This window comes from Chlorocebus sabaeus, chromosome 14 (assembly GCF_047675955.1).
Source record: "Chlorocebus sabaeus isolate Y175 chromosome 14, mChlSab1.0.hap1, whole genome shotgun sequence".
Classification (NCBI taxonomy): Eukaryota; Metazoa; Chordata; class Mammalia; order Primates; family Cercopithecidae; genus Chlorocebus; species Chlorocebus sabaeus.
The window spans coordinates 29,911,844-29,982,750 of NC_132917.1; the positions used below are offsets into that span (position 1 = coordinate 29,911,844).

Consider the following 70,907-nt stretch of genomic DNA (forward strand, 5'->3'; position numbering starts at 1 on the left):
CAAAGAAGGGATCACAAGAGGACACTCGGGTGAGGGGTGGGGAGTCAATGGCAGTGCGGGGGGCTTTCTTCTCTCACCCCATTCTATCCCCTTTGGCTTGTTTCTTTTAAATAGCATTTGGCTCAACAATTATGATATTATGCTGCACCTTTTGCCATCCCATGAATGGGCAAGACTCTGCACACCCAGTGAAAATTACCTTTTTCTTTCCATAGCTCCCAATTACCTTTTTTTTTTTTTTTTTTTTTTGAGTCAGAGTCTCATTCTGTTGCCCAGGCTGTAGTGTAGTCATGTTACCTTGGCTCACTGCAGCCTCCCGGGTTCAAGTGATTCTCCTGCCTCAACCTCCTAAGGAGCTGGGACTACAGGCGCATGCCACCATGTGGGGCTAATTTTTGTGCTTTTTAGTAGAGATGGGGTTTTGCCACATTGGCCAGGTTGGTCTCGAACTCCTGACCTGAGGTGATCCACCCACCTCATCCTCCCAAAGTGCTGGGATTACAGGTATGAGCCATCACGCCCAGCCTCCCACCTCCCAGTTACTTTTATGAAAATTTTTCTAAAGATTTTGTGCATGTGGACGCAACTTAAAGAAAATGCATTCTGTGATAACTCAAACATAATATGATGGATAAATATTGTGTATTAGAAAACAATGTCCATTTTCTAATATGATTTACTGCATCATGCCATAAGCAATGAGCCCTTTCTGGGCCTTTAATCATCAAAAAGTGACTATCAGGGATTCAGACCTAATTGGCCTGAGGAGGGACTCAGGCCAATTAATCATTTTTTAAAAGTTCTGAAAATGATTCTAACATACACTCAGGTTTCAATACCACTAGACTAAATGATGTCAAGTTGCTAACTTGAAACCATTCTGATGCCTTGCTGTACATTTAAATTCCACACACATTTTTGAGTGCTTGTCACATGCCAGACACTATGGGGGCTCCTGAGATATGAGTAGATCAGTCGCAGCTTCTGCCTTCAGGGTATGCACAGTCTAGCAAGGGAGACTTTAAAAAGCAGAATTAATTTATCTAGAGGCCCCAAAACAGTGAAACAGGGAAATGTTGTCTCTATAAATACAAATAAAAGGAGAGGAGGGAGTGGGGGAACCTGCCCATATCTCCCCCATCATTGCTCTTCCTCTCCCTTCCTCCAGAGGGTACAGAACATGAATTAAACAGGAACACAATGAGTGCAGGGCAGACACTCAGCTCTCAGATTTGAGCTCCAGAGAGAATGGGCAGGGCTGTGAGCAGCTGAGAGATGGAGCCTTCCAGGCTGGGCGATTTCTTAATGCAGGAATGCAAAACCTGGCCCTCAAGTGGCAAAGGCTCAATTGTGAAATGATTTTCAGCAGCTCCTCCACCAAAATTGTCAGCAGGTAGCTAAAGTCAGCCTCTTCCTCCCTGTCTGCATGCTCTCCAGCTGCCTGCTTTTTGTGCTCCTCCTGCCAGGTGCCCTCCGCTGGTCCCTTCACTTCTTTATTTATTTATTTGAGACAAGGTTTCGCTCTGTCGCCCAGGCTGGAGTGCAGTGGCACGATCTCGGCTCACTGCAACCTCTGGCTCCCAGGTTCAAGCAATTCTCCTGTCTCAGCCTCCCAAGAAGCTGGGATGACAGGCACCTGCTACCACACCCGGCTAATTTTTGTATTTTTTAGTAGAGATGCAGTTTCACCATGTTGGCCAGGCTGGTCTCAAACTCCTGACCTCAAGCAACCTGTCCGCCTTGGCCTCCCAAAGTGCTGGGATTACAGGTGTAAGCCACCACACCGGCCCCTTCACTAAGTCTTTATGCCAGCCTGGCTTACCTGCCCCCCAATTACCTTGCAGGTGTCAATCAGCTGGGCAGGACTTCATACGCAGCCTCAGTGGCCAAGAGGGCTGTTCAAGAAGACCTGCATGGGGAGATAGGAGCCTGTTTCTCCCAAAGACACTCCAGTATTGGGGAATTCATGAATGAGATATTTTAATAAATGCAAAATCATGCAGTCCCTGGTCCAAATGAATCCATGGATGAGTAAAGCCAATGAATTTTGGCAGAAAATAGCATATGCCCCAAACCTGCCCCTTCACCTCAATTCTGGGTCTCAGCAGGTGTTGTCAAGTGGAGTTCTCTCCTACAAGGGAGAGGGAGCTTGCTCCCAGGCACAGCTGGCCAATGAGGGAATGGGCTGCTTTTTGAGATGCTGAATTTCCCACCAGATGCCTTTTGTAAGGTTTTGGGGTGTTAGTATTTAAGCAATGGAAAAGGTGTTGGCTACTTTCAATGTGCCTTATGAGGAACCTCTTAAAACCACTTTGTGCCTGCCTTTAAGTACCTTTCAATTCCACAGTTCTTTGAAATATGTGAACTGAATTCAGGTATCCTATAAGCAGAGGAATAATGACAGTAACAACACCGCAAAGCCATGAATATCAACAAATATGAACTGGGAATTCCCTCAGTCCCAGCTCTGCGACACTCTCAAATACATCCTATCCCTCAAAAATTTCTAAAATTATTATACGTATTTTACAAATAAGGAAAGATGCATAAAGAACCTGAAAGATTTGCCCAATATCCCACAAGATACACGTGGTTCAAGTCCAGGTTTCTTGATTTTTAGTCTGATGTTTATAGTATAATATCATAATTTTTATGTTGTTCAGATACAGTAAGAGCTGAAAACATCCTCAGAATATATATCTTCAAGAAAGAAAATGATCTCAAAGAAGAAACGGATTTGGTGGAATTTGATGGCTGGATTATCTGTCAGGGTAAGGCTCATGAGCGGCCAGCAGGGAGCAGAAGCCTGCTGTTCTAGCCGTTTACATCGTTTCCAAGAGGTCTGGAAGTTAGTGCAGTAAAATCACTGAGAGCAAAGCCTAAGAAAGCAGAAGGGAGCCAGTGAGGACGGCTGCAAAAGCTTGTTTTGGGCAGGATGTATCTGACGGCAGGGTGCATCTGAAGAAGAGGCTTCCCCCAGGAGGATGCCTTCAGGACCTAGAGGCAGCGAGAAAGCTCTGTAACATGCACAAGATTTGAATATCAGCAATCCAAGACTCCAGCAGTCAGTCTGCTATTTTCTAGCCCATGACCCTTTCTCTGCATCTGTTTCCCTTCTCAATTTACAATACATTGTCATTGTCAAGTTATGCAAAGGCCTTCTCTTGTTTTATTTCATTTTCCTATCATTTCCAGTTTGTGTTCCCATTCCCCCACATATTGTTCTCTTTTTCTTGTTGGTTTGCAAGAGATCTCTGTATAATCTAGGTGTACATCCCTTGTTGTTTGCAAATATATTCTCCCAAACTGTCACTCAGCTATCTGTAAATTTCACTAAAAAGAAATATGGCTTGTGCTTTCCCACCCTGAGGTCAAAAAGATATTCTACTTTTCCATCTGGAGTTTAGAATATGATATAAAGACGACTATGATATAAGGTTGAGATACAGCTTTATTTTTCTCCATAGAGTGAGTGAGTTAGAGCCCATCACCAAGCCCCCAAATTCATGTTTTTCTTACTGTTTTGGGGTGCTACCTCTATCACAAGTCAAGTTTTCATATTAAAAAATGGTTTTTATCTTTTTGAGCTCTTTAGTTTGTTCCGTATGATTTGCTTGTTTCTGTAGCAATACCACACTCCTTTTACTACCATGGCTTTGTAGTAAGGTCAGCTCTCTTTCTTATTCTCTTTTCTCCTCTCCTCTCCTCTCTGCTCCTCTCCTCTCCTCTCTTCTCTTCTTCTTCCTCTCTCTCTCTCTCTTTCTTACAATTGACTTAGCTATTTCTGGATCTTATTTATTTTTGAGAGGAAGTCTCACTGTCAGGCTAGAGTGTGGTGGTACAGTCACAGCGCACTGCGGCCTCGATCTCCCATGCTCAAGCAATCCTCCCACTTCGGCCTCCTGAGTAGCTGGAACTACATGCATGTGTCACTATGCCTGGCTAATTTTTAAAATTTTTTTTGTAGAGACAGGGTCTCACTATGTTTCCCAGGCTGGTCTCAAACTCCTGGACTCAAACAATCCTCCTTCCTTGGCCTCCAAAGTGCTGGAATTACAGGCGTGAGCCACTGTACCAGGCCTACTCTGATTCTTAGCATAACCTGAAATATCCATCTACCTTTATGGTCCTTATTTATTTTTCTAGTTTGATTGCTTTAGCTAAATCTCTAGGACTATGCTGATAGCAGGTACCTTTGATAGCAGGGATGAATTGTCCATGTACTGTATTTGCCTTGAATAATTAATAAATGGCCTTCACTGAGTTGAGAAAATACATATTTCTTCCAGTTTTGTGAGCCATTTCTTTAAAATCCAAAGTGTTTAGATTTATCAAATGCTTTGTTAACATTTCCTGAGATAAATCATAAAATTTTTCTCCTTTAGTCCATTAATGGTGAAAATTACATTCATTTTTTTCTCACATTAAACTTTTCTGTATTTTGGAATAAGCTTTACTTGGTTATAGCTTTTTAAATACACCATTGCAGAACTGTATCCACAGTCGCTGCTGTCCCGCCGTGGCGGCTCTCTAATGCCAGTGCCACCTCCAGCTCACCAGCTCCAGCCCATGGAGGAGGGGTAAGTGAGGAAGCCCGGTGCCATGCATGGCTCCTACAGAGCTGACTGCCCACAAAGCACCAGCAAAGCACCCAGGAAGCAACTGCTACAAAAGCCGCTGGCAGGAGGGCACCCTCTCCTGGAGGGGTAGAGAACCTCATGCTTACAGGCCAGCCACTGTGGCAATGCACGAACTTGGACGTTTTCAGAAGTTCACTGAGCTTCAGATTCGCAAACTCTCCTTCCAGAATCTGGTGCAAGAAATTGCTCAGAACTTCAAAACAGATCGTGCTTCAGAGCACAGCTATTGGCGTTTTGCAGGAAGTAAGTGAGGCCTATCTGCTTGACCTTTCTGAAGACACCAACCTGTGTGCTAGTGGTGCCAAATGTGTAACAATTATGCCAAAAGATATCCAGCCCGCACTCCAGATATATGGAGGATGTGCTTAAGAATCTGTTATGATGGGAAACATTTCATTCTCAAAAAAAAAAAAAAAAATCTTCTTTCTGTTATCAGTAGTTCTGACCGTTAGATTTCCCCGCCCGCCACCTCCCCCTACCCCCGCCCGCAAGGGACCAAAGGTACCTAAATATATGATTGCATGTGGAAAAATAGGAGAGAAACATCAGGTATTGGCAATTGTCTTAGTCCATTTTGGGCTGCTATAAAGGAATGCCTGGGGCTGGGTAATTTATAAAGAAAAAAAGGTTTAATTGGCTCACTATTCTGATGGCTGGAAAGTTCAAGACTGGGCATCTGGTGAGGGTGTCTGGCGGCTTCCATGTATGGTGGAAGGCAAGGGGAGCCAGCATGTGCAGAGATGACAAGGTGAGAGGAAACAAGAGTTTGTGGGGACCTGGGTCTAACAACCAGCTCTGCAGAAACTAATAAGGTGAGAACTCACTCATTCCTACCCCACCCCCATGCCCAGGGAGGGGATTAATCTATACATGAGGCATCTGCCCCCATGATCCAAACACCTCCCACTAAGCACCGCCTCCTAACATGACCACACTGGAAATTAAATTTCAACACGGCTGGGCGCCGCGGCTCACGCCTGTAATCCCAGCACTTTGGGAGGCCGAGGCGGGAGGATCACGAGGTCAGGAGATCGAGACCAGCCTGGCTAACACGGTGAAACCCCATCTCTACTAAAAATACAAAAGATTAGCCAGGCGTGGTGGCGGGCGCCTGTAGTCCCAGCTACTCGGGAGGCTGAGGCAGGAGAATGGCGTGAACCCGGGAGGCGGAGGTTGCAGTGAGCCGGGATCGCGCCACTGCACTCCAGCCTGGGCAACAGAGCAAAACTCCATCTCAAAAAAAAAAAAAAAAAAAAAAAAAAAAAAAAAAAAAAGTCAACATAACATTGGATGGGGACAAACAAGCCATATCCAAACCATAGCAGCAGCTTTTCCATTTTCATGTGAATTTTTAATACAGATGGGGGCACATAAAGCATTCATGCAAGTCAGAATGTTTCCGTGCATAAGTTTTAGCAGTTCACCTTTATAACAATTATAAATAAACCTGTTAAATTTTTTCTGGAAAATGTCAGCACTTGAATACTTTTTAGAACAAATAAATGTCTTATTGACTAAACGGTATTTGCGGCATTTTTATCATACAGTAGATTCCACCCATTCACTTTTCTGAGCCCTATATGCAAGTACTTTTTTTTTTTTTCTGAGACAGAGTTTTGCTCTTGTTGCCCAGGCTGCAGTGCAGTGGCGCGATCTGCAACTTCTGCCTCCCGGGTTCGAGCAATTCTCCTGTCTCATCCTCCCAAGTAGCTGGGATTACAGGTGTGAGCCACCGTGACCGGCCACAGATACATATTTTTAATGTTGTCTGTCTTCTGTGCAGTTCCTGTATGTTTGTTATTAAAATACATTAGGCTATAAATAAATACACTATTAGATACCATCAACTTATATTTTATTCTGAATTTAAATATGAAATAGCTTTATAGTTTTGTGAGTGTGTGTTTCTGCTATCCTTATCTGACTTTGTAATAAAGGTTAGAGCAGTCTTATAGCAAAGGAGGAACTCATTTCTATTTTCTGGGGTAATTTATGTATGTCAAGAGATTATCTTTTTTTTTTTTTTTTTTTTTTAGGCAGAGTCTCACTGTGTCACCCAGGCTGGAGTGCAATGGCATAATCTCAGCTCATTGCAACCTCCACCTCCCGGGTTCAAGTGATTCTCCTGCCTCAGCCTCCCGAGTAGCTGGGATTACAGGTGCGGGCCACTACACCTGGCTAATCTTTGTATTTTTAGTAGAGACAGGGTTTCACTATGTTGGCCAGGCTGGTCTTGAACTCCTGACCTTGTGATCCACCCACCTTGGCCTCCCAAAGTGCTGGGATTACAGGCGTGAGCTACCGTGCCCGGCCCCATCTCATCCTTAAAACTGGGTGGAGCTTATCTAAAAAACTATCTGAGCCTAGGGCTTTTCAGAAAGGTTTTTGATTATATTGTAATTCTTAATTGAATATTTGACAAAACAGTTTTCCATTTATTCTTGTTCCAGTCTTGGAATTTTATATTTTTTTCAGAATTGTATCAATTTTAGTAGGCCTCCAAGTTATAATTCTTCATAATAGCATTAGTCTCAAACTTTTCATGGCTGGTGGCTTTCGGTATTTAATGCATGGTTTTATCTTCTCTTTTTTCCTCCACCGGTCTCATCAGACATTTATATATTTTGTTAACCTTTTCAAAAAACCAACTTGGTCAATATCTTTTTGTTGATATACACTATTTCTCACATTTCTGACCTCATGAATATATTTTCCTTTTTTCCAGATTTCTCTACTGAAAAATTAGCCTCAAGAATGTTTCAAAAGTGATTCAGGAATAAGCCATCTGAAGCCTTATATACCTGATACTATTTTTCTTTTACTTTTATTTAAATGATAGTTAGTTGAAGTTCTTTCCCATCAACACTTTAAAATATTACTTTGCTGGCGTCTTCTTCTTTTTTTTTGTTTTTGATTTTGTTTTTAGTAGAGACGAGGTCATGCTATGTTCCTCAGGCTGGTCTCAAAGTCCTGGGCTCAAGCAGTCCTCCCACCTTGGCCTCCCAAAGTGCTGGAATTACAGGCATGAGCCATCACGCCTGGCCAATGTATCTAGTTTTGTTATTGAGGTTTTTTGTCATTCTAATTGCTTTTCTCTTTTAGTTGATCTAGTTTTCTGTATACATGTTTTGAGAATGTTCTGTTTGTCATTAATGTTCTTAGATTTCACTGCAGTGTATCTAGGTGAGAGTTCCTTTTTGTATTTGTCTTATTTAATACAATAACTTGGCTTATTTTTCAATCTGAAGTTCTATATTTTCTTTATTTCTGAAAAATTCTCAGTCATTTTACCTCCAAATATAGCCTCCCTTCACTATTTGCTTTCCCCTTCTGGCTCCGAATTCGGCCCTCCTAACCACGACACTACCCACCTGCTCTGAGAAGGGTCGGCTTTGCTGCCCTTGTCTGTTTGGCTATGGCCTCCCTCTACCACACCGTGAAAGGCAGGGATAGAGTGCTGTTTTGTCTCTGTACTCCTGGAGCATCAGTACCCACTGTGTGCTAAACGAATGAATGAACTAAGAGAATGGAGAAGTGGAGGTGGCCACAGGACTGGAGTAGGAGGTGCTGTGGAGCCAGGGCGGGAGCCCAGCTTCATGACTGTGCTGTGTCACACCCAGGCCCATGACCTCTACTGGGGCTGCAGCCCCTTAAGGAGATCCCGCCCTGTAGGAGTCTCACTGCTTATAAGTTATACATATTTCCTTTCAATAGGGGCATCTGAAGTCTTTTGTTTTTTTGGTTTTTTTTTTTTTTTGACATGGAGTTTCACTCTTGTTACCCAGGCTGGAGTGCAATGGCATGATCTCTGCTCACCACAACCTCCGTCTCCCAGGTTCAAGCTATTCTCCTGCTTCAGCCTCCCCAGTAGCTGGGATTATAGGCATGTGCCACCACGCCAGGCTAATTTTGTATTTTTAGTAGAGACGGGGCTTCTCCATGTTGGTCAGGCTGGTCTTGAACTCCCGACCTCAGGTGATCCTCCCACCTCAGCCTCCCAAAGTGCTGAGGTTACAGGCGTGAGCCTCCGCGCCCGGCAACTGAAGTCTTAACCCAAAGCGGGCACTGTTCCCTGGCAACCTGGTGGCAGGGAGGTGGGAGAGATATGTTCCAAGCCCCTCAAATGGCCCACTTAGGCAGTCATATAGAATCTCAAGAAATACTCCCTAGCTTCCCAGGCACAGACTTTTTCCTGGGTAAGTCTCTCTCTCCTGGATGTAGGCTATCAGCTCTCCAGAAACACCCCTTCACTTTCAGTCTCTCTTAATGGTTACTCCCAGCAACCTTTGAACCGTTATCAATTCATGCTATTTTCTACCATCTCTTCAATTTCATTTTTCAATAGGTCTGATGTTCTTTCACTATTCCTGCCTTTCTGATCTTCTCTCATAAAAATCTGCCTTTTCTGTAGAAGCTTTATTGGAAGAGGTTTTACACATGAGTTAGGAAATTGGATTAGATTATCTTGGCCACCATCCAACCCTGAATTCATTAATTCTGTGAAATTTACAACACAGTTGAGCTAAACTAGCACCACTGGGTATCACTAATGATTAAATCATCCACCATACCATGGTGCCCTTCTGCTTAATGAGAAGATACAACACTAACCAGCAAGTTCTATTTGTGGCGTTGAGATTAGTGAGCTACTCTGACATTATCTAAGTTGAACATTCAAACTAACCATATTTCCAGTGCACCTTGGGTATCTCAGTAATGATAATCATAGTTAATACATATGAGACACCTACAATATGTCAGGCACTGTCCCAAGTACTTTACATACTTTTTTTGAGACAGAGTCTCACACTGTCACCTGGGCTGGAGTACAGTGGCACGATCTCGGCTCACTGCAACTTGTGCCTCCTGGGTTCAAGCAATTCTCCTGCCTCAGCCTCCCGAGTAGCTGGGATTACAGGCACTCCCCCATCCCACCATGTCAGACTAAGTTTTTGAATTTTTAGTAGAGATGGGGTTTCACCATGTTGGTCAGGCTAGTCTCGAACTCCAGACTTCGTGATTCGCCTTCCTCAGTCTCCCAAAGTGCTGGGATTACAGGCATGAGCCACCGTGCCCAGCCAGTACTTTACATACTTTGGCTCATTTATTTTTCACAGTTACCCAATGAGAGAATTAACATTTTCATCCCTGCATTATAGAAGGGAAAACTGAGGCACGCTGAGGTTATATAATTTACCCAAGATCAGAGTTGGTAAACGATAGAGCTGGAATTCAAACCGAGCAGGCTGGGCTGTTAACCACTGCACATACTACATCCTGAAGCTCAGAGAGATTGTTGTGCACCCCCCATGTGGAATTATGCCTTCCTATCTCCTCAGAGGAGGCTGCCAGAACTCCCTTCCCCTCCTATCATTATGACGTGTGTCTGGGCTTTACCTTTTGCACATCTGAAAAGAGAAGAATTAGGAGACTTTTGAAAGAGATGGATGGTATTGTAAGGAAAGATACTGAAGCCAAAACAAGAAATAGAAAGGAAGTCATGTTTGGGTCAAAGTAAGAAGAGTTAGAGAGGAAAGAAGAGGAAAAAATTTGGGATCTTATGGAGGGCTTGGAAATCATAAGCACACGCCAGATAAAAGGAAACAAATAAAAAGGAAGATGTAAAATCATAAAGATGTCAATTCTTCCCAAATCAATTATAGAACTTCAGCTGAAGTCCAACACAACCTTTTTTTTTTTTTTTTTTTTTTTTTGGTTGGGTTTGGATTGTGTTTGATTTTGTTCTGTTTTGTGTTGAACTAGATAATCTGATCTCAAAATTCCCTTGGGAGAGCAAAGGGCCAAGAATAACTGAGAAACAATTTTGAAAAAGTACAAGGTGGAAGAACTTGCCCTACCAGATATCAAGATCTATTATCAAAATATTTAGTGAAGAAGACAATATAGTCTGGGCACAGGGATAAGTAAGGGAGCAGAATAGAGGGCCCAGTCACTGGCCTGCCCATGTTTGGAAACAAGACAGGGCAGAAATGATGTTACATGCCAGTGGGGAAATGGTGATAATTTATCATTATCTATCTGATAAATGAGTGCTAGGAGCAACTTTTATCCATATGGAAAATACAAAAGTAGATTTCTACATCGGATCAGTCCTGGCTGAATTAAAGAACTTAAAAAAAAGCACAACTCTAAAACAGAAGATGAAGAGATAGAAAAATTCTCTGTGACTTTAAGATGAAGAGTTCATTTAAAAACACTGCAAATAAAAACTTGTGGTTAGTTTAATTTTAAAAGTGGTAATGCTGACTAGTACATTAAAATTCACTTTTGTACAACAAAGGCCATGAGAACAAAGTGAAGAACAAGCCATAGGCTGGAAGATAATACTTGCAATGAATACAATATGTAAAGCAATCTCTCAAATTATTAAGAAAAAGACAACATATGGGGGAAAATGGGCAAAACTATCAATTCACGAAGAACTCCAGAAGGTCAATAAAAATATAAAAAGACGCTTACTCTCACTATTAAAGAAATACAAATCCAAACAACAATGAGACACCATTTGCACCCACCAGATAGCAAAAGTATATGTCAATGCCAAGTGTTGGGAAAGATGTTAAATCATGAAGTCTCATTCACTGCTAGTGGAACTGTAAGTTGATCCAAGTACTCCAGAGAGCAATTTGGCAACAACTAATACAGTTGAAGATGATCATGTCCAGAAATTCCACTCCTAGGCATATAGTCAAGAAGACATGTATTAAGATGTTCACTGCAGTACTGGAAACAACTTAAATGTCCATCAACAAGAGAATAGATAATTAAATTGTATTCTAGTTATACAATGGAATACAACACAGTATGTGTCAGCATAGATACAAATCTCACAATTGTAATGCTAAAGGAGAAATGAACATTGCAGAAGATAATGATACTATAGATATGACTATACACTATATAAAGTTTGAAAGCCTGCATAATACTTTGCAATGTTTATGATACATAAAAAATGTAGTAAAAATAGTAAAAGTACAAAAACATGCATGAAGATGATTAACACTGATCTCAAAACAGTGCTTAGCTCTGGGAAATGAGGGAAGAAAATGGGATGAGGGAGGTGTACAGAGAGGAACTCAATTGTTTCGCTGGTATTTACTTTCTCTGAAGTAAAAAGACATGAAGCAAATAAGGCAATGTGTTAATATTTGCTAAAGCTGATGTGGCCATCATTCGTGCTACCCACCAAATACTTCTGGCTCTCTGCCTACCAGGCCCATAGGAGGATTCCATTTCCCCACCCACTTTGAATAAGGAGCAGCCTAGAGATTTGCCTTGGCCAATGAAATGTGACTGGAATTGACTTGTGTTTCTGGCCTCCTGAGCCAGTGCACAAAAACTTTGGCCAACATGGCAGCCCAGAGACAAAACTTCTGTCCTCCCCAGTCCCTGAGCAAGCATGACACCCCCAGGCAACCGTAAGAGGATGGGAGGATGAATGGGAGACAAGTACTGTCAGCCACTGAGGTTTGGGGGTTGTTTGTTACTGCAAGTCTACCCTAGAGAATAGAGCTGGAAAACGGGTCCACTCCTATTCACTGGATCAGTCTCTGATTTTATCTATATGTTGAAGTATTACCAAAAAAATTTGTAATACTTTTAAATTGGACTGGGTTTCTGTTTCTCTGTTCACAAAAATTCTCTGTACTGGCCTGCGCAAGGCCCCTCTCTTAATTTATTAACTTTTGTATTTTCAAAAAGTACCTCTGACTTGGGATGGAAGCAATGTGGAACTGTAGGAGCCTCTTGGTAAGAAGGATGAATGGCGGAAATCATTGATTAAGCCCAGATTTCTGGGTGAGCCCAGATTTCCTCCAGTGCTGTCTGCTACTATTTCCCATCAATTCGGGGAGCCAGAAACCCAATGAGAAAATCTTAGCTTTTCTCCAGAGAAATATAAGCAAGAATTTTGATGAATGCAACTGTCATTGATTCTTTGTATGGCTTTTAGAAGGATCATTTCACCCTTTGTTCCCAATTCTTTGCAGTTCACCTCTGGGAGAAATGTCAAGAAAACTTTCCCACACCTCATGGCTTCCAGGTTCCTTTTTAGTGCTGCCTGCAAGGCCCACAGGGAATAAAATCCCCAGCAGGAGGAGGAGGAGGGGCAGCATGGTGGGAGAAGGAAGAGAAACTCTGTTCTTGGCCAGTTGTGCTCCGTACTGTGCAGACACACAGGCAGCGCCTGGAAGTCACCGAGAAATGCAATGCCTTTGAGAAGTTCTGTGGAAAGAATGACATCATGACCAATCACTCCCCCACCCCACCTTTTTTCCAGTGGGAGTGAGAAATAAATAGACTGACACATTTTCCAGTCAGGGAGCCATTCTGGACAGCACGTTTACCTTGGCACAGGAGCTCAGGTGGGGCTGTGAGAAACCTTATCTGTGCTTGCCTGGTAAACAAGGAGCCTGCAATCTCCCAGGAGTCTTGGCCACTGAGCAGGTGACCGCGGGAGGCAGGTGAGCAGAGCAGGTGAGCAAGGTGAGCCCCAGGCCCAGGAGCACGCTGTGTTAGGTAAATATTGCCCTAACTTGATTGATGGACTCACTGTCTGTTTGTTGCCAAGGGAAATGCCATCACCACCAAATTCAAAGGTAAAATTCCTGTCCCTTAAATCTAGGGTTCTCAAACTGTCATGTGTTACTAGGTCACCCAGGGAATGCCATTAAAATGCAGGTTCTGATTCAGCAGGTTGGGATGCCTGAGAAAATTGCCTTTCTAACAAGCAGCTGGTGATGCCAGGGGTGCTGGTCTGTGGACCACTCTCTGAATTTGCAAAGTCTTAATGCTCAGATGACGGTATGCATTTTACGCAGTCAAAATAGTTACTGATTAAGGAGCACTGATGCAGGTTGCAGGTGCTGTACCAGATGTTTGCTATCATCTCTTATAACTCTTCACACCAACTCTGCAAGGTGGGCATTATTATCCCCGCCCCGCCCCCACCCTTTGACTGGCAAGGAAATTGAAGCTAAGAGAGGTTAATTCATGCATTATATGTGTAATTTCCAAAAGATTTCCTTGCTACCTTCCCTCCTTTCACAGTGATCTGAAATAACCCAAAGACAAAAGATAATAAACGCCTGTGGTAGAGACGGGGGTTGTCTGCTGGTGGTGATCGGCCCTCTTGGCACCTGGAAATGAGTAATTTCGTCTGTACATTGTCAGGGCCAAGCTCAGGAATTCAGAAATCCTGGTTATCAACGTTTGGCCTAGGAGGTCCTCTCTTCAAAAGAGAGTTCCCCCAAAAGGGGGACAAGACTGCTTTTCAGATCCCTCTGGTGCTGATGTGTTCACCCCTAGGACATGCAGTTGGAGAAAGTTATTAATACCAGGAGGAGTTGCTTTGATGTGTCAGCTTGGAAAGAATGCCTCGTAAAGGCCATTCAGAACTCCAGGAGAACAACAAAAACAAAAAAGCCCCAGCTCGTGGAAACATCAAAGTGAAGGCAATTATAACCAGACTGACCCACCTGGAGGTATTTAAATACCTTGAAGAACTGTGGTGTGTCCTTGCAAAACCCAGGCAGCTTCCATGTAGAAACTTGAGTCATGTCTGGATCACAAGGAGGGAGGTGGCCTGACTGGCTGACCCTGGCCACTCATTATCATCAGGAAAACGTGAGGACAATGTGAGACTCTCCCTCCAGGCCCTTGAAAGACCTGAATTTTGGTGACCACTCAACAAGTCAGGCTGCTCCAGGGCCCCATTAACATTGCAACCTCATTCCTGGTGGTGCCAAGATGCAGCCATGATTTGTGGCTGCATGATTTGTATTGCCATGATTTGTATTGCAGTGTGGGGAGGCCAGATTTGGGCCCTCCTGGAAGTCCACGGCAACTCCATCCCTGGGAAGTTGTTGCACAGAAGAAAATATAGCACCAAGTCCCAAGACAAACTGAAGGCCTCCAAAGAAGACATATGTAATTTTGTTCTTTACATTTTACATCTTTACAGCAACAGCCCTACCGTACACCATAGGGAGCTTCCTGGGCTGGAGTTTCCTGAGATGGTTCCTATGACATCCCAGTGCAGGCTACTGGCCATGCCAATGCCTGGTCCAGCGAGAACAATTATGGGAGACTCCAGAATGACCTCTGCTGAGCTGGCTTACTCCTAGGACAAAAATCAGAGGAAAGAAACTGCTTTGGGAATCTGAGGGGCCCTGCCTCTCTGGGAATCTGAATTCAGGCTTCTCCCCAGGTCTTGTGCCAGTTTTGCTCTTTGCTTTAGGATGGGAGTCCTTAGGGTTTCCAGCAAAGCTGGAGTCATTGAAGACAGAGGCGCAGCACATAGCTCACGCACAGGCCAGGCCCATGGTCTTCCCATCGCAACCTCTGGCCACAGAGTCGTCTCCGGTCAAGCGAGGCCGAGGAGAAAGAGGGACTAAGTGCTGGTCCTGGGTTCACCAGTCACTGACTGTGGGAACTTGGGAAAGACAACTCCTCTCTGTGGGCCTTAGTTCTATCATCTGTGAAGTGGAGCAGACGAGCTACTATCTGATCTGTCCTTTTCCCGAGGATCCTCCTGGTTGCAGAGCTCTTCAGTGCATGGCAAGCTGAAGACAGGCAATGAAGCAGGGCTGGAAGGGTTGGGGTCTGTGGAAGACATGAAATGTGTCACCCAGATCCCCCTTCTACGGAGGGCCTACTGCCCAGCTGCGGGTGCGGAACCAGCAGCCTGCCTCCAGCTGTTTGTTCCTTCAAAGTCTGCCACGGCTGCAGAGAGCTGCCGCCCCCAAGATCATGCCCTCCCAGGATAGCCCATGCTGTGGATTGAGTGCAGCAGGGGAATAAAGGCCCAGCCACTTTGTCCCTGTGCAGATCACTCTGAGAGGTAATATTAGGTCCAAAACTCCTCACGGAATTGGCCAAGATTTGTTGAGCCTGCATTTCAGTTAGACTTCTTTTTCTTTCTTTCTTTCTTTTTTTTTTTTTAAATTATACTTTATGTTCTAGGGTACATGTGCACAACTTGCAGGTTTGTTACATATGTATACATGTGCCATGTTGGTGTGCTGCAACCATTAACTCGTCATTTTCATTAGGTATATCTCCTAATGCTATTCCTCCCCCCACCCCACGACAGGCCCCAGTGTGTGATGTTCCCCTTCCTGTGTCCAGGTGTTCTCATTGTTCAATTCCCACCTATGAGTGAGAACACGTGGTGTTTGGTTTTCTGTTCTTGTGACAGTTTGCTGAGAATGATGGTTTCCAGCTGCATCCATGTCCCTACAAAGGACATGAACTCATCCTTTTTAATGGCTGCATAGTATTCCATGGTGTATATGTGCCACATTTTCTTAATCCAGTCTATCACTGATGGACATTTGGGTTGGTTCCAAGTCTTTGCTATTGTGAACAGTGCTGCAATAAACAAACGTGTGCATGTGTCTTTATAGCAGCATGATTTATAATCCTTTGGGTATATACTCAGTAATGGGATGGCTGGGTCAAATGGTATTTCTAGTTCTAGATCCTTGAGGAATCGCCACACTGTCTTCCACAATGGTTGAACTAGTTTACAGTCCCAGCAACAGTGTAAAAGTGTTCCTATTTCTCCACAGCCTCTCCAGCACCTGTTGTTTCCTGACTTTTTAATGATCGCCATTCTAACTGGTGTGAGATGGTATCTCATTGTGGTTTTTGATTTGCATTTCTCTGATGGCCAGTGATGATGAGCATTTTTTCATGTGTCTGTTGGCTGCATAAATGTCTTCTTTTAAGAAGTGTCTGTTCATATCCTTTGCCCACTCTTTGATGGGATTGTTTGATTTTTTCTTGTAAATTTGTTTGAGTTCTTTGTAGGTTCTGGATATTAGCCCTTTGTCAGACGAGTAGATTGCAAAAATTTTCTCCCATTCTGTAGGCTGCCTGTTTACTCTGATAGTAGTTTCTTTTGCTGTGCAGAAACTCTTTAGTTTAATTAGATCCCATTTGTCAATTTTGGCTTCTGTTGCCATTGCTTTTGGTGTTTTAGACACGAAGTCCTTGCCCATGCCTATGTCCTGAATGGTATTACCTAGGTTTTCTTCCAGGGTTTTTATTCTACCCAAGCCAGCTTCTTCCTTCTTCTTTGCACAGGTGTTGGTCCCAAAACCTGTCTTGGCATCTGCTTCTGAAGAACCCAATCTGCAACAGAGGCCAAGCACCCAAGCACAAAGACTTGCCTGGCCTGTGATCTTTGGAACAAACACCTGAGCCACCGTGGACCCAAGAGCTAGAGAAACAACCAGCATGGATGGTCTGCCAGCACCGCTGGCTATAGCTGCTACTCAGTGGCCATTCATCACATGGGAAAGGGACATGACCCTCTTCTCCCCAAACCAGCCCCCTCTTGACTTTGTTTTTCCAGCGGATGATGCCAGTTTTCCAGCCACTCAAGCTCAAGATCTCCAAGCCTTTCCCAAGTTCCTTTCCCTTCTGCTCCTACATCTGAACAGTCGCTAAGTTTTGAAACTCTATCTTTGCATACACCACCTTCCTCATGGGCTACTGCAGCAACCCCACGAGGACCCCTCCCTCCTTACTATAAGATGCTCACCCCTGGTGCAGGTCCTGTCACTGTGATTCCCGCTGGTGCTCCCCACCATATGGGTCACTGCTCTGTGGAAGGAAGGAATGACATATTGGAGTCACACCTGTTTCCCCGAAGTCATTGGGAGGTGTTCGTTGCTACTTATTAGAAATACCCAAACACAAACAAAAGGTGGTAAAACAATGTGAATTGGATGAGAACTTTCTGCTTCTGTTTGGATTGAGGTCAGTGTTATTTCCTTAGCGTAGACCCAGAAAACAGAGCACTTGTTCAACTGAGGAGATGCCCCTGGCACGTAAGTGAATGTGCTTGTATGGACATGTGGAGGTCTCAAGAACAAAAGAAGAGCTGGGCAACTTGCTGGCACTTGATACCCAGGTGTTTCTTAATGTTCCTGTTGAACAAATAGCTGTAAAATGCTGAATGAAATGCCCGCTTCCCTATGTACAGAGGGCAAGCTGCGAAGGTGGGGCACCATGCATTCTAGTCGAAAGAGGACTAGTATAACCTCCCCATTAGGCCACACAAATGCCACAGCTGTGTACGTGTAGCCAAGGTATCAGCAAGGTGTCAACAAATACTCTAAAATGTGCTGGAAAGAGGGAGGGATGGAATATCAACCATTCTCTTTGGCATCATTCTCTACTAAGAGAACAGGCTTGGCCTCTCAGCAACCAAGAAAGGGCTTTGCTGCCTTTGCTATGTTTTCCTGTTAACTAGCAACAACATGAAATCATTAATTTGGGTTTCCCTTTCTCTTCTTTTTACTATTCTTCAAGTAGGCCCAATAGAGGATAATTTACTACTGCACTTTTCTGTCAAGGAAGCTGAATGCTTGTCATGGTTACACAATACTTACTGCGCCATAAGTGGAGGGCCGGAAATATCAGGTCCATTTTACAGAGAAGCAAACTGAGCCCCAATAAGTGAAAGGAACTGGTGGTTCTCTTATTAAGAATGCCTGGCAGCCTCATATCTGGTGTGTAATCCATTTACTTTCTTCTTTTTAAATGGAGAAATTACTAAGCATCGTGGAGGATTAGGGTCCTGGAGATGAAGTCAATAAAATAACGTTGGTGAGTGGGTGTGAAGGTGCCCTCTCTACAGTGGAAGTGGAAGCCGAGTGGGTCAACGCTTTTATTGGTACAACCTGCAACCATCCCAGATGAAATAATCAGGTGGCATCATTCCCACCTGTTTGTCATTGGTAGCCCCCGCCCCCCACCGCTGGGAAGACTCAAACACACAGAACATTCTAGCTTTTTGCAGTAATAATATCATGGGCATTAAAGAAGAAGATTAGAAAACAGCTTCAGGTGCATCACCTTCTGTTTTTCTCGTGTTCCTTTCTAAGAGGAGGCCTGGACGAGAATGAACAAGAAAGCCAGGCACTCACTCAGGAAAGTGCAAGGCAAGGCTCCTACCTGGCTGTGCCTCTGAAATTACCCACCCAGGGCCCTTGGTGAGGGTGGGAGGTGTGGGTGGCCTGTTGCCCCACCATCTTCAGCACTTGGGGGCAGTAGGGCCACCGGCTCTGCCTGAGGTCAAAATGTGCCACACTGGCTGTTCACTGGGCTCTGAAACCCTGCATGTAAACCACCCCTGCAGCCTCAGCAAGCATGTGGAAAGGTCTTTCTGCTGTCATGACTTGTCCTGGCTTTTGCTGAGACTCATACAGGACTTACACCCCTGGGCAGGGGTGCTGAGTGCCCAGGGTCTCTTTGGTCTAAAGCTCTGTCCCTTGGAAGGAAGGAAGGAAGGAAGGAAGGAAGGAAGGAAGGAAGGAAGGAAGGAAGGAGGGAAGGAGGGAAGGAGGGAAGGAGGGAAGGAGGGAAGGAGGGAAGGAGGGAAGGAGGGAAGGAGGGAAGGAGGGAAGGAGGGAAGGAGGGAAGGAAGGAAGGAAGGAAGGAAGGAAGGAAGGAAGGAAGGAAGGAAATGGTATGCCCAGATCTTTTTTCCCTCTTCCATAGATCAGTGGAGTTAAACCGCTAAAAGTGCTATGATCACATTAGATCTAGGGACAATAATTCCAATCAGATCCCTCCAGAAGAACTGTGATGGACAAGGAAAGTCACCTCATAGTGTGCCCACTGGATGCACCCACCCCAGCCCTTCCAGGTGGTTCCCCCTTTCTCTCTCTCATCATGACATGGTTTCCCCTCAGGCTTCTACCATCAACCATCAATCTGCCTCCAGGACCACAGACTTTCCTGTTACCCACTTACCCTGTCTGCAGTGGCACCGTGAAACTGAGGCCTTTGAGGTGCTGCCTGCATGTCATTCTCACAATAGTGTGAATTCATTTGTCAGATCAAGTTTTCTTGCCTGGCAGCTGCCTGGGCTTAGAGAGCTGCAGGATGGAAGTTTCAGTGGAAAAGCAAAGAGTGGTTTTGGGGCTTTGGAGGCTGTTATGAAGGGAGTGTGGGGCTTCCTGAGTTCAGTGGGTGCCTGGGGCCCACTGAAGAGAAGTGTGAAACAAGTGGGGTTAGAAAGGGGAAGTCTCAAAAGACAAATTTCACATACATGAAATTTGACCTACTTAACACTTCTGCTGAGGCCCCACCTGGCTGGAAGAGAAATGCTGATATTAGCTCAAATAACATAGAGGTGAGGGAACCTGGATTGATTTGGCTAATGGAAGTAACAGACTTTTCTTTCTGCTAGAAATTGTGTGCACAGTCCCTTCCACAGAGCATGAGGCCTTTTACTCACAAAGAGTTATTCCCTACAGCATGTAGACTTGGAGTCATGGGAGTGCCTCTCCCAAGGTCTAGAATAGATACTGCTGCTGCCCACCCCTAGTTCCTGGGACGCACCTGGCCCTTTCTGACCCCTACACCTTGGCCAATGGTGTTCTGCTGGCAGGACTGCCCTTCTCTAGCTTCTCCCCATCCTTTGAGTCTAGCTCAGTTGCCATCCCTTCCCTTTAGCTATTCCTCCTACCATTCTTTCAACAGATATCCCCTGAGTGCCTGCTAGATGCCAGGAACTCTTTCAGTGGTGGTGACACAGTAATACACAAAACAGACCTACTCCTTGCCCTTGAGAGCTTCTCTTCTGTCAGTCAGCACCCCTCTCCCAGTCCCTTTGCCCAGGACCGAACTAATCATATCATCTCCCATGCTCAAGTGAGTCTACTGCAGCAGTCATTGTACGGTATTAGAGAGAGTGGCATCTAGGTTCCCTGGTTCCCCAGTGCCTGATGCCTTTGCCAAGCACCAGAGGCAGTCTCTCATTTCTTTAAAAAAGAAACTCAGGGGTAGCAATTTGCATAGGAAGGGCAGAGGCTAGGGGACTTACCTCAAAATGCACTTGCTAGCATGTGTGACAGTTCCACTTAGTTTTGTGATTTTTTTTTTTTTTTTTTTTTTTTTTGAGACAGAGTCTTGCTCCATTGCCCAGGCTGGAGTGCAATGGTGTGATCTCAGCTCACTGCAACCTCTGCCTCCCGGGTTCAAGTGATTCTCCCTGCCTCAGCCTCCCAGAATAGCTGGGATTACAGGTGCCCACTACCACGCCTGGCTAAGTTTTGTATTTTTAGTAGAGACGGGGTTTCGCCATGTTGGCCAGGCTGATCTCGAACTCCTGACTTCAGGTGATCTGCCCACCTCTGCCTCCCAAAGTACTGGGATTACAGGCGTGAACCACCGTGCCTGGCCTTCGTTTTGTGATTCTTTGAGGGGATCACTAATGCAGTTTAGGGAATTTGTCTTACAGCTACAGTGACTTTGCAGGCATACTACCATCACACAGACTGTGGTTATCTGGGATGGTTACGGGCAGTTATGGAGACAGAAGAAAACTAAAGGTCTCCTAAACTGATTCCTTGGAAATGCCAGCACCTGTCAGGCGCACAGTGGGTACTAATGCCTGTCAGAACTGTGGTTGAGAGGGCAGGAGGGTGTAACATGGATCCAGCTATCTGATCCTGAGGCTGGGTGCCATGTGGGTGTGAAGTACACCAGGGGCTCCAGCCAGCAAGTGCTAGCTCGGGTTACAGTTAGGGAGCTGGCAGAGTGTTCAGGCTGCTCTCTGGTGCAAAACATGCAGCTCGCTCCTCCAAGAAGAGCAACAACACAGCTGCCCCTGGAGGAAGCTAGCAGCATCCTGTGTACTTGAAAAGAAAACCGAAAGCATTTCTCTTCACAAGAAACTGTTGTGTTTCCCTCTTTTTTCATAAACCCTCCCCCATTCCCCACCGCCCCAGGTGTGATGGAGTTTCCCTGGTCCAGAGTTGTGGGTAAAATAGCAGGAGACATGGACAAAGTGGTATGAAGCGAGTTTGTGCTGGGCTGTGGTCCGTGCTGTTTGTCTAACTCAGGGAAGGTATCAGCCTACCCCAAGGAGGACTCTGCTATACGATCTGCATCCTGGTGATAGTAACCTCTCTTTTCTGGCTGTTGAAGTGCATTCCTGTGCGGATGTGGAAAGAGAGAAAGCAAGATACAGCCAGGGCTAGGACAGGAATGTGAGTATTTCCTTAATTGGACATGAGAGCCTTGAACTGATTCCAGTTGGAGTGTTTTCTTTTAGGGCCTGGACCCTAAAGATTTCATACAGTTTTCTTTGTCAGAAAAATCCCTTTGGTTCAAAGGCCCCTTGATAGAAATAAAGAAAAAGCCAGGACTGAATTTCTTTGATATTTGGGAAGGCAAGAGTTTATGAGCTGCCAGATCTCAGGCTTCTTTCGGGGGCAATGAAAGGATTCTGGACTGAAAGATGAAGGCACCTCCTGTGCTGCCACATGGGAAGAGGGGCCACTGGCTTTAGGGTGGGCTGCAGAGCCCCGATGGTAAGGACATAAAGCACTTTTTTCTTGACGCTTTATAGAAGCAACTTATCTCAGCCCTACTAGACCCTGAGGCCTAAAAGAGAGACTTCTATTGCCTGCTTTTATTGCTTTCCAAGTCTCAGACCCAGAGAGGTCAACCCACTTGCCTGAGGACTTATAGCAAAGTAAGTCAAAGGCTGGAGAATTTTGTCTGGTGGGTTCGGGTTGCTTTGTGTTGTTGACTACTAACTCACTGATGACCAAAATAGGAGGTTCACACTCTCGGGACTCATTCATTCTCTGTGTGGCCAGTACCCAGCTAGGTACTTCCTGGGAGGCACCAAAGACAGAGGAACTCATGACGGTGAGAGAAGATGCTTGGACTCTGCGACTGCAAGAGTGGCCACCAGGTACAGCATCACTACTTGCCTCTAAAGTCTGCTCCCTAAAAGCTAGACATGTCAATCAAGGGACTCCAGGAGGAAAATGGGGCAGTTTGTGATGGCAATGAGTGAAAAACTGAAGCAGATGAAATCAGCTCTGCTAAACCCCCTCTTTTTCTCAAACACCTTAAAAACAAGCCCTACGTCTGCTCAGTGCTTTCCAATTTACCAAGTGTTTTCATAACATTATCTCATTTCATTCTCACTTCAACCCACACACATTCTTGCCTTTTAGATTTCTTATGTACGCAAATGAGTTTCACCGAAAAATTGGCTAGAAACTTCCCTTCTCCTACTCACTTTTTTTTTTTTTTTAACCCCAAGCTTCTTTAAGAAGCTCCCAGATTCCCAGGGTGAGAAAGTTGTTTATCCTGCCAGCCCTGCCCTCCTGGATGGATCCCAGTGGTCCAGGTCTTTGCTATTGGAACCAGCGGTTTTGTATTCAGTTCATAGTGTAGCTGTGAAAACAAGCAAAACCACAGAGGCATGGTAAGTGTGGTATGGTGGGGAAAACATCAGCTTTGGAAACAGCAAGCCTCAGAGTCACATTTTGGGGTTTTTTTTTTGTTTTTTTTTTAGATGGAATCTCACTCTGTCCCCCAGGCTGGAATGTAGTGGCGCGATCTCAGCTCACTGCAACCTCTGTCTCCTGGGTTCAAGCGATTCTCCTGCCTCTCAGCCTCCCAAGTAGTTGGCATTACAGGCACCCACCACGACGCCCGGCTAATTTCTGTATTTTTAGTAGAGGTGGTATTTTACCATGGTGGCCAGGCTGGTCTCGAACTCCTGACCTCAAGTGATCTGCCTACCTAGGCCTCCCAAAGTGCTGGAATTACAGGCATGAGCCACCACACCCTGCCCAGAGTCACATTTTGGTTCAGCCATTTGAGAGCCATGTGGCCATGGCCAAGGTAGTTAACTTCTCAGAGCTTCTGTTGCTTCGTCTGTGAAGTGGGGGCAATAGTGCTTCTGTCTAAGATTGTTGTGAGGCATAGGTGTAGTAAGAAATACCAGTGTACCTCAGCACGTGTTGCCCATTCCCTTCTCCTATTTTCCTCCCCAACGTCAAATAGCTACTTCGTAAAGTCCTTTATTAGTAACCAAAATACCAGCTTCACCACCATTAGGCAAAATAAATGCAATATTGTCTTTTTGCAACCCAGAGGGAGATGAGAAGTGGGAATGTGTTGCTTAATGATCTTTTTCTTTGAGACAGAGTCTTGCTCTGTTGCCCAGCCTGGAGTGCAGTGGTGCGATCATGACTCACTACAACCTCCACCTCCCGGGGCTCAAGTGATCCTCCCACCTCAGCCTCCTGAGAAGCTGGGACTACAAGTGTGCGCTGCCATGCCTGGCTAATTTTTTAGTTTTTGTAGAGACAGGATTTCACCATGTTGCCCAGGCTGGTCTCAAACTCCTGGGCTCAAGCAATCCTTCTGCCTCAGCCCTCCGAAGTGCTGGGATTACAGGTATGAGCCAGCGCACCCAGCTGCTAAATGAATTTAGATGGAGACTTTTTTTTTTTAACTAGATGAATGAACTTGCTACCTATCCTGCATACACAGCATCCTTGCAGCTGAGGTAACTCTAAGAAGATCTTAAGTTCATTGCCTTTATTCTTTTTTTTTAATTTGTATTTTAGGTAGGTAAGAGAAGGTGCTGGCAAAATGGATGTATGTAATGTCAGAAAGCAAGGCAATTCTAATTACACCTGGATTTCTATTGAAGCAAAATTGCAATTCAACTCTTTAGTCTCCAAAGACAAAGACAGGAGAAGGGAAGGAATGCAGAGGGCTCTGACTGGGTAATTAGTTCACTGATCTGCATCTAGTAGATGTTCAGTAAATGTTGGTGATGGACTGTGGTGGTTTACAGAGTCCAGACATTGTGTTTGACCTTTGCTGCTGACTTCTTGGCAAATGCAGTGCAACATGCAGTGTTAAAGTGGAAAGAACATCTGACCAGCAGTCTGAAGACTGCATTAGGTTCCATCTATACCACTTAATAGCCTGGCGACCTTGGACATGCCATTTAATCTCTCAGGTGTCTTCTCACCTGTAAAACGAGGAGACTGGGACAAGGTGATTTGGAAGGTCTCGTTCAGCTCTAAGGTTCTGGGGCTGTAAGTAACTTCATTCGTTTGTGTTTCTGTTTTTTCATTTACTCAAAGGCAGTAGGGACAGAAACCTATCTCATAGGGTATTGGGAAGAAATGGTCAGTGTGCATATTGAAATACTCTGTATCTTTAGAGATATGAAGGAAAGGCAGTCAGCCAGAGCTATGTTAACAGAGGGCGAAGCTGAGTATGCCTACAACCTCTGACTTCCAGGCCCAGCTCAACGTCTTTCTGGCTGTGTGATCTTTGGCAAGCCTCCTAATTTATTTTGGCCTCAGTTTACATATCTGTGAACTGAGGACCGTAAGCTGTGCTATGTTAACTTTATCACATTCTTTTGAAAGCCAAGACAATGAAATGCTTCAAAAACAACAACAACTACAACAACAAAAAAACATGCAAGGCATCATATAGACTAGAATTGAGAAACGGCATGCTAGTCATGGTTGCATCAAAGCTTAGCACCATGCGTCCCATATTTTCTTTTCTTTTGTTTTTTTTTTTTGAGACGGGGTCTCATTTTTGTCACCCAGGCTGGAGTGCACAATTTCAGCTCACTGCAACCTCTGCCTCCCAGGTTCAAGCGATTCTCCTGCCTCAGACTCCCAAGTAGCTGGGATTATAGGCACCCGCCACCATGCCCAGCTAATTTTTGTATTTTTAGTAGAGACAGGGTTTCACCACGTTGGCCAGGTTGGTCTCCAACTCCTGACCTCAGGTGATCCACCTGCCTCGGCCTCCCAAAGTGCTGGGATTACCAGGTGTGAGCCACCGTGCCCAGCCACCTGCCATATTTTCAAATGAATTGATGTGTCACTGTGATTCCAGAGGAGAAACAGAAAATGTAGACTTGGGATCACAACCCCAGGCTTATTTTCTACTTTAACTTACTGACAGAGATGAACTTTAGCTAAAATGGGCATTAACAAGTTTCCCAAAGCGTAGGCCTCAGGTAATTCCCTCAATGCACTCCAATATAGAGGATTTTTCCAGAGGCCATATAACAGCTGATGGAGGCCTTACTCCCCACCCTCTTTTCCAAAATAAGGCCATTTCGACATTTAGATATTTGGGAAATAGGGAGGGGGGGGTAAATAGCTTTCCGAGTTTTGAAAGCTTCACATGGCAATAATCATAAACACGTAAAGTATGTGTGTTATGTGTAAAAGTGCCGCGACAGTCTTTGATCCCAGCCTCACCAGAGATTGCTACTGGGAAGAAATGGCAGAAGCCTTCATCCTGCCCACCCGGGGTCTAGACCAGACATTTTCCTCCGAGTGCCAGGAAGTCTCAGCCTGGAAACTAGCTCTTGAAGCACTGGCTTCTCTTGTGGCTGCCTAGATGACAATGTGTCCCACCTGGCCAGTGACACTGAGAAGCTTCCCCACCCTCTGTGCAGGACACCAACAATAACCCCTGTCGTGCAGCATCTCCCGATTAGCACCTCCATCAGGCACCACCCCCAGAGGAAGAGAATGCGGTTAGCTTGGGAGGTGGGGGAATTTCTCTGGTTGGAGCGGGCAGCCAGGGGCTTGTCATGAAGCTGTGTTTTCATAGGAAGCACACTATTTTTACTCAGGCTGTACATATAAGCATATACGTGATTGAAAATAGCCCAGTTATTTTTAAATAAATTATTCTCATCAATTCTTATAATTTTTGTTTGGGTTGGTTTTGCGGGGACTGATGAAAATTATGAGGGTCTTCTCTCCTGGCTTCCTTCAGGGTCCTACCCCTCTTGAACCCTCACCATTAATTCTGTCATTCTTTTGCCTGAGATAAGCTATGCGTTTCCACTTTCAAGCACCTATACAGGGATTCAATACACTCACTGACTTTCTTTTAAAGAGCTGATTAACTTCAAAGCCGATTTAATTTTGCTTAGTTTTTGATCGCCCCGCGCCCCCTTTCCCCAGCCCCTATACACAGGTAGGTCAGGGTTCTAAAGCCATTTTACAGGCGTAATTGAAGCGGAAGGCCACAGAGGGGCAGCGCTGGGTCCGGAGTGAGACTCCCATCATGTGGCTCTGGGGGGCTGCGCAGCTTTGCCTTCCTGGACAGACGCCCGGAGCTGCAATTCCTGGGCAGAGTGGGAGGCGTTCGGCTAAAGCTCTTTGTTTCTGCTGTCATGAGCGACTCCTCGGAGGAGACGTGGGAGTCAAGGATGGGGGACGGCGCGCACACCGCCCGCCCGCACCCCCTGCCCCCGCTGCGGACCGCGCGTACGTGTGTGTGTGTCTGCAATGGAAAAACCCTACCCAGGGCGACACCACATCCTTGCTCCCACAAATAAAACCTTCCACAGAACTCAGGGCTGCAGACCAGCCCTTCGCAAGCCAATGCGCCCCGTGGGCACTCGATCCCCCGGCTCCGCGTCTCTCCCACCTTCCCACCGCTTCTTCTTTAACCATGCTCTCGTTTACCCGCGCTGATCGCAAGGCTGCGGGCGAGGATTCCAGGGAGAGGCCTAGTCGGGGGAACAAACGCTTCAGAGGGGTCCCGAGGTGCGGGCTGGGGGACAGCCAGTGGATGGGAAGGAGGACGCTGGCGCCGGTGGCCAGGGTGGAGGAGTGGCGGGCGCCCTACCCCGGCACAGCGCGGCCGCCGAGCGGTCACGTCCGGAGCTGCCCCCGCGCCCTCCTCGCGCCCACTCCGCCGCGCTGGAGTCCGGGATGTACGCGGAGGGGGTTGTGAGGGTGAAGCTGCGCGTACGCGGAGTCCGGGCCGGTGCGGACGCGGAGTCCGGGCCGGTGTGAGTGAGCGCGTGTGCGCGTGGGAGAGCGGCGGGAGGGGGCCGGGCTCGGAGCCGCAGCGAACCACGGCCCCGGGAGCAGAGCCGAGCGCGCCCCCGAGCCGCCGCCCGCCAGAGCTGCGAGCGCTGAAGCCATTCATGATTTTGGTGACGTTATTCTAGGAGTGGGAGCGGGAGGGCGGGGCCTCTCGGGGCCAAGCCCCGCCCCCGCCCCTATAAATACGGCTTCCCGGGTTCTTTGTGGGGCTGAGAGCTCAGTGGAGAGCGGGGAGTTGTGTCCGCCTCGCAAACGCTGCTGGCCGTGGGGCTGTCCTGGGAAGGCGGACGGCGAGCGCCAGGTGCCCGCACTAGGCCGCCTGCCGTGCCTGTCTGCGCCCGTGTCATCCTCACTCGGGACGCAGGGACCGTTTTTAAATCACAGGGGCGTGTGTCAGCCTGCCCTAGGACTTCATGTCTATATATTTCCCCATTCACTGGTGAGTACCCTGCGCCTGCGGCGGGCGTCCGTCTGGCGGCGGTGGCTGCGGGTCCGGGCGCCTGCTTCGTGCCGGCTCCGGGTGCGAGGGCAGCCGGCGGCGCGGGCGCTCAGCGCTAACCCGCCGCCCGAGCCCGCGCAGGAGTCAACGTCAAGGTTGCAAAGGTGGGGGTGGGGGGAGGGGGTGCTGAGAACATCCAGACAAAGGACGTGAACTCGGAGCCCTCACCCAAGTGACGGCCGGAGGGTTTGTATTGGTTGGCGGGGGAGCCAGGGGTCACGTGTGAATCCCCCCCCCCCGGTGAAACCCCCCTATGCGGAGAGCTGCAGGAGGCGCGCGCCCCGCTTGGCGCAGGGGGGCTCCTGCTCTTCCCGGGCCCCTCCTCTTTTTCTTTTTGTTTGCATGCAAGTCTCAACGTCGAGGCCGGCTGCAGCGGGGCTGAGCTGGTGCAGCCGCCGGGTTTGCAGAGCTCCGGGGGGGTGGGGGGCGGGAAACGCTCTCCCCACACGTAACCCCACTAAAGCCACAAGCAGCAGGGCACACACTGCAGCCTCTCAACCCCTACCCTCTCCGTGGCCCCTAAAAACCGACGCACATTGGTGGGGACCGGGACTGGGAGGAGCCGCCTTCGCCGTGCTGTGGGGGAAGGAGCCCGGGCCGGGCGCGGGGCGTCGGAGGTTTGTCCCGGACTAGGGATCGGAGCCGGGAGGGCTGCAGAGAGAGGCAGGCCCCTGGCTGCTGGGACTTCCTTGCCGGCGGTTTCTTCCTTCCTGCGCTGGGTTAGACGAGAAGCGGCCGGGGGCGAGCGCTGGCGGCCCCGGAGCGCGCTCTCAGGTGCGGACGTGGGGAGCTCGGCCCCGAGTCTCTGGCAGGCGCTGAGCGAAGGGAAACCCGGCGCAAGCCTCGGCGGGGTCCGGCCTGGCCCAGGAAGCGGAAAGTTCATGCTTCTGGCTTCAACTTTTCGGGCCGGCGCCACAGCCCCGAGCGAAGAAGAGCCGCCCCTACGTCAGGCTCTTCGCCCTGTGGGCGCTCTTCTGGCTCCTTTCTTTGGAGGTCGCCAACAGCCTTTCCAAGACCCGGGAGGAAACTGCCTTTGCAGGGGCCAGCTCCCGAACCTAAACTTGGCCTCAAAGCCCCGCATCTTCTTTGTCTCCCTGCCCCCATCCCAGCCTGTCAGTGTTTAGAGAGGGGACTGAACTTCCCTCTCGCAACAGTTCAAGTTCCCCCACCCCGAGGCTTGTGTACCCTTCTTGTGGGTGCCCCTCCCTTGCCTCTCCCTAGGTGCCTTATTATACGTGAGGCTTTAAAGGCTGTTAGAGGTTTTGTGCCTTTGACTGCTCAAAATTTACCAAGGTGGGTGCTTGGGCCCATTAGAAGTATTATGGGAAATTAAAATTTAAGACTATTTCATCGATTAGCACTTTGTAGCTTGCAATGCTTTTGTGCAGACATTAACCCTTAACCTAACTGTGAGGTATGCACTGTTAGCATCAGAGTAACAGACAAACAGGACACTTGTGGCTCAGAGAAGTTACAGGACTTGTTCAAGATCACACAGCTCTTGAGGGGCAGAGCCTAGAACCTATTGTTTCTGTTTCTAACCATACAATTGAAGAGGAATCTGGTACCCCTGTTTCCTTAGATATCCCCCCTCAAAACAAAAAAACATTTTTGTTTTAAACCGTGTACACAGGCACGGTGGTGGAAAGCATTGGGTGCTGTGTAGCGGGTACCTGATTTGGTGCTTATGTTCAGCATTATGTGCACAGGATCCTATATGTGCCCAGAGCTTGTGCAAGGATAACGGAATATTAGTATCCTGCTTAGAGAGTACAAGGCACTTTTACATGTCAGCCATCGGTGGGCCAACTTGGCCCCTCTGGAAATTTCCTTTGCAATCAGAGTCGGGTATCCTTAAGGCTTTTAATCCAGGGGATGTTTTTCAAGCTGCGAGCAAGCAGCTGCTGTGTCTGGGGCTAGAGAAAGGGGTTGGATGGCAGATGTGAAACTTGCAGAAAAGCTGACCCCTTGGAGCTTTAAGTGGAGCATTTTGCCAAAAGGAGCACCAGAGAGACAGAAATTTAGGAAAGCTGTATGATTGGACTTTGTTTCCCTCCAGTTGACCTGTTATTGCTATTATGTAATAATAATATATAGAGTTCCCCTTTGGAAAATTCATGTGAGGATTATTTTTATTCTTAGTTGGAGAGGTGAAGGGAGATGTGGTTGAATTGGTTTTAATATAGACAGATGGACTCAGCTACCTATTGTTTTGGTTTTTCTAGTTCTGTCATTTGAAGAAACATTCGGGGTCCCTCTGTGCCAGTGGGGACTAGAGTATAAGAGAGGAGAGAAGAGGTTTGCCTGAGAGGTCTGCAGACAATGAGCTTTGTCTGTTGGGGCTGAGCCCTGGGGCTGTGGGCTTGCAAGGCACTTCCTCAGGGTGTGAGCTTGTTTTTCTGCAAGTTCTGTTTTGAACACCTCTCTTCCTGTCTCCAGACAGTCCCCTGATCCCACAGCAGTGAATGCATGAAGAGTTAGGAATGAGAAAGTGCATATGTTTGTTGACTTTTGGTCTGGGTTTCTTGGCAGCCCTGACTATCTGAGATCGGCCGAGATGACTGAGGTGATGATGAACACCCAGCCCATGGAGGAAATCGGCCTCAGCCCCCGCAAGGATGGACTTTCCTACCAGGTGAGTAAGTCCTGGCTTCCCTCTTGACTCTTTAGACCCTAGTGGCTTTTGTTGGGGGTGGGGACAGACTTGGTTTTGCATCCCAGTGTCACTTGTAAGAGCCATGGACTGTGGCAGAGTCCCCTAATGCCAGTAAGCCTCAGTTTCTTCATCTGTAAAATGGGACGACATCGTTCTTATCTCCTAAGATTGCGGTAAAGATTCACCATGACGGTGACCAGTGGATGTGTAGAAGGCATTCGTAGTCTGGGACAGATAAGGGCTCAGCAAGCATTAGCCATTGTGATGAATTAACCCTGCTGGCTCTGTGAACTTTCCCATTCACCGCAGCAAAGAAGCAAGTGATTTGTGTAGTCGATTGAGACCAGAACTTTCCTTCCCAGCCATGCCTGGGGTAGTAGAAGCATTGCTGTCGGGGGCTTCTGCAGAAGGGTGGTCTGGTGGGGATAGCCATGTCCAATGCTGCTTTCTTCCTTGGGCTGATTGTTGACCTGTTGATTCAGAGTTAACATTCAAACCACTTAGAGAGGAAGAGATTTTCCCCAAAGGGAGGCTAGCTCAGGGATGTTATTGCTGGGATCTTGCTTGGAGATCATCCTGTCTGGTGGATCCAAAATGCACAAGGACCACAAAAAGGGACCGGAGTGAGCCCTCTGGACTCTCACCCCAGCCCTCTTCTGTGGCTTGCCCTGCTGCCTCTCTACTGCCCCTGGGATGGGGGGGCGGGGGCAGTGGAGCACCTGCAGTTCCCTCTGGGCTGTGAGCTGGTTTAGGGCTTTGGAGGAGAGTTCCTGTGTTGTTAAACTGGGGAGAGGGAGGAGTCTGTTCTTAAGGAAGACCTTGGGGCTAGGGAAGTTGTGTAGGATGGCCAGCCCAGGGAAGTCGAAAGGGAGTGTGATGGGTCCATGCTACAGACATGAAGGTATGGCCACTGCACGCCAAGTACTCTACAGACGCTACCTTGCTCACACCTCACCACGGCCCCCAGGTGGGGATCCTCACCCTGTTCACAGATGAGGAAATGGCTCAGCCTGAGTCAGTGACTTGGGTCTGTCTAACCCCAGAGCCTTGTCCTTCTGATGTATTGTGTATCCACACCATGGCTTGGTTCCACTAGGGTCTAGGTTGACTCTGGCTGGTCATTCCTGAGAACTGTTCCAGGGACATTTATTTTGTAAATTAAAAAAAAAAAACAAAAAAAACAAATAGAAAGCCAGGGAGCCAGAGTGGGTGCCATGGAGGGAGAGTAATCAGATAGAACCAAGCTAAAAGCTCAGGCAGGGTCACATGACTTCAGACACACTTGGGAGGCTAAGGAGGCCCCTTTGTTTTGTCTGTATTGGCAGTCTTGCTGACTGGAAATAAGTAGCCATTAGCCTGAAGGGGGTGTGTGGGGCAAGGGGGAACTCTCTTTCCTACCGTTTGACTTTTCTACCCTCCTCCCCCAGAGCGGGTCTGAGGAATACAATTGAGGGCCCCCCAACCTGGTGGGAGGGGTAGAAGTTTCCTGGCCCACCAGCCAGGGGGTTTTGGGTAGCAGTTTCCAAGCCCCTGAGTCAGACTGAATCTCTGTGGTTACAGGTGAGGTTCTCTTTCGGTTCTGGGTTTTAGATTTCCATCACAGAACCTTTCCAAATGCAGTCATCTGTTCGTCTTGTGTGTGCTTTTCATATTTTCCTTTTAAACACATCCCAGGATAAAGGGCCAGGCCCTATAGGGCAGTTTTCTCAATGCTTCAAGTCCTTTAGGCCATTCTGCAGGACCTGAGACTCAGGGCAGGTGATGAGGGAGGAAGGAACTGGAGGAGGAAGGCCACACTGGGGCTGCAAGGGCAGGAGGAAAATAAAATTGCCTCTGGGTGCCTGACACATCTTGGCACTGCCTGAGCAAAGGATCCTCAAATCTTCCCTCGTGGTGCTGGACTGAGGGCCCAGTTCTCAGAGCCCCCTCCCAGGAAATGTGTCTGCTGCCTTGGTGGGGACCACTCCCCAGTTCCAAAATATCTTACTTGGAACTTCAGAGCACTCTGGTCACAATTTTTCACAACTTTTCTGATTTCAGAAAGGTCTCATGGTTGCCTGGTGAAGAGGAAAGGGAGATTGTAGTATTTAACCTTGCAATATTTAGGGGCACTTTCCCTGTGCAACCTGCTGTGCTGGGGTCCAGGACCCTTGTAAGAACCCAGCATCTACATAAACATCTGGAACACGGGTGGTGCAATCAGTCCAGGTGTGGGACATACAGAAGCTACAGTGAATCCAGGCATTGACAGCAACAATGAAATCCAACTGACAGAATCAGAGGGAGGGCAGACTGGGGCTGGGCTTTGAAAGAAAATTAGGACTTTGAGAGGGCAGCTCCATCTCTAAGGTAATGTTCTTATGACCTTCAGACACCCCGGGCTCGCCCCTGTTTATGCCGGGGGCAGGGCTGTGCAGTGAGCTGGTCTGACAATTGCTGTGTGACAGATATTCTCTGCGCCCACTCAAAACTAGTGCCATCCAATTAGACACATTCCCACCAGAGCTCTGGGGATTGGCTAGGACTGGCACTTGGCTGGAGCCCCTTCCCTGTGCCTGCTCCGGCTCGGCTCAGGGCTGGGGGCAGGAGATCTCGGAGCTCTGTTCTTGGCGTTCCTCCTAAGGATAATAATAGTACGTGACTTTTACGGAGACCTGCTTTTCTAAGGAACTGAGAATGGGAAGGAGACATCAGTCCAGACTTGGCAGATGAAAAAGGATCTCAGGCTTGTGATTTGACCTTGAAAACAAAGTCATCAAATAAATAGCACATTGGACTTCGTCAGTCACTTCCCCGCCTTGCAGATCTACCGAGAATGAAGCTTTCCTGATTTCTCTGTACCAGATGTGACCTTTCTTTTAATGCCTGTGGCATTTTATACTTACCAATGATGCCGTGCTGCTTCAAGGATATGGGTTCTGCTTTACCTTCTCTTTGCCTAGGTCCTCGAAGGCAAGGGAGGACTTACCTTCATCTTTGTACCCCACCCCCACCCAAGGTGCCTAAGTGCTATAAGTTGGCGGTGATTATTTCCATAAAGTTGAGTCTCCTGATTCTAAAGCTGGCCACCTTCTCTTCTGCCTTAGCTTCTGGAAAGGGCCTGCTCAGGCTCATGCCTACCAAGGTTTCAGAGAGATGCCCTTTTAATCCCCTGAAAGATTCAAGGAAGCCCTAGCTGCTGTCCTGGGGCAGTTAGGGCTGTGTTGCGGGCTGGTGCCTTGTTTTGCAGTAACATTCATTTGGAGAGGCAGTTCAGTAAGGGAAATCCACGTGTGCACATTCACTTGACATGAATTGTGACACCCTGTGGGGTGGGTGAGTAAATGGTTACTAGAAAGTGTGAGTACATTTTGGGCAGGCGGGCTGTGGGTGGCGGCCAGCTAACCAGCTAACCAGCTGAGTGGGAGGCTCTCCAGCAGGATGTTGATTTCCCTGATGGCAGCAGCTCCCTCCCCACCTCCATCCAGCCTGTGGAACAGGAATTTCTGCTGCCCCGGTGCCTTCTTCCTCACCCTAATTCAAGGAAGCAAGTCAGCGGCTGCTTCCTTGTCTCCAGGGACTCTTAAAAATATGGTGTTGGGGAATGCCTCTGCGACTGGGTCTCCTTCAATGCTGTGCCCGAATTGGCCTGGGCTTTGTCTGGGGAAGGGTCCTGGGAGTTTACCTGTGAGCACCCACACTGCCTCCACCCAAGGGCACTGGAACCCTGGCCTTGCTACTCTAACTTCCTCAGCATAGCAGCCAAGGCTTCTAGAGTTTCATCACCCCAGCTAAGGTCTAGATACAGATGTGGCTCCTTGGTTTTCATTTAAAACTGTTCCTTCTAAAGCACCTGGACCAAAGTCTGAGCACATTATCCCTCCTCAGGCTCTTTAAGCTTCTTTAATCAGCAACATCCCTTCCTGGCTGCCCTTTGATTCCTTCTGCTTTTATTCTTGGTCACATCCCCCTCCATTTGACATCCGTCAGTCAGGCAAGCATCGGGCTCCCCTCCTCAGGGCAGCGAGGGAGGATGCTCTGGGAGGGAGGAAGCCAGGAGGAGCGATTTCTTCACACAGCACAGTGCTCGTGTGCACCACTCATTCCCTTTGATAAACAGAGCTGAGAGCTTCCTGCATTCCCACGTGGGAGGGAGTGATGTCCTGGTGCTTTCTGTGGTAAGGAAGAGCAGGCTAGGGGGCTGATCTCTCTTGCCTCAGCCTTAGTATTTGCCTCGTGCAGTTTGAGAGCCTCAGCTATGGCCCTGCATTGAGGAGTGGTCTGAAGGACCACTGAGGGTGGACGGCCAGCCTCTCCCGGCACAGGATCTCTTGCCCCTTTATCTTTCAGGTCCAGAAATAGCCACCTCATTTCTCTCACTCTTCCCTCCTCCCCACTCTTTTTTTTTTTTTTTTTTTTTTTGAGATGGAGTCTTGCTCTGTCTCCCAGGTTGGAGTGCAGTGGCGCGATCTCTGCTCACTGCAACCTCCACCTCCTGGGTTCAAGCGATTCTCCTGCCTCAGCCTCCCGAGTAGCTGGGATTACAGGAGTGTGCCACCACGCCCGGCTAATTTTTTGTATTTTTAGTAGAGACGAGGTCTCTCCATGTTGGCCCTTCCCACTCTGTCAGAAGCAGCAACTCGTCTCTCAAAGAACAGGCTCAATTTCATCGCTGAAGTTAGGTGGTAGCTCGGAAACCCCTTCTCTTTGCTCACATCTCTGCTGAGCCTCTCTTGATGGAGACCTCCTGAGCCTGGCTTCACTCTACCGGTTCTACCTGGGTGGAATGCGTGTGTGGAAACAGGTGACGGGTTAAGCCCTTGAGAAGGTTTCTGGTCTGTGGCCTCTGTCCCCCACCAGCTCACGAGGCCATTCTGGGCATAACGCATCCACTCTATCTGCCTCCTCATTACCTCTGTCTCATTGGTTACTCCCAGCTGTAGTACCCCACATGTCCTCAAGAGTTTGGGAAGCGCTGCTGAGCAGCTACACGCAAGTCCCATGGTCGCCAGGAAACATCTTTCACAATGTCAGACTTAAAAGGCCTCAGTAGTCCCTGGAGAGACATAGAGCTAAAATTCCAAAACATTTGATAGGAGGCATCCAGCCACGGACACATGTTCCTGGAATTGCAACAACTTTCTTTTCTCCTATCCCTACTCCCTCCACCCACCTCTCTCCTTGATAAAAATCATAGGAATGGGATGTAGGACAGACAGTTAGGGCCACTGGTCTCAAAAGCACAAATAATGTATTTCTCTGAGTGGCACTGGGCCCGTGTCTGCACATTCTGCCTCTATGTGAGTCATTGTTCACCTTGTTCAGAGCAAGTCTACTTTGTGTGAGGATCCATCACCTTTCCTCTTACACTACCCTGCAGACGGCTGGAATTACACCCATGGGGCTTTCCTCCTGGCCCCCATGAGCCCCCTGGTCACAACAGTGAGTCTGTAGCCTGGCCAGGGAGAGAACAAGCTTTCTTCACTTTCGCAGCCAACATGTTGCATACTAGGGCCATACATCCCAGCCTCCTCTCAAGGGGCCTGTGTTGGGCCTGATGCCTCTCTCTCCAAGAGGTTCTGTGTTCATCTCTCTGCTGAGCCAGGCACTGTGTCTTAGACTGCTCTTTGTTTCTAAGACGCTGGGCACAGTGTCCTACAAATAGTTGCTTAATGAGCCTGGATGATGGATCAGCCCTTCCTCTCTCCCCGTCCTGCACTGAGAATCCTTTTATCTTGGCAGTCTCAGGAAGCCAGTTTTTATAGGATCAGCATTTTCTCTCAGTAGGCCTGGTCTCCCACGTTGGACAGAAAGGATGGTACTGTTAGGGAAAGGGATGAGTTTGGGTGGCGAATGTTGTGACTGTAGCCAAGAGCTATTCCTGGGTGTCTAGTAAATGTCCTGAAATGATCTTGCAGGCCTGAGTCCTGAAGTAATCCTCAGAGGATATGAAGACAGGCCCTCATTCACATAGGGCTTAGACTAGCTGGGGCTTCATTCCTTCCCAGTCTAGTAGCTTCTGTGCTGCCTTTGCCTGCCTCTCACCTCGCCACCTGCCCTTCCCTTGTCCTCAAGCGCAGCTCAGGAAGGCGTTGTTATCAGCACATCAAATCCTCTGCTTCCTTCCTGGGCTGAGGGAGGGCCCCTTGTTACACAGGCCCATCTTGAAAAACAATTTAAATTTGCCCAAAGCTTTCACCAAGCTGTTGTCAAGCTAACATTTTAACCTCAAGGAAACTTTGGGAGCCCCCTGAAGCCCCATCTCCGGTGGACTTAATTGCCTCGCACCGGCAATAGCTTATTTAGGTAAACTGTGTGGAAGAGACCCCAAGCATTTAGCTGAAACTCATCCACTCCTTGCCTCTCAGCCAGGAATTTTATTTGAACCCATGGGAAGGAAAGTTCTGGATTTCTCACATAAAATGGAATTGGTCTGAGCAAAGAGGGCACTCATAAATTTCAGTACAGATACAGTTGGTGTCTAAGCCTGACTTTCTCCTAACTTGATTTGGTGGTTCCCAAACAGAATTTAAAATATATCTTGAATTCATCTTCCACCTTTTCTTAGGAGAGCCTAAAGCACTTGTTCAAACTGGATTTAAGAGCTATCCTGGACTTTCCCAAATTTCTCAACATCTTCACTAGATGTAGCCCTGCATACAAGCCCTAATTTAGTAGGTGGCCTTGAGGTCAGCCACTTATCCCCGTGGATATAGGCAGTGGTGGCAGCCCACATCTACCAACACACACATTCACACACACAACTGTAAGGGCAGATGGGGGCTAATAAGTGGTTGTTTTAGATTAGTGTTTTAATTATAGGAAATTTTTCCTTCCCTTTCCCTCTTTGTTGGCAATTTCATATTTTTATTGATAAAATAGGTATTTTATTCTTTTTATGCTTACTTTTCCAATTTTAAAAGAAACATATACTTATTATGGAATTTTTGTTTTTATTTTCTTCCTTTCTTTCTTTCTTTCTTTTTTTTTTTTTTGAGATGGAATTTTGCTCTTGTTGCCCAGGCTGAAGTACAATGGCGCAATCTCCGCTCACTGCAACCTCCACTTCCCAGGTTCAAGGGATTCTCCTGCCTCGGCCTCTCGAGTAGCTGGGACTACAAGTGTGTGCCACCATGTTGGGCTAATGTTTGTATTTTTATGAGTAGAGATGGGGTTTCACAATGTTGGCCAGGCTGGTCTCGAATTCCTGCCCTCAAGTGATCCTCCCGCCTCAGCCTCCCAAAGTGCCAGGATTACAGGCAGGAGCCACCGCACACGACCTATTTTCTTTCTTAAACTTTTTTGTTTTACAGTCACCACAATTTCACCATGCATAAATCACAATGGTTAACAATTTAGTATCTTTGCCTTCTTTCCCAGTGCACTTACGTTTTTATGTAGCCAGGATCACACATTGTTGTATTTTGCTGCTTTACTTAATGGCATCTAAGTCATTAGCACTATATCATGATAATTTATCTTAAAAATATTCCAAGCTATCATTTTTAATAACTGTATAATATATCATAAAGTTAAAACATAATTTATCATTCAATTGTTGAAATGTTTAGGTTACATATATTTTCTCCTATAAATATGCAAATATGTATATAAAAATTTATATACAATTTTTTATAAATCTTTGTTCATACTTTATATTGTTTCCTTAGAATCAAGTCTGTGGAATAGGATTTCTTGAAAAAAGGTAAAAGTGTGATTGTGTATATATACTGTTACATGTATGCTATTATTATAAAGGTAATATTTGTTCTTTTTTTTTTTTTGAGATGGAGTCTCACTCTGTGGCCTGGGCTGGAGTACAGTACAGTGTGCAATCTCAGCTCACTGCAACCTCTGCCTCCCGGGTTCAAGTGATTCTCCTGCCTCAGCCTCCCGAGTAGCTGAGATTACAGTCATGTGCCACCACGCCCAGCTAGTTTTTGTATTTTTAGTAGAGACGAGGTTTTGCCATGTTGGCCAGGCTGGTCTCAAACTCCTGACCTCAAGTGATCCGCCCGCCTCAGCCTCCGAAGTGCTGGGATTATAGGCGTGAGCCACCACGCCTGGCCAATATTTATTCTTTATAGAAATTTAGGAAAATACAGAGACATGTAAAGAGAAAAAAATCCACACCCATATTTCTATCACTGAAACATTTTGGTATGTTTACTTTCAGTATTTTTCTATGCACTTATAGTTAAAAAATAAAATTGAGACCGTATTGTACATGCTGTAGTGGATCCCTTTTTCACTTAATATAATATCGTGACTATGTTCTTGTCATTTGGTTTTCTTTGTAAAATTCTGTTATGTAACATTTCTTAATGCTGAATATTTAGGTTGTGGCATATTATGTTCTTACAAAGAACACTATTCTGAACATCATTTTACAGAAATCTCTGCACAGGTCTGATTCGTTTCTTTGGCATAAGTTCCTGGAAGTAGAATTACTGATTCAAAGAGATTCAGCATCATTAAGCCTCCTGATTATATGTTACCTTAAAAACAGAAAACATCAAAGAGTTTATCAAAATATAGACTCCCAGCATCGAAAGCTCTAGCAAATAGAATCTCCAGGGTAGAACATCTATAGAGACGGGATAATGGTAGAGCTTTTTGGATAGAGTCAGAAAGATATTTGGCTGTTTTAAAGTGTTTAGGAGATATTGTACATCTTCCTGTTGTTTGTTAATAACTTACTTCAAGCATGATGATAACAGTTGATGATGTTCAAGCAACATTTAGTCAGCATTGCAAAATAGCTCGTGATCATATTCTTGTCCCATAGTAGGTACACTGACACCCTCTGTGGATTAAAAATGTACATGGGTCAGCAATTGCTCAGCTTGTCTCCTTTATTCTATTAATGACATTGAGCATTGTGTAAACCTTGAAGACCAGTAAAATTACATTGTTGTGGAGACCCAAGAAGGTTCACCAGATGCATGCTTTGTCTCTGAACCAATTTGGCTTTCCTGGGGTTCCAGATCTGGCTCATGGATAACTCATGGTTGAGAAATATTCCTTCCCTGGAATTAAGGATGGGCTGGACTCTTTTTTTTTTTTTTTTTCCGAGATGGAGTCTTGCTCTGTCGCGCAGGCTTGAGTGCAGTGACATGATCTCGACTCACTGCAACCTCTGCCTCCCTGGTTCAAGTGATTTTCCTGCTTCGGTCCCCTGAGTAGCTGGGATTACAGGCGCCCACTACATGCCTGACTAGTTTTTGCATTTTTAGTAGAGACAGGTTTCTCCATGTTGGCCAGGCTGGTCTCGAACTCCTGACCTCAATCGATCCACCTGCCTCAGCCTCCCAAAATTGCTGGGATTACAGGTATGAGCCACCGCACCCAGCCTGGGCTGGACTCTTAAAAGTAGATCTTAACATAATGGAAGTCTTGGACCCAGTGTCAAAGGGCCTTCTACCCAACAACTCTCCACGGGTCTAGGTGCTTTACAACACATAGCCCAGGCCAGTGCTCCAGCAGGGTCCACATACTCCTGATGGTTTACAAAGTTCGTTTAGGTGTTACACAGACCGCTTGAAAAATGTAAGACGAGTTTTCCATTTATGTAGTGGTAGATTTTTAAACAAGGATGTTTTAAACAAATGAGTGAAGGAAAACTAATATATGTGGACACAACAGGAATGATGAAGGCGGCGGTATCACGAGACTGAGACATACCAGCTCAAATGAGTGTGAAATTCCACAGCATAATCCTTTTAGGATCCTCTAAAATCTGTATCTCTTCGGTCATGTGCCTCTCAGGTATGACAGTTGAAGCATCAGGAACCTTCCTGACTGTTTTCATTGGCAGTTGAGTGTTAGAGATTTGTATGCCAAATTACTTCTTAATAATGGTTGTACTACCTCACATTTTAACAAAATGTTAAAATGGGAGGACAGCTGCCCCTGGGGTTCACGGACACTTTCCAAAGGACATGACAGCAGGGAGGGTTTTCAGGAAATCCATTTCCACATCTTAAGCCTTCTTCTCTTGCTTTTTGCAAATTGCATTTCCTGAAGACTAGCTTCACCTGCTTCCTTGTCCTACCTTTCCTTCTAAACTGCGCTTCTTCCCCTTTACAAGAGAACCTGTCGCAATTCAACTCACTATCACAGTAAGAAACCTTCATTAAAGCCGGATGTGTGGCTCACACCTATAATCCCAGCACTTTGAGAGGCTGAGGTGGGCGGATTGCTTGAGCTCAGGAGTTTGAGACCAGCCTGAGCAACACAGGGAAACCCCATCTCTACAAAAAAATACAAAAAAAAAAATAAAAAGCCAGGCATGGTGGCATGCACCTGTAGTCCCAGCTACTTGAGGGGCTGGGTTGGGAGGATCGCTGGAGCCTAGGAGGTGGAGGCTGCAGTGAGCTAAGATCGCATCACTACACTCCAGCCTGGGTAAAAGTGTGATCCTGTCTCAAACAAACAGAAAAAAAAAGAAACCTCAATAAAAATTTACCTTTGTCTTTAATAATTATTTGTGCTATGTTCGTTGATCAGTTATATATTAATAGCTACAATAAACCAATCCAGAATTTGTAAATTAACAAAGCCTTAAGGTCATAGGACATTTTTTTAAATGTCAATGTATATGCATAAATACATCTTTTTATTGTAGAGAAGTATGAAAAGCTAATGATGAAAAACTTTCAAACATAAAAATATATGACATTAAGAAAAAATTATGTGAAGAAGTACAATGGAAATACAGTTTCACGTAGAGAAAGTAAGAATACAAGATTTGACTTAAGAGCTTGTTCTTGAGTTTTTTAATAGGTCATGGTTGCTGTTAAATTCTTATGGTATTTGTAATCCACTGAGTACATTTAAAAGAGTGGGATGTATATTTGGTTTTAAAATGTTAATATTTATAATATATCGGGGTTTTAGAAGATGTGAAAGGAGACAGAGTTGTTCAGAATTCTGTTGGGGACTACACTAAAAGTTTGGAAACCACGGATATGTATACTTTCTTTAGAATCAAAGCGATAGCACTGTAGCTCCTCAGAAGGGAGGGCAGCTTTGAGCTTGGTCCTATCACCTTGATAAGGAATATCTCTACAGTAGCCTGACATCGGGTCACCCAGGTATTCTTTGGACACTGTGACACAGGGCCCAGAACCTCTCAGCACAGAGGGATTACAGACTAAGAATCCGGATAACTGGTTTCTAATCTTGGTTTGCTGCTACCTGTGTCATCTCAGGCAACTCACATCACCTATTTGGGCCTAGTTTCCATGTGTCTGGAAGTGAGAGAGCTAATCCTTGTTGTGTTTTTTAGAAGTTGAATAATGACACGAAATCCACCATCCTCATCCTAAGATGTGCCCGTTGGAGTTTAAAAAACAAAAGCAAAAACCTGTTCTTTCCCTACCTATCAGCCTTCCAGATATCAGAAGGCACCTTTTTTGTTCCCGTCAAATCTTTACTAGTTTTAAAATATGTTGTTTTTCAACCTTGACTTACATAGTTTTTTTTTTTGTTTTTTTTTTCCTTGAGACAGAATCTCACTCTGTCACCCAGGCTGGAGTGCAGTGGTACGATCCCAGCTCACTGCAACCTCTGCCTCCCAGGTTCAAGGGATTCTTGTGCCTCAGCCTCCCAAGTAGCTGGAATCACAAGCGTGCACCACTACGCCTGGCTGATTTTCATATTTTTAGTAGAGACGAGGTTTCACCATGTTGGCCAGGCTGGTCTCAAACTCTTGACCTCAAGTAATCTGCCTGCCTTACCTCTTAAAGTGCCAGGATTACAGGCGTGAGCCACCGCACCTGGCCCATAGTTGTCTTACTGAGAGGATTATTTCTCCAGGCCAACTATTCTCAAACCTTTTGGTCTCAGTCCCTTTTACACTCTTAAAAGTTATTTAGGACCACCCAAAGAGCTTTTGTTCATGATTATGTCTTTTGTTTTGATTATATCTTTTGATATTTACTGTTTCAGAAATTAAAACAGAATTTTCAAAATTTTTTATTTATTCATTTAGAGTAACAAAACTGTTACATGTTAATATAAATAAAAGCTTTTAATAAAAAATATATTTTCCAAAACAGACATTGTTTGGTGAGAAGAGAGGCATTGTTTTACATTTTTGCATGTCTGTTTAATGTCTAGTTTAATAGAAGACTAGGCTAGACTTTCATGTGCTTCTCCAGTCAATCTGTTGCAGTATGTGTTGGTTGAAGTCAATGAAGGATATCTAGCCTATGCAGATTTGTTTCTTTGGTACTTCATAAAATTCAACAAGTAGTAGTCAAGTAGTAGTTTGTTTCCTTCCTTCCTTCCTTCTTTCCTTCCTTCCTTTTTTTTTGACAGTGTTTTGCTCTGTCACCTAGGCTAAAGTGCAATGGCATGATCATAGCTCACTGCAGCCTCCAACTCCTGGACTCAAGCAATTCTCCTGCCTCAGCCTCCCCAAGTACCTATGACTATAGATATGTGCCACCATGCCTGGCTATTTTTTTTTTTTTTTTTTTTATTGTAGAGATAGGGTCTCACTCTGTTGCCCATGCTTGTCTTGAAATCCTGGCCTCAAGCAGTCCTTCCACCTCAGCCTCCCAAAGTGCTGGGATTATAGACATGAAACACTGTGCCCAGCCAACAAGTGGTAGTTTCTTAAATGTTAGTGGCAATGTGATATCTGAAATCTTATCAGTGACCTTTTTGTATACTAAAATTAATTAGTCTATTTTGCACTTTGAGTGCATCTTTTACCCATGCTTAGTGTAATGCTCTGATCATTTGGAAAATATGGGTTCACTGAGTTATGCAGGTCTTCAAAATGTTGACTCGTTTCATTATACGATATCATAAAATCACATTTCTTAATGTCTCCACTGATCTCAAGCATTAGGAAGCTGTCAAGCTCATGGTGGCTGATACAACTTTTCCAAAATTCTAATTTTCACTTGAAATCTCTATTTTTATCGTTGGTGATAAATACTGTCAGCCATTTTCCTCTAACTGACAGGCTCACTTTGTCCATTTTTGAGAAAATGTCTGCCAAATACGCAAGTTGGAATAACTACAATTTGTTGGTCATTCTTTCAAGAATGGTGCTCCATGGCATGAGTGGCTAGTTCAGCTGGCAACTCCGTCACATGACCGCTTTCCTCGCGACCGCTGTTGTACTTCCGTCAGCAGCAGAAATGTTGTGGGCTGACTGTCCATTTCACTGTGCCATATGTATAAGTGACATGTGGTGGAGTCAATATTTAATACAAATTACTTTTTACTGCTTCATCAAGGGCATTAATTTTTTTTGTTTGCTTGCTTTCTTTTTAATCATGAGGGTGAGCTGGGGAACAACTGATGATGCCAAGTATGGTTTGCTGCCACTATGTTAATTCTCGCCAAAGTGCCAGCAGTTTCTTCCACTGTTGCTTTCTGTACCCTTAGTGCAAGTGTTAACACTGTGGAAAAGGCAAACGACATCTTTAGTAGTACTATGCAAATACGTTACCTCGGTGGAGGCTCCCTCCCTGAAAGGGTCTTGGCAATTGAGTTTGGAGAATGGCTGCCCTAGGCTAAATAGAATATGCCTGATGAGAGGGTAGCAGGGCCATCAGCTCCTCTGTTAGCGTGGATGGTTTCATTGAAAGGCATATACCTCTAGGAATATAGCCCTGTTTGCTTCAGTTGTTAGCCTCAGTGCTGCAGTTGTGATCAACTAAAATCTCCAAGCTTCTTTTATGAGAGCTACTATCAAGCAAGACTTCTTGTGTGGGGCAAAAAACTTTTGGGGGTCGGGGGGACAAAGTGAGTTGTCCTGGTAGTGCGCTGCAGAATGGGTGGAGACGGAATGAAAGTGGAGCGAAGGCCATGGGGCAGGACTGCAAGGAAGGCCTTCGAGATTTGTTTCCACCCAGGGATGTTTTTGGAAGCTACATGGTGGGGGTTAGAAAGAGAACCAGACAAGAAATGGAAGGAAGGCAATGGGACAGGCTAAATATTCAAGATTTGTGTTTCCAAAACAAAGAATGAGGGGATAGTTAGAAATGGCAGCTGAGAGAGGTGTGACCATGGGACATTTGGATAGTACCAGTGGAGGGAGGATAGAGAGAGGGATGTGCCACCCACAGATGCCTGGAGGTGACAGGGGGCCAACTAACATTCCAAAAGCTTCCTCATTCCACTGGGCCCAGAGTTAGCAGTAGAAATTAGTGCAATTAATTAGAATTTGGAACTCCTGACTCGCAGGATGGGTGTGTGTTCGAGAGATGTTTATGAAAGATGGTGTTTATCCAAAGGATTTCCTTTTCTTTCAAGTTTCAAGGCTGGAGGCTTAAGCATCTTTGATCCAAAGGAAGGAGGTCCAGCAGTTGTTATAAGCCCTAAATCTTTGCTTAAGTCCTCTATAGGATTAGAGGCACCAGGACAAGGCAGAATAGAGTGAGGTGGATGTTCTGTAACCCCAGTGCAGGGGAGATTTAAGGAAGATGAGAGTCTTAAAGATGGACGGTGAGTGGACAAGTCTCTGAGTAGAGACTGGAGAATATTCTTCCTTCCCTGCATCTAGTTAGTAGCCCTGCTGCCCTTTGCTACAATTCTTTCTGTTCTTATTAGCCACATTCCACGTGGAAAAGCCAGTAAAATGCAAATAATAATAATGATGATAATAAAATAGCAGGAGGCAAGTATTTCAAAAACTGAATTTCTTGCCTTCACACATTATTAGGGGGCAAAGAACAGGTGTGTTTTTTATTTGAATTAGCTGCTGCTTGTTCATTCATCCCTTGGCAGAGCAGGATGCTGGTAGAGATCTGCCCATTGTTATAAGCCAGCCCCTCATAGGAAGGAAGGAACACACAAGGCAGTTCATTGTTGTTCTCCAGGAGAAGAAATCCAGACTTTGGGAAGCTGAGGGGCAGGACCCTGGAGTAAGTAGAAGGAAGAGGTAGAAGAAGAGGAAGGCCTCTGGTGAGGGGTGGGGTGGTGACAAGGGCATGGTTTTCATTCTGGCAGGCCTAACCCATGCCCTGGGGAAATAGAGGCACGGGGAGGGAAGTGATGAAGTTGCAGCTGTTTCTCCAAAGAACTTGGCCTAGGATTTGTGGGCACAAGCCCAGGAGTGCTGCCTATTTGCTCCTGTCCCAGGCTACAGCTGTTGACCCCTTGGTTCTTCACTCTAAATGCTCTACCCCAGCTTTACCTAGTAAGAACCATCATTAGGAAGGTAGAGTTTACAGGGCATGTTCACACATACCTGTATTTGATTCTCTCCAAAGCCCTGCAAGATCAGCATTAGCACTGACCCAAATTGTAGAGGAGTAGAGGAGAATGGGCCACCACTTCGATGAGCCTGCCAGGCACTGTGTTGGCTCTCAAGGCACAGCACTGTGACCATGCCAACCATATCGTAAAGTGGAAATGGTTTTCTCATTTTACTCGGGAGGCAGCTGAGGCTCAGAGGCAATAAAATGATGTGACCAGGGTCATAGAGATAATAAGAGATGGAGGCGAGGAAAAAGCCAGATCCTGCAGACTCTGTGGTCTGCCTGTGGGAAGAGCAATTTTCCTGAGTGGGTTTGGGCTGATTTTTCTTATTTCTCTGCAACAAGAGAGAGTAGAGGCTTACTGTGTGGTTTTGTCCACAGTGCCTTAGGGAGCTAGCTTGGTTATGTATCTCGGGCTCTCTCCCCTCCCTCTCCACCCCCGGCCCTCCTCCTTCCTCTTTCCACCCTTGAGAAAAAGAGCAAGATGTCCAGGCTCCTGAGGTCTCAGCTTGCAGAGCTGGTAATTAGCCCTCTGTGTCCTGTTAACCACCTTTCATCTCCTCCACCTGCTGGTGTCCGCTTTCCCTATTAGCATCTCTCGGCTCTTTGCAGAGCCCTCGGCCTCTTTGTGGCCAGCTCAGGTTGTTTGTCAGAGATGATGGCTGAGAGATGCACACTCAGGGGAGGGCGGCTCTGACCAGAATTGCTCACATTTTCCATGCCAGGTGCCAGGCATCTCTCTCCTCTCCCACCCCAGGGGCAGGCAGGTTTAGGTCACCTGGCGTGCAGGCAGACAGTTGATAACCAGCTCCCCAAATTTGGGGCCTTTGAAGCCCTGGTGTTGCCTTTCAGTTCTCCTCCATGGGCGAAACAGGAACTGGGTGGGAACTGGCTCACTGGCAACTTTTGTGCCTAAGCAAGAAGCCTGCTGAGGAATTCCTGGTCTCCAGAAGCTTACCCTCAGGCCCAGGATTCTCTGGTCCAACAGCCTCCGCTGTTAGTCCGTCAAACAAACGCCCTGGGCTTCCCTGGAACATCCTGCTGCCTTCGTAGTCTGCACACTAAATCATGTATCCAACAAGGCAGCCACTCGCCACATGGGGCCATTTAAGGTTACATTAAATTGATATTTATATTATATCACATATAAATTTCTATTAATAAAAATTAAATAAAATATAAACTTTTAGCCACCATTCTTGTTTTTTATTGTCAGTAGAACTTTTTTTTTTTTTGAGGTAGGGTCTTGCTTCGTCACTCAGGCTGGAGTGCAGTCACACAGCCTCTGCTCGTTGCAGCCTTAACCTTCCAGGCTTAGGCAATTCTCCCACCTCAGCCCCCCAAAGTACTAGGATTACAGACATGAGCCACCTGTGCCTGGCCAATTTTAGCCACCTTTCAAGTGCTCCATAGTCACACATGGCAAGTGGCTACTGTCTTGGACAGCGCAGATAGAGAGCATTTCCACACGTAGAACATTCTATTGGACAGCACTGATCTTTACAGCCAGAAAATCCACTATCTTACAGACCATCTCTTCCTGCTACAAAGTCTTGAAGCTCCCTTGACCTTTCAAGTGAATTCATCTGAGTTCCCCAAATGCCAGGGCTTGTTGGGACTGGAGGCCACCAGGCAAAGGATGCCTCCGAAGAGGTATCCCCTGTAAAATTCACCCTCACCATGGCCAGGCACTCATGCCTGTAATCCCAGCACTTTGGAAGGCTGAGGTGGGAGGATCACTTGAGCCTGAAAGGTTGAGGCTGCAAAGAGCCGAGATTGTGCCGTTGCCCTTCAGTCTGGGTGACAAAACAAGACCCTATCTCAAGAAAGAAAAAAAAAAAAAAAAAAACTAATAAAAAATAAGAAAGGTAGCTAAACTTTTTATTTAATTTTTATTAACAGAAATTTATATGTGATATAATATAAACATCAATTTAAGTAACTTTGGCCCTTTGTGGTGAGTGGTTGCCTTGTTGGATTGATGATTTAGTATGAGGGTGGTGAAGGCAGCAGGATGTTCCAGGGAAGCCCAGGGCATTTGTTTGACCCACCAACAGCAGAGGCTGTTGTAGCAGAGAATCCTGGGCCTGAGGGTGAGCTTAAGGAGACAAGAATGGTGCTTACTTTTCTACACTGTGGGGCATGCAAGACTTGGGAAGGTTCATGGTGTGTGTAAATGTCGAGGCTTCATTCCATTTGCAAAGGATGGAACTTGGTGATATGGGTTGGCCGTGTCCCCACCCAGATCTCATCTTGAATTTTAGTTCCCATAATCCCCTCGTGTTGTGGGAGAGACCTGATCGGAGGTAACGGAATCATGGGGGCAGTTACCCTCATACCGTTCTCATCATGATAGTAAGTGAGATCTCATGAGATCTGATGGTTTTTTTTTTTTTTTTTTTTTTTTTTTTTTTTTTGAGACGGAGTCTCTCGCTCTGTCGCCCAGGTTGGAGTGCTGTGGCCGGATCTCAGCTCACTGCAAGCTCCGCCTCCCGGGTTCACGCCATTCTCCTGCCTCAGCCTCCCGAGTAGCTGGGACTACAGGCGCCCTTTGGGAGGCCGAGACGGGTGGATCACAAGGTCAGGAGATCGAGATCTGATGGTTTTATAAGGGGCTTTTCTCCCTGTGCTCGGCACTTCTCTCTCCTGCCACCTTGTGAAGAAGGATGTGTTTGCTTCCCCTTCCGCCATGATTGTAAGTTTCCTGAGGCCTTCCTAGCCATGTGGAACTGTGAGGCAATTAAACCTCTTTCCTTTAGGCTGGGCGCAGTGGTTCATGCCTGCAATCCCAGCACTTTGGGAGGCCAAGGCAGGAGGATCACGAGGTCAGGAGATCGAGACCATCCTGGCTAACATGGTGAAACCCCGTCTCTACTAAAGAATACGAAAAATTAGCCAGGCTTGTTGGTGGGTGCCTGTAGTCCCAGCTACTCAGGAGGCTAAGGCAGGAGAATGGCGTGAGCCTGGGAGGCAGCGCTTGCAGTGAGCCGAGATCGTGCCACTGCACTCCAGCCTGGGTGACAGAGCGAGACTCCGTCTCAAAAAAAAAAAAAAAAAAACCCTTTAAAAAGTACCCAGTCTTGGGGATTTCTTCATAGCAGCATGAGAATGGACTAATAATACTTGGTGTCCATTCGGTTCATTTCAGCCATCAGCTTTGGCAGCCCAATGTGGCTGCTGGATGTGGAATCCAGGGCTGGCAGAGGGAGGAAGCTGTAGGGGTGGGAGAATCACAGCTGGCGGTGGATGCTTCTAGACCTGCCCTAGCCTGGGCTGAGGGTGGGAAATGGCTCTGAGCACCGCAGAGGGAAGGGAAAATGATTTGTGTTTGTTTTTGCCTTTCTGTAGTACAGAGAGAAGGAGCACTTTGGAGTAAGAGGTTTAACCAGAAGCAGTTTCTTTTGGGAACAGGGGCAGTTCTTTACTCCCTGCCAGTTCCTGCAGGCAGGCAGCATGCCGGGCTGGCTTACCGCCTCAACCCTACCTGTCATGTGCTTGGCAAGTCTGACTCAAGTCCTTTTTTCCACTGCCTTCCCCACCCGTCAAATTGCAGTTGCAACCTCTCATTTTTCTGCTGCCTAGATGATTAAAAAGCATGACTTAGTGGAAAAATGTTGACCTCCTCGGGGTCAGCCTCTGAAGCAGCTGTCAGAGATAAGATTGTGCTGGCAAATTACTCAGCGGCACTTTGCAAGACTTTCTGTCTGTCTGTAAGGAAACCAGAAGCTGTTGGTTCTGGGTACTTTTTGTGTTTGGAGAGAGCTACAATTTTGAGGCCCAAATGGGTATAATCTGATAATAAAATAAGATCTCTGATGGAAGGGTTTGATTATTATAGTGATTTTTAAAAATACAATTAACAGGCTTTGTTAAAAATTTTTTTTTTTTTTTTTAAAACAGTGCTTGCTTCAAGCAATTCAGGGAGCAAAGTCCTCTGGCGGTAGGTAGCACTATCAGAAAAGTTCAATTCTCAGACTCTTCTTCCAAGGACTTTAAAGACTTAATTGTGGAGCTCTCGGTACGAATGGCGCTGTTTGGAATTATTTTAATTACTGTGTATGTATGACTGCCTCTTGCTTGGAGATTGGATGCTTACTGTAGTTCTGTTGAAACTGCTCCAAAGAGGACATTATAGTTTCAATTTCGCTTATGTCCTCCAAGTATTTTATCATCTTCATAGTTGCCAAGAACTTGTACCCATCTAGTGAGACAAGAAGGTCACCTCACATCTCGAAAGGAGAAACTGAGGCGTTTGGGGTTGAGAGGACTTGACTAGAGTTATACAATGGTGGTCAAGGACATAGTGAGCGCCTGGGTTGTGTGGCTTACCCTTGTTATCAAGTGAATGCTTCATGTGAAGTCCTACAGGTCTGAGTTTGGATCCCAGTTCAGCCGCTTCCCAGGTGTGTGGCTTTGAGCAAGTCACATAACCCTCTCTGTGCCTCAGGTTTCTTATCCACAAAATAGGGTTACAGTAGTCCCCATTACCTCTGGGGGGTACGTTCCAAGACACACAGTGGTTGCCTGAAACCCCAGATAATACCAAACCCACATATGCTACGTTTTATCCTATACATCCATACCTGTGACAAAGGTTAATTTATAAATTAGACTTAATGTGAGATTAACAATGATAGCTAACAATAAAATAGAACAATTATAACACCATACTGCAACAAAAGCTATGTGAATGTGGTCTCTGTCTCTCACGGTATCTTACTGCACTGTACCTACCTATCTTGGGATTGCAGTTGACTATGGGTAACTGAAAGCAAAACTGTGGATAAGTTGGGGGTGGTGACTAGAACTATTTTGAGGTCTGAGATTCTGCTCAGCAAAAATTTCATCCATCATCATCATCATTAGATTTTTCTCCTTATTTTAATGAAAGACCTATTTCCAGCTTGAAGTGAAATCCAATGCTTCCCACCCCTCTCCTTCTCCTTCTCCTCCTCTTCCTATCTTCCTCCTCCTCCCCCTCCTTGTCTTCTTCTTCCTCCTCCTCCTCCCCCTTCTCCCCTTCCTCCTTTTGCTGGCCCTGCCCTGCTTGTCATGCCTTTTGCTTTTCCTTGGCCATCATAGTTAGAATTGGGTTTTCACTCTCCCAGCCCTGGCAATGTGGCCCTGGCACAGGCAGGCACAATCCTGGCAGTGAGGTCAGAGGGTGGAGGCAGGGCCAGGCTCTGCACAGGGCAGGTGCCCCTCTCCTCTTGACAGCTTATGGTGCTATGTTGGATCCTGAAGGTTTAGAACAAGCATCGGGACTGGGAAGCTCACCTCCTGGGCTGGGACCCTGACAGCTGCCTGGGCAGTCAAGGCCCAGAGTCTTGCTCTCCCTCCCTGCTCAGTTTTCCATCTGTGAAATGGGGCGGAGACCCAGCAGCAGCCTAATCCATTTTCCAGGAGGCTCGGGCACTGAAAACAGCAGATGTAGGTTTGAACCCTGGCTCTGCCATGTGACCTGCAGAGTCCTGGGTCTTACTATTCCTAGGGTGACAGTGAGCCCTGAACGAGGTGACGTCTGAAAGAGCTTTGTTACCTGTAGTGGACTTCCCTCCATCGGGGTCCCTCTCACCCACTCCCAAAGCTCATGCTTGGAGGGGGCCTTGTGTACTCACAGCCCAAGGGGGGATCTGACTTCACCCAAGAAATGAGGAAACCCCCAAAAAGCCCACGTGGCCACTCCTCGCTCGGAACATGCGCGTCCGAGCACAGCACCGTCTGAGGGCAGAACTTCTAGGCCGGCCAGGTCAGGAAGACAAAGCCCAGAGTTGGGGTCCTTGTCCCCCTGCCTCCGTGACCCACACTGGCCCAGCCCGTCCCTGGGCTTGTTTTCCTCCTGGCTGCCATTATGATACCTTTTATGAGCCTCGTTAAGTCTTTAATGATGCCTGGTTGTACAGCTGGCTTAAGGCTTAATCCCCAGCAATAGGCCTTATTGGATAAATGGTTAATAATCACTCGTCTGCAGGGATTGGGAAGGCTTCGTTGAGGCCTATGATTCCTGGAAGCCCCACGTGGCCTGTGATGTGGTGAGAGCGTGACTTGGCTGGGGCAGCACTGCTTGGGGCTGGGTTGCAGTAAGACCGGGCACCCTCAGAGCACCACAGAATTGGGAAGGCCTGAGTTTGTAAAAGGGCCTTTCTTCCATGTCCTGGTAATGGAGGACTCCTGTCTGCTGCCATGGGCCTGTCCCCATCTGGATCAAGGTGCAGGCAGGACCAGGCAGCCCTGCAGATCTCTTCAAATGTGTCTCCACCCACTGAAAGCTTTGCTTCCCTTTCTTGCACCATGAACACACTGTATGACCTTGAGCAGGTCTCCTGACCCCGCTGGCGCCTTGGTTTGCTCATCTACCAAATGGAGAGGTGGGAAGAGATGGCTGTGAAGGTGCCAAGTGCCTGATTCTGTGAGCCCAGCATCGCAGACAGAAGCTCTTCTCTCTAGCTCTGGGGTGTGTCACTGAGGGCTGTGAATGGCAGGGACCAGCAGCCCAGCGGATTAAGTACTTAAACTGCTGGACAAAGAATTGGGTCAGCTGTAGTCACAGGGCAGTGTGTGCAAAGGGAATCCGCAGAGCCAGATTTGACCCTGATTTTATAACCAGGTTTGGGGTTTCTGCCAGCTCTGGGCAGGACACAGAGTAGGCATTAAAAAACAAAGCCTGGTTGACGGGACTCTGGAAAAAGAAGTAGAGTCCTTCAGGTGTAGAGCTGGCAAGAAGCCAGGAATGTTCACAGGTGAAAAAGAAAGGATCCTTGGATTTTGTTTCCAGCCCACCTGTGACTGGGGGCCATGCCTTTCATCAGGATTTGGCTTTGACTTTACAGTTGCAATGGGATCAGGACCCATCTACTTGAGGGACAGGCTGGTGTTGGGGCAGGGGAATCGAACAGACCCAGTTTTTGTTTTTGTTTTTGTTTTTGTTTTTGTTTTTGTTTTGAGATGGAGTCTCGCTTTGTCGCCCAGGCTGCAGTGCAGTGGCGTGATCTCAGCTCACTACAAGCTCTGCCTCCTGGGTTCATGCCATTCTCCTGCCTCAGCCTCCTGAGCAGCTGGGACTACAGGCGCCCGCCACCACACCCGGCTGATTTTTGTATTTTTAGTAGTTCACCATGTTAGGGTTTTCGCCGTGTTAGCCAGGATGATCTTGATGTCCTGACTTCTTGATCCGCCCACCTCGGCCTCCCAAAGTGCTGGGATTACAGTTGTGAGCCACCATGCACAGCCCAGACCCAGTTTTCAATCTCATCCCATCCCTCACTCATTTCTAGGCTGTCTAATCTTGGACCACCTACTCTTCCAAGCCTGAGATTCTTTAAGCTAGCATTAGCAACACCTATTTTTCAGTATGACTGTGTGGGTTGGAAGTGATATATGTATAGCACCTGGTAGCCTGCTCACTTAGTGCCAATAATTATTCCGGGAGGTACTTAATGCTATGGCACCTGTTGTATTCTTTGCACTGCTGGCGTAAAATACTTCCTGTAGAGAGAGACCAGACTTACTGTGGATAACATGGTTTGGGATTATTTTATCTGAAAATAAAATACAGAGTCCAAACAGAGTCACATCAACCTTTAAACTCAGTGGCACTGCCCCCAAACTTTCAGCTTCAGGATTAGAATCAGAGTCTGACTGAGGGACAATTTCCTATGTTGCCCCAGAATATTCTCCCGTGGCTCCCGCCTTATATACCCCACAGCCTCCCAAGTGCAAAGCACAGTCCCTGGCCTACGGCATGCACCCAGTATGCCACACGGATGTGCAAAGAAGGAATGGAATTTCTCTTTTCAAATATCTACATGACCAGGCACCTGCTCTGCTTTTCTTTCAGATCTTCCCAGACCCGTCAGACTTTGACCGCTGCTGCAAACTGAAGGACCGCCTCCCCTCCATAGTGGTGGAACCCACAGAAGGGGAGGTGGAGAGCGGGGAGCTCCGGTGGCCCCCTGAGGAGTTCCTGGTCCAGGAGGATGAGCAAGACAACTGCGAAGAGACAGCGAAAGAAAATAAAGAGCAGTAGAGTCCCTGTGGACTCCCATGGGTCATACCAGCCAGCATCTGTTCCTGAACTGTGTTTTTCCCATCGTGACGGAAGAAGAGAGTGAGCCACAATCGTTCTGAAAATGTCAAACGAGGCTTCTGTTTTGCAGCTGCAGATCACCGAGTTGGTTTTCTTTTCTTTTCTTGTCCTTTTTTTTTTTTTTTTTTTTTTTTTTGAAACTTGCCGAGCAGTGGAGCCCTCTGACAATTTGCAAGGCCCTCTGAGAAAGGAAGCTGCTTAGAGCCAGGGGGTTAGGGGGTGGGGGGAGCGAGGGCTGTTTTTGAGATCATTATCTGAACTAAGGCAGCCTAGTAGAGGCAGTGGTGGGATTCCAATGGGTCTTGGTGGGTGGGAGGTGGGGCATGTGCAAAGCAAGCAAGGAACATTTGGGGTAAGAAAACAAACACAAGGCAAAAGAAAAAAATACATGTTTTTAAGAAAACATTGAGCAGAGAACTGCAGCCAGGATGCACTCAGCAGACATTCACTGTGGCTGCTGGTGCATCAGAAAACAAGGTCTTCATCTCTCCAGTTTCACCCACCCCACCCTTTGCTTTCATTTCAGGTGTGTTGGTCTATGACAGGGAGGAGAGGAAAGGAGAGCAGGAGCAATTGGCTGCCTGCAAAGCCAGCTGGAGGTGATGTGCAGGAAAGGCAAGGTCACCCCATTCTTCTCCATGGCCTGTCTGCTCCCAGCTGTGGTAGACTCACATAGCCAAGGTGATCGGTTTTTAAGAGGCAGTGCTTTTCAGCTTTTCTCCCTGATATATCCATTTTGCTTCCCAGCACTTTTTAGGAGTAGTGAGAGCACTTCCTGCCCTTGTTGGAAGCCCCAGGGTGGACACTTGGCATGAAGGTCTCTCCCTCAACTGCTGCCCTCCCAAGACTTGCTCCCAAGGTGGAATGGGTGTGCTCTCCCAGGCCGGCCCTTCCTCCTCCTCACCGCCACCTTCCCTGCCCCAGCCACAGCAGCCATGGGTACATGGGTCCCCAGCTCAGCTGCGGATTCCCGCCAGTCTGCCCAGCTGCAATACTCACACCCATGGGGGCTCTCGGTCTGTTTTTCTTGTGGTTGCCAAGTGGAGAGCAGACGTGGCTTTTTCTGTGTTTCGTTGGGGAGGTGACTTGCATGGTGGGGACAAGGGATCGTGGCAGCCTTGGGATCGAGTTTGAAACTAAAGGATGCCATGAGGTCCCTGGCTTCTCCCCATGTTGTTCCCGGACAAGGGCAGAAGGGAGGCATGGCAAGGGACCTACACTGTCCTTACTCAACAGTGGTCCTCATCCCTCCCCACCTCCCACTGCTTCCTGCAAGGGCACCAGTTGTATGAGAAAGTTGGCCTTTGGACTTAGCATTTCTTGTCGTAGCTAAGAGCCATCTGAAGCAGCAGGTTGCAGGACAAACGCTTCAGTCCACCCGGGAGCAGTACCATGTGACCAAGAGGTGGACTCAGAGCCTTCCTTGAGCTAAACTCGGCCAACCAAGGCACGCAGCTTGTCCCCTCAGGTCTCCAGTCAGTCCAGGTTGACCCTCAGTTCTGGACACGTGTATATAGCTGTATTTAATACCTCAAGGTCATTGTGGCTCTGGGGATGCCGGGGCAGGAGGACGAGGGTGTGCTGTGGACACAGCAGTCCGTGGGATTCCGTTCTGGGAAGCCGATGGTCCCGGCACCCCCTGCTTCCTCCCTCTGTTGTCTGCCTGTGTGACACACATCAATGGCAATAACTTCTTCCAACTCCTCGCAGAAGTGGGAGAGGCCTGCAGCCTGCACCGAGAGGGGCTTTCCTCTCTCTTGCTCCCCGCTTCGTTCTGTTTTGGCTGCAGAGAGTGGTTCATCCATACTCTCATTCCCTCGCCTCCCCTAGTGGACGGAGGCGGGGGTCTTGCCTTTTCAATTCCTGTGTTTTGGTGTCTTCCCTTATCTGCTCCCCTGAATCACCTGTCCCGGTCTTGCTGTGTGATGGGAACGTGCTTGTAAACTGCGTAACAAATCTACTTTGTGTATGTGTCTGTTTATGGGGGTGGTTTATTCTTTTTGCTGGTCCCTAGACCACTTTGTATGACCGTTTGCAGTCTGAGCAGGCCAGGGGCTGACAGCTAATGTCAGGACCCTCAGCGGTGGAGCCTGCTGGGGGGACCCAGCTGCTCTTGGACAAGTGGCTGAGCTCCTATCTGGCCTCCTCTTTTTTTTTTTCCCCCCCAAGTAATTTGTGTGTATTTCTAACTGATTGTATTGAAAAAATTCTTAGTATTTCAGTAAAAATGCCTGTTGTGAGATGAACCTCCTGTAACTTCTATCTGTTCTTTTTTGAGGCTCAGGGAGAAACTAGCATTTTTTTTTTTTTCCAAACTACTTTTTGTCACTGTGACAGTTGTAAATAAAGTTTGAAAATGCTTTCCACTCTGGTCTGGTTTCCTTTTTCCCTTCCTGTTCCGTTGGAACGGAGTGAGCTCAGGAGCAAGATGAAGTCCTGCAGAAGGCCAAGTTGAGGGAGTCCCAAGAGAGGCTCCTTATGTAGTTCACCTGATGGCTTGTCCGGGGAAAATTCACTGGGGGGATTTAACCCACAGCCAAGGTGTAAACTGCCCTTCTAAAGGAAGAAAAACCCAAGACATATCAGAAGGTCATTCACAGAGCCTGGAGGGTGAGTGGGTGGGCATGTGGCAAGCGCAGGCTATCATATAAAGCATTTACCAAGCACCTACTGCTTGGCAGGCATTGGTAAGAGGTCAAGGTCACAAATGGCAATGGCCCTGGCTCTCATGGCACTGCCTTAGTGAAAAATTAAATGACAAATATGGTGCGTGCAAGGCAGGATCAAACTGGGATGCCCCGAGAGTGAACATCAGTTGGGAAGGTCAGGAAGGTCTTTGGAAGCAGTGACAAGGAGAAGTTAACCAGGTACTAGGTGGCAGGGAGCAGAGGGGAGTTGGGGGCATTGGAAAAGGATTCCAACAGGGAGAACAGCTTGGCAAGGGATTGGCAGATGGGGTGGGGTGGTGGAAGAGGAAAGCATGCAAGAGGGCTACTCAGTCCTGGCTGAGAGTTTAGATTTCATTCTAAGGGGAGGACCTAGCATGGTCCGCTTTACATTTTAATACCACCTGGCTCGATGGAGATGGGATAAGAGGGGGCAAGATGAAAAGCCTAGAGACCAGGAAGGAGGCTTTGTGGAGGTCAGAGTGAGAGAATGGTGGTTTATAGAAGGGATTTGGGGGCATTTTTCTAACCCAAGGCCCTTTTTGACTTCACCCAGCCGTATTCTGAGTTCCTTAACCTTGGTAAGTATAGAAAATCCAGTGGTTTGTACTGAAGGTGTCTGCCGGGATTTACAGAATAATGACCCAATTTAACATTAGCCTTAGTGAAACAACTAGATCAACGGATCTGCTGCCCCAAGGATAACTGGCAGGACTTTACCCTCCTCATATGGATTGCCCCTTTATTTTTCTCCAGCAGTCTGAAGATGGAATTTATTAGAATGCAGGCTCCTTGAACACACCCCTGCAGAAAACTGTCTTTATTTGCAGATGACATCATCTATGTAGGAAATCCTATGAAATCTACACAAAAAAGCTACTAGAACTAATAAATTTGAGTTTAGCATGGTTGCAGGATCAAAGTTCAATATTCAAAAATTGACTGCATTTCTATATATTGGTAACAACGACAAAAAAACCCAAACACTGCATGTTCTCACTCCTAAGCGGGAGCTGAACAATGAGAACACAGGGACACAGGGAGGGGAACATCACACACTGGGGCCTGTCGGGGGGTGGTGGGCAAGGAGAGGGAGAGCATTAGGACAAATACCTAATGCATGCAGGGCTTGAAACCTAGATGATGGGCTGCAGGTGCAGCAAACCACCATGGCACATGTACACCTATGTAACAAACCACATTCTGCACGTGTATCCCAGGACTTAAAAAAGATAACAGAACATCGACATTTAAAATGCAATTTACGTTAGCATCAAAAATATAAACTATTTAGGAGTAACTCTGATGCAAGATATGCAAAACCTCCAAAACGATGAAAACTACAAAACACTGCTGAGAGAAATCGAAGAATCCCTACGTAAATGAAAGCACTACCATGTTCATAGATCTGAAGACTCAATGTTAAAATGTCAGTTCTCTCCAAACTGATCTATAGACTTAACACAATTGAAACCTCAGCAAGCTGTTTTGTAGACATTGATGATCTGATTCTGAAACTCATATGGAGATGGAAAGAACCCAGACTAGCCAAAACAACTTTGAAAAAGGAAAATGAAGTTGGAGGACTCTCAGTTCTCAGTTTCAAAAACTTAATACAAAACTACAGTCATCAAAACAGTGTGGTGTTGGCATCAAGGTTGACAAATAGATCCGTGGAACAGAGTAGAGTCCAGAAATAGACCCACAGATGTGTGGTTGACAGATTTTTCACAAAGGTGCCAAGGCAGCTCAGTGGAGGAAGGGAAGTCTTTTCAACAAATGGTGCTGGAACAATTGGATATCCATAGGAAAATAGCCCTGGTGATGCAAGATGAGTCTTCACTTCTGTCTGCCACTGTCTCCATGTGACTTTTAAACAAAATAATTATTTGTTTGGAAAAAAGTTTCATCATTCTTTTTCATGGTTAGCAGTTGCTTCAATACCCTCCTGCTTCACCCCAAGTTGCCTCCTTTTCCCTGAAGGAGAAGGATTGGGTGGCACCTGGCTGACTTTGCTGTGTTACTCGAGTTGTCTTGCATTTGAGTCCTGTGCAGCCCCTCCATAGGTGCTGTGGGGCCATTTTCTTAATGTCTAGGATCCTCAGTGTTCTTGTCTGTAAAATGGAGATAAGACTAATAACTCCTGCATAGGGGTGTGCAGATTGAGCACCCCGTAGTCACAAGTCAGGATGTTTTCTCTCTTTTGAGGGTCTAGTGGCTAAGGAACTAACCTCTGCCTTCTCTCTCCTGCTTTTTGCTTTGGGTCCTTTGTGGACACCAGATACAAACGGAGCTTCAAAGTGAAGACAAGATTCAGCTCCTTCAGTCTGCCTCCTTTTTTTCATCACCTTGAGAGGGGAAAGGCAAGGAGAAGAGAACTGTAATGCCTCTGCCCACCAAAGATTGGAGAGGAAAGGGAGGAAGGTCTCTCATCAGGGTGGGTCTATAGCTCTGCCTGACTCCTCTTTAAAGAGAGGATCCTTGGGCAGAAAGTTGTTTGAAATGACAGTTGAGCTTCGAGTCAATTGGGAAGAGATTCCAGGTGAGGGGACAGCAAGTACAAAGGCCCTGGGGTAGAGATTGTCTCCATCTTTTTGAGGAATGTCTATGAAGCTAGAATGTCTGGAGTAGAGAAAAAGAGAAAGATGAGAGCAAACACCACAGAGCAGTGCCTCATGGGTCCTCATGAAGGTGGGTTTCAGAATCACTGGTGCCCATTGTGAGAAGCCTTCAGGGAAGGACGCAGGCTCACCAGGCATCCCAGCCCCTGAAATCCACTGGTCAGCCCACTTAAAGTTGCCCAACTGGTGGCCTATGGCAGTCGATGTTGATGGACCTGAGGCACTGTCATATCCGGAAAGGTCTTCTGGATCATCAGAGGAGGATTAAATTAGGTAGAATTGCCGGGCACGGTGGCTCAAGCCTGTAATCCCAGCACTTTGGGAGGCCGAGACGGGCAGATCACGAGGTCAGGAGATTGAGACCATCCTGGCAAACACGGTGAAACCCCGTCTCTACTAAAAAGTACAAAAAAAAACTAGCCAGGTGAGGTGGCGGGCGCCTGTAGTCCCAGCTACTCGGGAGGCTGAGGCAGGAGAATGGCATAAACCCGGGAGGCGGAGCTTGCGGTGAGCTGAGATCCGGCCACTGCACTCCAGCCTGGGCAACAGAGCAAGACTCCGTCTCAAAAAAAAAAAAAAAAATTAGGTAGAATTCAGTTTGTACATCTGTCCTTAAATTACTGAAGGGTGGTTGTTGCTAAGAGCATTGGCTCTGAGATCAGACCCCTGGATCTGTAGCTCAGCCCTTCCTCTTACTAGTTGTGTGACCTTGAGCAAGTTGCTTTTCTTCTGTATGCCTCACTTTCCTCATTTGTAAAACAAGTACCTAACTCATAGGGTTGTGGTGACACCTAAATGCATATTACAAGTAACATGCTTGGAACTTTGCTAGACACATAGAAAGTGCTCAAGAAATGTTAGCCATTGTGAGGCCGGGCACAATGGCTCATGCCTCTAATCCCAGCACTTTGGGAGACCGAGCCGGCTGGATCACCTGAGGTTGGGAGTTCGAGACAAGCCCAACCAACATGGAGAAACCCCATCTACTAAAAGTACAAAATTAGCCAGGCGTGGTGGTGCATACCTGTAATCCCAGCTACTTGGGAGGCTGAAGCAGGAGAATCACTTGAACCCAGAAGGCGGAGGTTGCGGTGAGCTGAGAGCCTGCCATTGCGCTCCAGCCTGGGCAACAAGAATGAAACTCCATCTCAAAAAAAAAAAGAAAAGAAAAGAAAAAGAAATGTTACCCATTGTGGTAGACAGAATAATGTCTTCCACCCCCACAGATGTCCATGTCCTAATCTGAGGAACTGTGAATATGTAATGTTAATTGTCAAAGGGGAATGAAGGTTGCTAATCAGCTGACCTTGGCTTAGGGAGCTCCTGGATTATCTTCGAGCCCAATGTAATCACAAAGGTGCCCATAATGAAAAAGGGAGGCAGGAGAGTGAGTCAGAGAGATGTCAAGATGAAATGCTGTTGGTTTTGAAGACAGAGAAAGAGGCTGCCAGTCAAGGAATGCAGGCACCTCTAGAAGCAGGAAAGGGCAAGGCCATGATTCTCCCTGGAGCCTCCAGAGGAATGGAGCCCTGCCAACACTTTGATTTTATCCTAGTGACAACTATTTTGGACTTCTGACCTCCAGAACTGTAAGATAATAAATTTGTTGTAAACCACAAGGTTTTTGTGGTTTATTTGCTAACAGCTACAATAGGAAACAAATTCAGCCTTTATCATCATAACCGTGATAATGATGATGATAGACTTTTTCCGCATGGCCTCAGAGAACAGGGATGAGTGAATGAATGGAAGGGGTTGCAGGCAGGCTGAGGCCACCATCCAGCAGTTGGAGCCCACACCTTCCCATAAGGCTCAGTCTTCTCTCGGTGCCACTAGCTAGAGGTATCTGTCAGACGGAGGGGACCGTGACTGACCTAGGACTAGATAAATTTGAGGCTATAGATCCTTTATTTTAGAATTTCAAAAATTAGTGATTTGTGTGTGATATGAACATCAGTATAGTCTTGGAACCAGAATATTCATTAGACTACTCCCTTCTGTCTGTTTACCTGGATAGAAGGTCCTACTTTGACATGCAATTCATTTGCAGTATTTCCTTTGCCGTTTTCAGTCAGAAAACTGTGAATTCACACTTTTCTATTATTGGCGGCTGCCAAGTACAGAGTACTGGTTTACCTCCATTTCTTCTAATTCTCATCACACTTCTAGAAAGTGTGGGTTTTCATATACATAATGTTTTCGCTTTTGCACAAAGTACATTTAGCAATGATGGAAATTATAAAAGATGGTGAAATTTAGGGACTTCATCTTTCAAATCCCATCATGGTAACATATCAGTTATTTGCATTTTGGTTTCCTTCCAGTCACTGTTCCCCCATACTTACCAGAATGTGCTCAATGAGTATAACTTTTTTCTACAAAGTGGACGTTTTTAATGTTACTTTACAGACGAGGAAGCTGAGGTCAGAGGACTTCAAAATATACACTGATTTTGGAAAAGAGTAGAATTAGAACAAATGGTGTGCTGGTAAAATGTGTAACAACCAGCTCTCTGAAATTTAAAAAAAAAAAAAAAAGCCCTGATTTGTAGTGTTTGCCAATTTCCATGGTGTAAATGCTCCCACCATGGTTGATTTTGTGGGACTGGGATGAGATGGGAGCCAATGCAAGCCTATAGCAGCACACCTCTAGAATCCCTGATCCTCCACTTCTATGCTAGAAGAACATGGGCTCAGCCTGCCTGAGCCTCAGTCTCCTTTTCAATAAGATGGATATCACTCAAAAACCAGGACAGTGCCTAGTTCACAAGGACTCAATAAACTCTAGTGCCCTTCATCCATTTGGAAAAGAGAAATCATTCTGAAAAGTTATCTGGCACAGTATTTTTCAAGCTAAATCATGACTCATTATGGGGTTGTGAAAGTAATCTATTTGTGGGCTGCAACCAGAATTTTTTTAAAAAGAAAGAAAACAAATAGAAAGGATGACAATAGAAAAGGAAAAATCAGAGTACAGCAGATATAGGAAGAATAAATGTTATTCCCTGACTTTTTTTTTTTTTTGTTTCATCCCTACATGTGGATGAGTGTGTGTACTTGGTCATGAAAAAAAATACTTTTCTTTCTGTGGGTCACAGTCAAAACAGTTTGAGAGCCACTGATCTGGGGAATCTGGCTTTCTAGAAAGCAGTACTTTTGGTTAGTAGAGTCATGGCAGTGTGAGAGAGGCAACTAGAAAAAGTAGCTTAATACACCTCTCTGCAAAGGAAATGGGGCTGGCACACCCAAGGGTGGAGACTGTGTGGTCAGTGTGTAGGGGACAAGCCTGAGAAGGCCACTATGTCCTTGGTCTCCTCCAAGGTCAGGATTACGCTCTGGGTAGCCTTCAAATTGCTGCTGAGCCCTGGAGGAGGGAGGGAACTGTGCATGGGGAAGGAGGCGGAAGCTACACAGGAAACCCTCACTCCATGTTTGTCGCTGCTGGCACCCACTGCAGCAGCTACCAGACAACCAACAATAGCGACATCAGGTAAAAAATGGCCCACGGGGTCCCAGCCCTGCCGTGCAGGGGCAAGGGCATGCCATCTAGAGGGCTGAAGTGTCACCAGGCTACAGCTGGGGTCATGCTGCCTGGCGCCGTGCTGTGCCTTGATTTCCTGATTGCTAATTAGAGGGCACTTTTCCTGCCCAAGGTCACTTGGGCTGGCGCCAGCAATGGGGCCACTTGCCTGCAGAGTTTTTCCTCCCCTGATCTCTTGCACAAGGTGGTATTTTAAAAAATCACTCATGCCAAGACCTTCAGGTCTGAATGCACCACCTCTCCCAGGGGGACTCTCATCTTAAAACAAGGCCCCAGGAGTTCTTACCCAAAGGATTGTCCCAGGCAGGGGCTGTGCAGAAAGCCCCAGCAGCCTTACAAGCCTCTCCTTCGGCTACGGTAGGCTATGACCCCAGACCCTGTGCTGACCCAAAAGCACTTCCCGCTGTTCTCCAAACCTTTCTTTCCAGACCAAAGAGACAGGCTCCCCATGGTTCCCGAGCACCGCCAGCTGGCACATCCTCCCACACACCAATGAATGGTGTGGAAGGCAGAGCTACATCAGACGTTACCGTATTAGGCCATTCTTGCATTGCTCTAAAGAAATACCTGAGACTGGATTGTTTATAAAGCACCGAGATTTTAATTGACTCACGGTTCTGCAGGCTGTACAGGCATGGTGCTGGCATCTGCTTGGCTTCTGTGGAGACCTCAGGGAGCTTTCGCTCATGGCAGAAGGCAAAGCAGAAGCTTGCGCGTCACATGGTGAAAGAGAAGCAAGAGAAAGCAAGGGGATGGGAGAGGTGCCACACACTTAAACAACCTGATCTTGCAAGAACTCACTATGGCGAGGACAACACCAAACCATTAGGGATCCACCCCTGTGACCTCCCAGTAGGCCCCACCTCCAACACGGGATTACATTTCAACAGGAGATTTGGGTGGGGACACATATCCAACTCTATCATTTACTTGACTACAACAAAGTGTATTGAGGATTAGTAGCTGGCTCTGACACATAGGAACTAGGGTCGCCTGTTTGCTTCTGACCTCACAGTTTGCTGGTTAATCATCTAGTTTCAGCCTGGTTCTCAACATCCCTTACCTATCCTAAGAGCACCCACATCCCTCAAGGATGAACAGTATTCACAAGCACTTTCCACTCGACAGTTTACAAAGCACAGTTCTTATCTTCCATCTACCTCCACAGCATTTCTTAACCCGGGGTTCCTAGAATTCCATGTGACATTGGATGGGACCAAAAAATTGCATCTATATTTTAGTTAACTACTAAGTGAAATTCAGCATTTCCTGTTCGTAGGAATGCAGGCAACAAACTGCAGTGGTGTCTGCAGCACCTGCAATTTGTCACTAATAAAAAATCACAGGTATTTTCATTTTCACAGTATACTTGTTGCAGGTATCATGAAATGTCATTTGTAGTCATGGCTACCTCAAAATTATAGCTGCTGCTGGATCTCATTAGGTAAAGCTTTAATAAGGAAGGATATTTTTGACTTTTTTTTTTTACAAATGTGTTTCTAAAATTTTTTTGATGGCTATATCTCAGCATACTTTATTTTCTTTGCAACTCTCTGTATTTTACGTTATGCATTTAAAGCATTATTTTGAGAAGGGAATTAAAACTTCTTCAAGCTGCCAAGGAGATCCTCAGCACAAAAAAGATTAAGATTAAATTTTCCGAGAAGATGGTGCTCCAGCCCTGAGTAGAACTACAGTAGTGTGCAAAACCAAGGAAAATTCACTCTTACCCCTAAAGGGCTCAAAGTCAGATAGAAATATCCAGAAGCAAAGAAACAACTGCACACTAGCCTAATGGGTACTGTGAAGGCAGAGACTGTATGGGCAGATGGCATGACTGGGAAAGTCTGGGAGGGCTGGAGTAGGATCTGGAGGGCAGAGAAACAGGGGACTACTGCCTCGTTTCAGACCCTTGGCGGATTCACAGCCTCCTCCTGGCCAGAGAGGAGAGAGCCCATCCACCTACACCGACGTGAGCTGCTCCGGAACAGCTTGGTGGCCCTGGGTGTGAGTGGCTTCCCCCAGGCCTGCTCCATTCCCTCCCTGGCAATCCAAATGCCACCCACAGCCCTGGGCCTGGGAGCAGGGGGATGTCCCCGTTTACCTTGGCCTAGTGGTTTCAAGGGACACAGAAATTTTAGTGCTAAGAAGGGAGAAAGTCCCAGGGCAAACCGGTACAGTTGGTCCAAACCCCACCCTTTTCTCCTAGTACTAATTCAACTGCCTGGAATTTGGGTCAAGTTAGTCCCATAGCACCTTCTCTATCTGAGTTTCCATTTCTGTTCCCATCTGTCTGTCTCTGGCTGTCACTCTCTCACCTTCTACCCAATTTCTGTGTTAGCTCCCAAGCTTACCAGTGTCCCAGCTCCTGTCTCCCAGCACTTGTGAGAGACAGGACTAGCTGGATTTCCTCGGCAGACTAAGAATCCCTAAGCCTAGCTGGGAAGGTGACCACATCCACCTTTAAACACAGGGCTTGCAACTTAGTTCACTCCCGACCAATCAGGTAGTAAAGAGCACTCATTAAAATGCTAATTAGGCAAAAACAGGAGGTAAGGGGAAATCGCCAATCATCTATCGCCTGAGAACATAGCAGAGGGGACAATGATTGGGATATAAACCCAGGCATTCCAGCCAGCAACCGCGACCAATCGAGCTGAACACTAGTCACTGGGTTCCACGGTTCTCTTCCGTGACCCACGGCTTCTAATGGAGCTATAACACTCTCTGCATGACCCAAGATTCCATTCCTTGGAGTCCGTGAGGCCAAGAACCCCAGGTCAGAGAACACGAGGCTTGCCACCATCTTGGAAGTGGCCCACCGCCATCTTGGAAGTAGCCCACTGCCATCTTGGAAGTAGCCTGCCACCATCTTGGAAGCCGCGGACCACCATCTTGGGAGCTCTGGGAGCAAGGACACCGCCTCCGTGCCCCACCCCACCTCCGCCATCACACTCTGAGGACCTGGCTTTCTCCTGGGGGCCTGTTGAGCACAACTCATTCTTTGTTGATAATTGAAGTATAAATTACACAAAGTGCTCAATTGCAGGGGACTAGCTCAGCTAACATTTGTATACCCATAAAACCACTACCCAGGTCAAGACACAGAAGGCTATCACACCCCAGAAGGCTCCCTAGTATCCCTCGCTGTCAACCACTCCTCCAAAGAGTAACCACTGTTCTGTCCTTGTCACATAGCTAAGTCTGACCTTCATGTGAACGGAAGCAGGCCCCCACGCCCGTTAGGAGCGCATCCCACGGAAGCTGCGAATGATTCCACTTCAGCAGGATCACGAAGCAGAATCGGGACAGAAAAGGCAGGGGAAACAGGATGTTTGGGCTGGAGGAAATAAATAGCCTCACGTTTAAGTGAGGACACTGAGGACTCAGAGAAGGACAGTTCGTTGACTTGTTCCTTATTTGACCAGCATTAACTGGGCTCAGGGACACACAGCCAGTTGGGGGAGGCAAATTTGAGATTAGAACTCAGAATCCCAGGGCAATCTCCTTCCTTTTATCTTCAAGGTGCCCTTGGAACAAAAACCAGGGCTGACTTGCCCTGGTTGGGCGGTTTTTGCCATTCTCCATTTCTTCTGCTTCTCCCCCTGCTTCGGCCTGACATGGCTACACAGGAGTGGTTCCCAGTCCTTCTGTGCATTAAAATCACTGGGGAACTGTAGAAAAATCTCGGTGCCCAAGCCTCAGCCCAGACCAATGAAATCCCTGTCTGTGGGAGTGAGACACAGGCATCTGTATTTTTAAAACTCTTCGGGTGATTTTGCTCTTCTCTACCAAATTTGTAAAGCAGAAGCGCTTCTCAAACTGCAGTGCACGTGACTCTTATAGGGCTCTGGTTAAAATGCAGATTCTGATTCAGCAGGTCTGAGTGGACCCTGAAAGTGTGCATTCCTAGCAAGCTGCTGGGACGCTGATGCCTCTGCTCCACAAACCACACTTTGAGCCGTAAAGCTACAGAAGCCTCCTGTCCCTTTCTTCCTGCACCCAATTCTTCTTCTTCATATAAATGGACTTTACAATGATTTATTTTTCAGTTTGTCTTTTAAACGTGCAGCTTCCACATCATCCAAATAATTATAGATGTACCCACCCTTACTAGAAAGGGTATGATGATGTATCATGTGCCTTCTACATGAGAAATGTTGTCATCAGCTGCTTTGAGGAGTTACAGCCCGTGTTCCATGATGAGGAACAGTAGCTCAGGGCCCCTGGTGTTAGTGGCAGTTCTTGCTGCAAGGCTCCAAGGCTCTTCTAAGTTACCTGCTCCTCTTCACCCAATTCTCCCTTTAAATTTGTGATTATCAAGCTTGTGAATCTGCTTCATATTTTAGCTTGGAGGTCAAAACCTCACCTAGTTTTTAGTATATACTTAACTGAAAAAGATCTTTCCATTTTTGTAATCTCTACCTCAGATCTCTTTTTCATTTCTGCTTTCCCTAATTCCTTGCCCTGCCCAGTCCAATCTTCATACCAAGACTTCCTTCCCCAAAACCCTTCTATCTCTCACCACTGTTACTGTCCCACCCTTGGCTGGCCTCATCCACATACACCCAGGCTGTGTCAGGGGTTCTCACTAAGTGGATTTGAGAGAGCAGTGTAGCTAGGACACCCTTATACAGCCCCAACGGAACCACCCCAGTCCTGGCTTACCTCTTTGTCCTTTATCCAACGCCAGCAGTGAGATTTGGACTACAGGATCCTGTCCTGGGACAATAGCCTTAGGGTTGCTATTGCTGAATGCCACCACAGATAATTTCCCCACAGAGTAAAGCTGTGCTCTGGCATTGCTGTGAATGGTTAGTTTTGTGCATGAACTCGACTGGGCTAAGGAATGCCCAGGTAGTTGATAAAATACTATTTCTGGGTGTGTTTGCAAGGGTGTTTCTGGAAGAGATCAGCATTTGGATCGGTGAATTGGCGGACTGATGCCTTCCCCAGTGGAGGTCACATCATCCTATCCACTGAGGGCCCAAACAGAACAAAAAGGTGGAGTAAGGACTAATTCTTTCTCTCTGCCTGAGCTGGGACGTCAGGCTTCCCCAGCTCTTGGATACTAGTACTCCTGGTTCTCAGGCTTTCAGACTCAGACCCAGACTCTACACCTTCAGCCGCCTGGGTTTTAGGCCTTCAGGCTTGAGCTGAAATATGCCACTGAATTGTGCCTGTTTCCATAGCTTGTAGATGGCAGATTGTGGGACTTTTGGGCTTCCATAACCACATGAGCCAATTTTTATAATAATCTGCTCGTGTGTGTGTGTGTGTAAAATTGCCTCATTCGTTCTGTTTCTCTGGAGAACTCAAATACAATTGTGATGCCAATCTAAGGAGCTGCACTCCTGTCCCCTCACCTACAGGAGGATAGGCACATCAATGACACACAGCTCCCAAGCCAGTTTTGTCTATCGTCATTCCCTTGCAGGTCTGTTAACCAGCGCCCAGGTGATGGGTAGAGCAGGTTCACTGTGGCAGCCTGCATCTCTGCAGCTGGTGCCGAGGAACTATCTGTGGCTCTACCACATTGCCACAGCCAGGCATATAAGATCGCCCTCCTCACAGGGCCAGTAGGGCCAGCGAGGTCAGTCTCTGATGAGAGGTAGCCTCGTGTGGTAGTGAGATAACAGATTTTGGAAATAGACAGACCTGAGTTGAAGTCTCGATTCCCCCACCACCCACTATCTGACCATGTGACTTAATTCTTTGTGCTTCAGTTTCCTCATCTGTAAACGGGGAGGAGGCAATAACTCATTAGGGTAATTATTGCAAAGATCACGTATGAGTATGTATTCAGGTTTACCCCTTCTTTGCTATTTTGAGCATGACATGAATTGATGCCTGTGGAAAGGGTTCATAAGCACAGCATGCGGCCCATATTTAGTGAGAAGGTGTTCACCAGATATTGCCTTCTCTCCCTTTCTTGATGACCATCTTTCTGATGCCAAACAAATCACTTCTCTGCTCTAACCTTCATCCTAGGTAACAAAGGGACTGTCTGGTAGGGCAAAGGGTCAAGCCAGAACTCACGAGTTTCCAGTTCTCCCTATGGCCACCCTTCCCAGACAGCCTCCTCTGACCTTTGCATCCTGCACCTTTGCTAGAATTCCTGGGATCAAGAAACCTCCAACCTCAGGCTTGGAGCAGTTAACTCAGGTGTTGGGGGTGAGGGAGAGAAAAATGTTGGCATGTGAACTAGTTCACGATGACCCAGCTCACAAGCTGCATGGATAATCACTGTTTATCAACTCATTGGAAAAAATGACTACAATTACATTTCACACATCAACAAAAGGAAAAAATAAAGCTCCATTGGAATGTCTGAGTCATTCTTCAGAGCCTTTAAATTACCCATTCATTATGACCCTTCTCCTCATCACGTACCCTCCCTTGCAGGGACCGGCGAGCTGCCATCTGCCCAGTGCTTCCCAGCCTGGCCAAAAGACTGCAGACCAACCAAGACTCTGTTTGGGGGCTTACAATAGACCACAAGGAGCTATTAAAGGGATCAGCAAGGCCTGGAGCGTTTTTCTTTTAGGAGGAATTGTTTCAGACTCTGTTCTGAACTGTTGACTTGGGCGTGTCATTTACACACACACACCAAAGTCTGGTTGAGTGAGGAGGAGTCATGGTCAACAAGGAGATTTTGCTGTCACTTGGGGCCGGCATTTTTGCACAGATGTGAAATAACAGCTTCACGGTCATAGTTTGTTCAAAAATGAATCACTTCATTTAGGAGAAGTGGTAGGAGGGTTCAGCGGTAACCCCCGACCCCTGCCCCACTGAAACACTGAACCTTTTCTGCCACCAGATGTGTGCGGTCCAGTATCTGGTTTGGCCAATCTATATGTCCCCTGAAAACTGGCAACGATTGTGTCATAAATTCACAAGAACAGTGGTTTTAAAGGGGTTTGGGAGTCTTGTATCCCTTTGAGAATCTGATGGAAACTGTGGATTTTCTCTCTGCAAATACCAACATAGGCTTACAAATTCCGGGGAGTCCACAGGCTCCTGTGAGAGGCAGGGCATCGCCAAAACCCAGCTTGCACTAGACAGACTTGTTACTGAAGAAACCCTGCAGTGAATTGTTTTGTGAAGGGTCCTTTGGTCCCAGGGATCCCTCTCTACCACGTCACCTCTTCTGTGTGTTTTTTAAGACTTCATTTTTGAAAGTAGGGTTTGCTCAGTGGCAAAAGAAGTAGCTCAGACACTGAGGCCTACAGGTCCCTGTCCCAGGTCAAAATGAAGCTCCCCTTTCAGTTTATTCAGAGATCGGAACATTCTTTCCAAACCAGGAAACTGGATCAGGCCAACGTCAGTACAAAGTGCACTGTCAGGGCCTGGTGGGTAACTTGGCCTCTTGTGGATCACTCCTTATGCTACCAGCACCAGGACTATCTTAGATGTCTCGGCCAAAACCATAATCTCTGGGCCCCCAAAGGGAATGCCGTCAGACAGCAAAGAATGACAGGTTTCCAAGAAGTGTACGCCCTGTGCCACCCAGAGCTTCAAGAATCTTGGCTATCGTCCATTCATCAACTTGGTCATTAAATCTGTGGGCCATAGTGGGCGGTGAGCAACAGGTCTGGGCTGGAGAAGGCTGTGTTTACATAGCAGTTTTATGCCTGCCAATCTGTCTGTGAACTTTGGAAGACTGGTTCACCACTGCAATATGGTAATTGTCAATGGGGACAATAAGGATTTCTTACAGCTGTATGCCTTTTTACCCTATATAAAGCGCTTATGTCGATACAGCATTCTCTTTTTTAATGTGTAAAATACACATACAATTTACCATTTTAACTATTTTTAAGTGCAAAATTTAGTGACATTAAGTACATTCACAACCTTGTGCAACCATCACCCCATCCATTTCCAGAACTTTTGCATCTTTCCAAACAAAAACACAATTACTTTCTGTCTCTCTGAATTTGCCTAACGTAGGTAACTCACATGTGAAATCACACAATATTTGGACTTTCGTGTGTGGTTGGGCTTATTCATGTTGTGGCACGTATGAGAATTTCATCCCTCCCTATGGCTGAATAATATTCTGTTGTATGTAGAGACTGTATTGTGTTTGTCTATTCATCTGTCAATGGACATTTGGGTCATTTCCACCTTTTGGCTGTTGTGAATAATGCTGCCATGCACATTGGTGTCCAGATATCTGCCTGAGTTTCTACTTCTCATTCTTTCGCGTATATATCTATGAGTGGAATTGCTGGATCTTGTGGTAATTTGATTATATTTTCTTTTTTTTGTTGTTTTTTTGAGACGGAGTCTCGCTCTGTCGCCCAGGCTG

At 46.7% G+C, this 70,907-nt stretch overlaps 2 protein-coding genes across 2 annotated transcripts; one reads left to right on the forward strand and one right to left on the reverse strand.

Moving 5' to 3' along the window:
- Positions 1 to 26,435: 26,435 nt before the first annotated feature.
- Positions 26,436 to 27,430, reverse strand: LOC140713310 (uncharacterized). The gene is made up of 2 exons (XM_073022892.1): positions 26,957 to 27,430; positions 26,436 to 26,613 (listed from the first exon to the last, which is right to left on the reverse strand). Exons 1-2 carry the CDS (start codon positions 27,423 to 27,425, stop codon positions 26,468 to 26,470), a joined length of 615 nt encoding a protein of 204 aa, XP_072878993.1. The 5' UTR covers positions 27,426 to 27,430; the 3' UTR covers positions 26,436 to 26,467.
- A 99-nt stretch (positions 27,431 to 27,529) lies between these two features.
- Positions 27,530 to 56,132, forward strand: LBH (LBH regulator of WNT signaling pathway). Its single transcript, XM_007971051.3, has 3 exons — positions 27,530 to 27,761; positions 30,354 to 30,456; positions 53,518 to 56,132. Exons 1-3 carry the CDS (start codon positions 27,736 to 27,738, stop codon positions 53,704 to 53,706), a joined length of 318 nt encoding a protein of 105 aa, XP_007969242.1. The 5' UTR covers positions 27,530 to 27,735; the 3' UTR covers positions 53,707 to 56,132.
- The last annotated feature ends 14,775 nt before the right edge of the window (positions 56,133 to 70,907 follow it).

Coding starts and splice junctions, on each gene's coding strand:
- LOC140713310 (XM_073022892.1), bottom strand. CDS start 27,425: ATGAATGGCTTCAGCGCTCGCAGCTCTGGCGGGCGGCGGCTCGGGGGC. Junction 26,614..26,956: donor CAGCCTTGCGATCAGCGCGG/GTAAACGAGAGC, acceptor CACTCTGCCCAG/GAATTGCAGCTCCGGGCGTC.
- LBH (XM_007971051.3), top strand. CDS start 27,736: ATGTCTATATATTTCCCCATTCACTG. Junction 27,762..30,353: donor ATATATTTCCCCATTCACTG/GTGAGTACCCTG, acceptor GTTTCTTGGCAG/CCCTGACTATCTGAGATCGG. Junction 30,457..53,517: donor AGGATGGACTTTCCTACCAG/GTGAGTAAGTCC, acceptor CTTTTCTTTCAG/ATCTTCCCAGACCCGTCAGA.